The 58579-nt window shown below is 65.4% G+C and overlaps 3 protein-coding genes across 3 annotated transcripts; all 3 read left to right on the forward strand.

Moving 5' to 3' along the window:
* The first annotated feature begins 959 nt into the window (after nt 1-959).
* Nucleotides 960-1895, forward strand: LOC123948138 (repetitive proline-rich cell wall protein 1-like). The gene is made up of 2 exons (XM_046014608.1): nt 960-1159; nt 1256-1895. Exons 1-2 carry the CDS (start codon nt 960-962, stop codon nt 1893-1895), a joined length of 840 nt encoding a protein of 279 aa, XP_045870564.1.
* An 8721-nt stretch (nt 1896-10616) lies between these two features.
* On the forward strand, nt 10617-36806 carry LOC123948274 (mucin-2-like). The gene is made up of 52 exons (XM_046014987.1): nt 10617-10768; nt 11590-11860; nt 12373-12487; nt 12872-12962; nt 13043-13152; nt 13257-13467; nt 13622-13747; nt 14192-14309; nt 14439-14577; nt 14673-14783; nt 14866-14935; nt 15043-15180; nt 15275-15439; nt 15802-15896; nt 16298-16424; nt 16664-16919; nt 17040-17092; nt 17182-17282; nt 17614-17765; nt 17955-18093; nt 18385-18495; nt 18582-18761; nt 18905-19144; nt 19266-19422; nt 19612-19743; nt 20252-20399; nt 20656-20699; nt 21057-21248; nt 21753-21779; nt 22255-23504; nt 23643-23788; nt 27533-27600; nt 27679-27822; nt 28549-28854; nt 29129-29358; nt 29657-29831; nt 30237-30484; nt 31040-31223; nt 31474-31696; nt 32332-32510; nt 32896-32980; nt 33105-33205; nt 33296-33327; nt 33977-34151; nt 34322-34426; nt 34540-34580; nt 34732-34854; nt 34936-35034; nt 35660-35788; nt 35907-35946; nt 36199-36325; nt 36409-36806. Exons 1-52 carry the CDS (start codon nt 10693-10695, stop codon nt 36644-36646), a joined length of 8343 nt encoding a protein of 2780 aa, XP_045870943.1. The 5' UTR covers nt 10617-10692; the 3' UTR covers nt 36647-36806.
* LOC123948275 (histidine-rich glycoprotein-like) lies at nt 24815-26841 on the forward strand. The gene is made up of 3 exons (XM_046014989.1): nt 24815-25049; nt 25188-25693; nt 25871-26841. Exons 1-3 carry the CDS (start codon nt 24947-24949, stop codon nt 26732-26734), a joined length of 1473 nt encoding a protein of 490 aa, XP_045870945.1. The 5' UTR covers nt 24815-24946; the 3' UTR covers nt 26735-26841.
* Nucleotides 36807-58579: the final 21773 nt, after the last annotated feature.

A 58579-nucleotide genomic window follows, 5' to 3' on the forward strand; every position in this document is an offset into this window, starting at 1 on the left:
TTGCCTGGGGAGCGGGGCCCGTGGCCCAGCACGCTGCGGGCCGGCTGCAGAGCCCCGTGGAGCTCCGACGGGCCGCGGAGGAGGACGAGTGCGGCAGCGGCTCCCGGAGGTCCGGGAAGACCACGCGAGGGCAGTAGCCGCGGTGGCGCCCCTGCCTGCATCCCCGGCCGGGGACTCCCCCGCAGCCTTCTGTGGTCCCTTGGCCGAGGCCCGGGGCCTGGTTCTCGGGGGTCATGCGGGTGTGACCCTAGGGAGCGAGCTGCACGAGAGCAGAGTCTGAGGCACAGAATCGAGCCTCGCTGTCTTTCAGGGATCCGCGGGGGTGGGGGCGTGCGGGGCCGACGCGGCCCTGAGCAGGTTGGTGGGGTGCGGGGGTCACTCGCCCCGGGGCCGGGCCCCGCAGTGGCAAATGCTACTTCTTTGTGGTCCATTGGTGGGGGGAGGAGGGTTTGCCCTCCGGTGACCCTCCCCCAGGGGTCAGAACGTCCCCCAGGGTGTGCCCGTGGGTGCCGGCCGGGCACACTGCCGACGCTGGGGCGATGGTCCCTGAGGACAAAGCTGTGGCCTGGGTTTGCTCACTGCTTGCCTGGACTGCGGCGGGGCTGACGTCCGGTTCTGCGCTGGTTCCCAGAGTGGCTGAAGCAGATTTGGCGGAGTGTCCCCGGCCCTGGAACACAGTGTCGTGAGCCCAGGACCGGGAGGTCCGCAGAGGGGGGTCTGGACGGGCCTCTGGAGGTGGGCAGAGCCCTTGGTGTCCCGTGTGGGTGTCTGCCACGGTGGTTGGCGGTGGGATGACCAGGTCCGAGGGGCCCAGCACCTCTTTCTGCATCTCCCCGGGGCTCGCTCGGTGGCCCAGGAACAAAGTGGCCCTCGGGCAGGTTGTAGGCTCTGCACAGCGGAACACACAGCCCCCCTGCTGACCACAGGGCCACTCCCCGGTGGCCAGGTCCCTGTCCAGCATGGACGGTCAGCAGCCGGTCCCCACAGTTTTCCTGGGCGTGGATTTGCTTTTCCTGCCCACAGAGCTGCTGTTGGCCCGTATCCGTCGACCCAGCAGTATCTCCTTCACGGCCGTGTGGCCCCCCGGCTCCCCAGCTTCCCGCCGGTGCTTTCCTCTTGGAGCAGTGAGGGCAGCCGGGCCGCGAGACACACGACGTCCGTAAGTGCTGGCCTGATCGGGCAGGACGGCCTGCGAGGCTCAGCTCTGGGCTCCACTGGGCCCTTTCCCAGTCGCGGCTCCTCTGCTGGGCGGCAGCTCCTTGTTCGTTGCTTGTCCCTCTGACCGTGTCCCCTCCGACCTTGTCCCTCCGACCTTGTCCCCTCTGACCGTGTCCCCTCCGACCTTGTCCCCTCTGACCGTGTCCCCTCCGACCTTGTCCCCTCTGACCTTGTCCCCTCTGACCGTGTCCCCTCCGACCTTGTCCCCTCTGACCGTGTCCCCTCCGACCTTGTCCCCTCTGACCGTGTCCCCTCCGACCTTGTCCCCTCTGACCGTGTCCCCTCCGACCTTGTCCCCTCTGACCTTGTCCCCTCTGACCGTGTCCCCTCCGACCGTGTCCCCTCCAACCTTGTCCCCTCCGACCGTGTCCCCTCCTACCTTGTCCCCTCTGACCGTGTCCCCTCCGACCTTGTCCCCTCTGACCGTGTCCCCTCCGACCTTGTCCCCTCTGACCTTGTCCCCTCTGACCGTGTCCCCTCCGACCGTGTCCCCTCCAACCTTGTCCCCTCCGACCGTGTCCCCTCCTACCTTGTCCCCTCTGACCGTGTCCCCTCCGACCTTGTCCCCTCTGACCGTGTCCCCTCCGACCTTGTCCCCTCCGACCTTGTCCCCTCTGACCGTGTCCCCTCCGACCGTGTCCCCTCCGACCTTGTCCCTCCGACCTTGTCCCCTCTGACCGTGTCCCCTCCGACCTTGTCCCCTCTGACCGTGTCCCCTCCGACCGTGTCCCCTCCGACCGTGTCCCCTCCGACCTTGTTCCCTCCGACCGTGTCCCCTCTGACCGTGTCCCCTCCGACCGTGTCCCCTCCGACCTTGTCCCCTCTGACCGTGTCCCCTCCGACCGTGTCCCCTCCGACTTGATGCTTCTCAGCAGAACTGCAGGCGTCTCGTAGAAGGTCCGTCCGTTGGCGTCCGGCGGATGAGTTCTCAGGGCCGAGTGGCAGCTTGGCAGAAGCAAGGTGCCCTTCTCGGGGCTCCACACCCGTGGGGGTGACCAGGGTGACGATGGGCTCCTGACAGGGCTCACCTCCCCCACGGGGGTGACGGGGTGTCTGCCGGGTCTCTCTACCACTTCAGCTACTTCTTACCGTTTTTCCTGTCAAGAGGTTTTATGCTTTTATTTGAGAGAGAGCACGAGAGGGGGAGAGGCAGGAGGAGAGTGAGAAGCAGACTTGGACCCGGCCACAGACTCCGAGGTCGGGACCTGAGCCCCAGGCAGCCGCTTAACTGACTGAGCCACCCAAGCGCCCCTGCTTCTTGCCATTTTTCTACTTCTTGACTAATTTACCTTTTTTCTACTTTTGAACAGATGAATATCTGTAGGAGGTGACTTTGAATCTATAACTTGTTTCTCTCTGGACGTGGGCCCGCTGATGGCAGGACGGGTCCGTGGACGCCGCAGCGACCGTCCCACGGGGTGTGGTGCCGACTTCTCCCTCCCTCTCTCCTGCGCTGGAGCTGGGATTCCTCCCCAAGAGTGAGCTGTTCCTTCTCACGTGTTTACTCGTCCGGTCATTTGTATCACAGTGGGCTCATTGATATTTGTTTTATTCTCCAGGTGATAATCTCATTTTACAGCTACTAATTTTTTTGCTTAAATTGCTCCAGCTCCGGCCTTTGGGTGCGGCCCCAGGTGGCCTCCTGGGCCCTTCTGACGTGCCTCCATCATTCTTTGAACACTTCCTTGTTTTCTGCCGCCACAGGACACTCCAGGTTTATCTGATAATTTCCTTGTCTAGAAGCTCAACGCCTCCTCCAAGGAGCCCTGGTTCCTTCTACTGAGTATGGTATTTAAAAGCCAAGAGCCAGGGCGTCTGGCCGGCGCAGTTGGAGGCCGTGCGACTCTTGATCTCAGGTCATGAGTTCAAGACCCACGTTGGGTGTGGAGGCTACTTATAGTAAAAAATAAAAATAATAAAAACCAAGACCTGGGTCCTGGGTGTGGTCAGCTGCTCAGGGGGTGTAGGTCTTCTCAGTGGGCCTCACTAGAACAATACATGTATGTATATTAACCACATACACACGGTCGTCCCCTTACCTATTTCTGTTATCTATGTATCTCCATCTGTCCGTCCATCTGTCCACCCGTCCATCTGTCCATCTGTCCATCTATCCATCCGTCCGTCCGTCCATCCATCCGTCTGTCCATCCATCCGTCCGTCCGTCTGTCCATCTACCACCCATCAACTATTTGCCCAGTACGTACTGTCTGAAGCCACTGGGGTTGGGCGTTACGCAGCGACAGCCGACTGATACATGTAGCGGGGACTTTGCGAACTACATTTCCAGCTTCGGGAAGTCCCCATTGAAAGGCGGGAGCAGGAATGCATTTCCTTCCCGTTTCCAGCTTTACCGGAGCCCCTCCTGCCCCAGCTCTCTTGGGCACTCCCCCCACCAGCCATGCCAAACCCCGCGGGGCCCTATCTGCGGCGGCCCACCGCCCAGCCATGGGAGTGGAAGCTGTTTTCTGCTGCTGCTAATGTCAGTGCCTCAGGGCCCCTTTTCGCTTGCTCTTCCAGCCTCCAGCACCTGAGTAACCAATTCTCTCTGTTTGAAACACCCAGTGTGGCTTCCTTTTTCTGTTGGGACAGTAATTGATACAGGGTGGATTTTTGGTTCAGCCCAGGGTGCAAGGGCTGGAGCGAGACTACAGAGCAGGTGAGGGGGCAAGTGGGTCCCCAGACACTGAGCGTCCGGAAGGAGGCGCGTCACAACTTGTGGGGCGCCACAAAAGCAGGGTTTCAGGGATGCGTAGGACTAAAGAGAACAGAGGGGAAGAGAGAAGGGTCTTGCGTCAATGACATCATGACTTCCACCTTGAGAAATTAGAACAGAAAAAGAGAGCTAATGAAACCCAGAGTAAGAAAAGGATACCTCAGATAAGATGAAGCAGAAAACAAAATGAAGAAATCAGTGAGGAAGACCAGTGAGTTGGAAAGCTGGTTCTTTGAGAAGATCAGTGAGATTGATAAACTGAGAGGAAACAGAGAAGACACAAGAACACCACGAGCCAGAGGTGATGTCACTACAGAGCCACGGACGCTGGGATGACGATAAAGGGAACATCATGAACAACTTCCTGCCCGTAAATGTGGCAACTGAAATGAAATGGAGAGGTTTCTTTTTTTTTTTTTAAAGATTTTATTTATTTATTGGACAGAGATCCCAAGTACGCAGAGAAGCAGAGAGAGGAGGAAGCAGGCTCCCTGCTGAGCAGAGAGCCCGATGCGGGGCTCGATCCCAGGACCCTGAGATCATGACCTGAGCTGAAGGCAGAGGCTTAACCCACTGAGCCACCCAGGTGCCCCCCCCTTTTTTTTGAGATTTTATTTGTTTATTTGACACAGAGAGAGAGACAGAGACGGAACACAAGCAGGGCGAGTGGGAGAGGGAGAAGCAGGCTTCCCATGGAGCAGGGAGCCTGATCGCGGGGCTCAGTCCCAGGACCCTGGGATCATGACCTGAGCCAAAGGCAGACACTTAACCCACTGAGTCCCCCAGGCGCCCCTGGAGAGATTTCTTGAAAGACATAATTTACCGAAGCTTACTCAAGCTGACGTAATTTGAAAAGCTCTTTATATTCAAGAAAGAGAAAACAAACCTAAAAACCTCCCACAAATAAAGCTCTAGGCCCAGATTCATCTTTACTAGTGAAACCCATCGAACATTTAGGGAGGGAACAAGACCGGTGCTGGGCAGGCTCTTCCAGACACATCAAGACGGAAGGAACGCTTCCCGCCCTTTTCTCCGGGGCCGTATTAATTATCCTGATGCCAAAACCCACACAAAGAGGCGCAGTAGAACAAAACTATAGACCAACATCCCTCATGAACATAGTTGCAAAAATTCTGAATTAAACTTCGGCAAATCAAACCTAACCACGTGACAATCATGCCTAACTGGGTTTTGATCTAGCGGTGCAAGGCTGTTGAGAAGTCAAAGTCAGCAAGTCACCGTGTTACCAGACTCAACAGGAAAAGCCATATAACCCTCTCATCAGATGCCGGGAAAGCCCATTTAGCGAAATTCAACACCCATTCCTATACAAACTGTCAGCAAACTTAAAGTAGAAAAGACTTGCCTGAGAAAGGGCATTTATGAAACGCCACAGCTGACACCGTACTTAATGACCGAGTGCTTATCCCTGAAAGCAGAAACGTGACCGGGACCCAGGCTCAGACCTTGTCTGGGCGACGCGTGCCGGAAGCCACGGCGGGCTCCGGAAGGAATGAGAAGGAAGAAGTGAGACTTCTTCACAGGTGACGTGACCTTCTACGTGGAAAACCTAGAATCTCCAAAAAGCTGCTATCATTAGTGGATGAGGTTATCAAGCTTGTAGGTAGCGTAAGAGAAATGTACAAAAATCAATTATATTTTTATAATCTGGCAACAATCAAATGCCGAAATAAAAACCCCATTTTCAAAAGCGTGAAAAACATAAAATACTGAAAAAAAATCTGACAGTAGACGCGGAAGGCCCTGCAACGGAGCGGCACATGCTGCTTGGAGAAACGAAAGGCCTGAGCCGGGGAGAGCCAGACCACGTCTGCGGGTTGGAAGACGCGGGGTCGGTAAGACGGATTCTGCCCGAACGCGGTTGTAGATGCGATGCTCAGCCCAAGTCCTAGCCGGCTCATTGGTCTTCCTCAAATGTGTGCTGGATTCCCTCTCCCAGGAGAGGCAAACCAACCTGTAGGGTCAGAAAAGAGGTCGGAGGTACCTCTCGAGCCGGGAAGGGGCACGCGGCGTCTTTCACGGGTGGCGGCCGCACGCAGGGTCGCCTCACCGTGGCGACTGCCTCAGGTGTGTGTTTATGTCCAACCCACGGCCTGGACCCTAGGCATGCTCGGCGTGTGCGTACGAGCTACACCCCAGTAAAGCCATTTTAAAATATTTTGAGTTGCAGCTATTCGATGAAATTTTGTCCTGAATTTTCCAGAGCAGAAATCAGGAGTGTCTCACAAAACCGTAGCCGTAATTTATAGGAGGAACACGACATGCTAACATTATTTTGGCAATTAGAGATTTGAAAGTAATCATAAAGATGTATTCAAGGCAAAACTGTAATGACAGCGAAACAACGCCGGTGACTGCGGGGGTCTTGAGGGAGGAGGGCTGAGCAGGCCGAGGGAGCGGGAGTCGGGGGCGCGGTGCGTTCGCTCCGACTCACAGAACGTCACACGCGTGAAGCTTCCACGCGAAAGGAGAGCTGAGCGAGGACGTCGGGGATCCCAGGGTGGTGTGCGGGAGCACGACAGACCATCCAACCGCCTTGCAAATTCATAAAGTGACTTCCCTAGGGGCTGGGAGGGCGCAGGGCGCTGTCCTTGGGGGCTCCTCACGAGCCTTCCCCCGGGACTCGATGGCACCCGGAAAGGAACATCTGATTTCCTGTTACTCATACAGGGTTTCTCCAAAGAGCCGCCGTCAGCCCTCTGCGAAACATGGCCACGGCTCTGTCGCTCCGTGGACACCGTGGGCTCAAGGCAGAGACGGTCCCGGGAGCCACTGTACGGCTCTGCCCCTCTCTGGCTCGAGAGCTCACGGTGATGGTTCACCTCCCCACCCGTGGCTTCCTCACTCTAGGATGGAGTGATGTGAGGCCGAGCCTCCCCAACCGTGGGGGCTTCCAGGACCTGTGGCAGCTCAGCGCCTGGCCACTGCCTGTAGATGACAGGCATCGCGACGTGTGAGCTCTGGGGACTGCTACAGAGGGCGCACCCCATCAGCCCGGAGATGTCATTTCTTTACCACTCATCTAGCCACAGACCCCTTTGCCCGCCCACCCACGCATCCACCGCCCCATCCATCCATCCATCCATTCCGTCATCCATCTGTCCACCCATCCACCTCCCATCTGTCCACCCATCCATCCAACCATTCAGTCATCCATCTGTCCACCCACCCATCCCCCATCCCCCTATCCGTCCACCCATCCACCCCCCATCTGTCCACCCACCCAACCAACCATTCAGTTATCCATCTGTCCACCTGTCCACCTGTCCGTCCACCCGTCCATGCATCCATCCATCCATCCATCCATCCAACCATTCAGTTATCCATCTGTCCACCTGTCCACCCGTCCGTCCACCCGTCCATCCACCCACCCCCATCCTCCCTCCTTTCCCCCCTTCCTCTCTTTACCACCGCGCAGCTCCCCGGAAGCAAAGTCACTGAGCACATCCCGATGGCCCATTGAGGAGGCCACGTAGGCAGTCGCCCGCAAGGCACTTAGAGCAAAAAGGCCAGCAGTGGGACATATTCCGGCCAGTGTGGGGAGGACAATAGTCAGGGCAAGGGTGTGACACTTGGTCAGATCTCGAGGGGGGGTGATGCCCAAAGGCGGCTGTGGGGCCTGGGCCTGCGCACCCCAGATCTTTCAGAATCTTTGAAGGTGCGTGTCGTGGGCACGCAGTGGGGTCCAAGTTCCCCCTTCTGATGTCCTGGGGAGGACACGGGCGGACATGGGCGCGGCTGGCATGCTGTTTCCTGCTCCTGGGTCCTCAGACGCTCACGTGCCAGGGGCTCTGTCCCCGTGGCTGGCTGGGGCTGGGGTCTCCCTGGGTGCCCATGGGGTGAGAACCCATGATGTCTCTGGGCGCACTCTCCATCTGCCTGACCAGGCTCGGCCAGAGCTGTGGAGCTGGGCTTGGGCGTAGGGTCTGAGAGGGTACATGTAGGTATATATGAGAGAGAGAGGGAGAGACAGAGATCTGAAGGAATTGTGGGGGGCTTCAGGCTGGACATCAGGGAAGAGCTGATGTTGCTGCTCCAGACCAAAGACCATCTGGACACAGAAGTTTATCCTCTTGTGGGACGTCTGTGTTTTTTCTCCGATGGCCTTCAACTGATTGGGCGAGGCCCACCCACACCACGAAGGGTGATGGATTCACACATAAAACCGGCCTTCACGGCAGCATCTAGACTGGCGTTTCAGCGATACCATGGCCTAGCCCTGTTGACACATAAAATTAACCTCGACACCAGGTGACTCAAAACGGGGTGTTGGTGGGCTGGGGACACACCTGCTATCTTTAGGTCTCTCCGGCAGGTGTGAGGCTTCCTCCCCTCCCCCACAGCCCCCCTTCCTGATGAGTCAGGTTTGTGGACAGAAAGCGGTGGGACAGTCACTTCAGGCTGTTTCGTGACGTCTTTGTGGTCTCCCTGTGGTGAGTTCATGCAATCCTCAGGGACGGTGTCTCGTCAGGGTAAACACTGCTGGGCGTGGGGCCTGGCCGGGAGGCTCTGGGTGTCCCGGCCCCGTGCTGGGGGTCCACCTGTTGGGGACGGGCAGTCAGCATCTCCTCGACGACCTCCCACTGCTGCTGGGCCGGGCTGTGTCCCCCCCGGGCCCCGGGGAGACGGGACACTTCCAGGGGCACGTCTGTCCCCGCGGTAGAGGTGATGGGGTTTGTGTCTCGGCGTACCAGGTGCCCGTGGCCCGATATGGGCATCTCCGTCCCGTACGGAGCAGAGCCTGCGTCCCACTGACTCACCTGTAAGCCATGCCACGACCACAGAGAGGAAGCCCAGCTGGCCGCTGAGCAGGGTTCTGACGGTCGCGCTGAGCGTGGGAAGCTGGCCCAGATTCTGCTGGGGGCAGTGGGGTGACGCTGGTCGCCCCGGCCTGATGCATTCACCGCCTGCTTCTGCAGGTTTCTTCCCCCGACGTGCTCTGAGCCTCTGTCCCGTGCCCAGCGGCCTGATGTCACTGCTCCTCAGGGTGCCACCCGACACCCCACGCTGGGCCAGGAGTGTCTGGCTCAGACCTCTGGGCCTCAGGTCAGTGCAGCTGTCCCCACACATAGGACGCGCAGGGCTGCCCTTCTCAGGCCCCGGTAGTGGGCTCCCGCGTTCTCAGTCCCAGGGGAGGACCCCACCTTCTCAGTCCCTGCAGAGGACTCCACATCCCCATCTCAGTAGAGGACCCCAGCTGCTCAGTCTCAGGGGAGGACCCCACGTTCTCAATCCCAGGGAAGACTCCTGCCTCTAATGCTCAGGGCAGGAGGGGCTGGGCCGGGTGGCCATTGCGGGGCCAGGATTTTCTCTGAATCCCACCAGGAGAGAGGAAGCCTGTTATGGAAAACTGCTGCCTCTGGGGGCTGCGAGGGGGCCCCTGTCCTTGGGTTTCCTCAGGGCTCCGTGCCAGCCTGTTTGGCCCCACAGGGAAATGGATAATGGGCCGCCGGGCCCATCTGGCTCTGGTTTCCTAATCCCTGTCGCTCCTGGCTCAGACCACACACTCGTGCCTGGGTCCCTGGGTTCCCGAATGAGGACAGTTTCCAGGCCTCCAACTGGCGTCAGACTGAGATGGGAGAAGGGGCTTCATCGCAGGCCCCCTGGGAGGGGCAGGCTCCCTGCCCTTGGCTCCCGGTTACCCTGTTCGACCCCGGCCCCTCAATGGGACCCCCCAGGAGTCTTCAGGTGGTGTGAGCAGCATCTCGTCCCTAGATGCTGTCATTGTGGCGTGGAGGTCCTGTCTGCAGGGGAAGGGTCACCGGGAGGCGAGAGGGTCGGCCACGGTGCTGCCTGGGGCCGGGTGGCCCTCGGAGGGGAGCCTGGGTCAGGGAGACAGGGTGTCCCATGCGCTCACCTGCGGTGGCCACCTTCCCCGGAGTCTCGCGGATTGTTGATATGAGTCCCTCCCCACTTGCCCTGAAGCTTGGGGACCACTAGGTTATAATTTGTGGCGTCTGAGCCCTTGGTTCTGCCCGTACTTCCCGCAAGACGACGTTCTGGGCCTCCGGGAGGCCGCCAGCCTGGGGCTGCGTCTGGGCCTCGTTCCCCGGGAGCACGTCTGCCAGGCCTCCGGGCCTCGAGGATGTGTTTCAGTTAAGCGGCCCCTGGCCGGGCTCCCCAGTTCCAGTTACAGGTAATTCCAGAGACTGGCTTGGCCTGGGAACACGAGGGGATTAGAGGGTGGACTGGGCGGGGGGGCCGGAGGGGCGGGCAGGGAGCCACCTGCCGACCCGAGCCAAGGAGCCGAGTCCATACCGAGGTGGGGCAGCCCCGAGACCTCCCAGGTACCCACACGTCCCCTGGTTCGGGGGCCTCAGGCCCCTGGTGGGAGAGGCTGGGGGACCGGAGTGGGACAGAGGAGCTCACGTGGGGCAGCGGTCCTGTCCGGAGCCACCGTCGGGATAGAGCCCCGTTCGAGCCTGGCCCTGTGGGGACGCCGGGCGGGGGGGGGGGGGGGGGCCGGGCGGGGAGGGGCCGTGCCTGCCGGGTGCTGAGGCATCCCGAGGAGGGCGGCTTCCCCGAGGGCTCAATAAAAAGATAACCCACAGATAGCCTGAGTCAATACTCCCAGGGGCCCCTCCGGAGCCCCCACACCTGTTTTCTTGATAAACTGGCAAACGCCCCACCCTCCCCTCGCCCCTCCCCTGCTCTCCCCGCCTCTGCCGCTCCCGCTGGGCCATATAAGGCCCGGACCCCTGCCCCAGTCGCTCTCCCTCCCGCCCTTCTGAGCCGCCATGGGGCTGCCGCTCGCCCTCCTGGTGGCCGTCGGCCTGGCCCTGAGCTCCCCCGGGGCCGCAGAGCTCCAGAGAGGTGAGAGGCGACAGGAAGGCCAGGGCGGCCCCGAGGAGAGAGAGGCTCTACCTGGGAGTCGTGGCGCTCCCTGCCCAGCTTCGGGGTGCGCCACTGGGGTCGGGCGTTCTGTGCACCAAGCCCTGCAGGTTTTGGGTGCAGGGAAAGAAGCAGGGAGAGTGGTCTTGGGTTCGTGCCATCTCTTTGGTGGCGATCTTCTGGCCAGAGCGTGTGTCCGGAGTGTGGTGCCTTCTGGAAACACCTGCGTGGGGCAGGCAGGGGCAGCCAAGAGGGGCCGGCTGTCAGGGACCCTCAGAGGGCCAAGGCCAAGACGGCCCTTCTGCAGAGTGGGGTGTTGGATACATGATGAAGGGGTCGTTCCAGAAAAGACTGGATGATGTAGGCGGGTGACGTCTCCCTCTGACGCGGGTTGGGTGAAAAAGCCCCCGGAGGGGAGCTGGCCTCGAATATTCGGATGCCACGTGGACACCGCTTGAGGGTGCGGGGACGCGGTCCCGCTGGGTGAGGGACACGGAGTCCGGCCATGACAGGGCAGGGGACCCCGGGCCGGGCGGATAGGGCACGTGGGCTTCCGGAGAGCCCTTCTGTCCCCACTGCCTGCCCGGCAGGTCCCATGCCAGGCTGGGGCATGAGGGTGTGGCAGCTAGAGATGTCCTTCCGGGCGGCTGAGACCCCCTGGGCCGGGTGAGCAGGGTCCAGCATGGGCCACTCGAGCAGGACAGCCTCACGGAGGGTGCTCGGAGGGCGGCTGCCAGGCAGGCCTCGGGACAGGCCTCCTGGGGGCGCGGGCTGCTCACCCCCGCACGCCCCTGCTCCCCCAGAGGGCAGGGCCCTGAACCACGGCCACAGCGTCTGCAGCACTTGGGGGGACTTCCACTACAAGACCTTCGACGGCGACGTCTTCCGCTTCCCCGGCGGGTGCGACTACAACTTCGTGTCCGACTGCGGGGACTCCTACAAGGAGTTCGCAGTGCACCTGAAGCGGGCCTCCGGCCGCGACGGGGGGCACCCCGGGCTCGAGTACATCCTGCTGACCATCAAGGACGACACCATCTACCTCACCCGCCAGCTGGTTGTAGTGAACGGGGCCATGTGAGTGCGGCTGGGCGGCGGCCCCCTGTGGGGGTGAGGGGCTCCCTGCCCCGCCCCTGGGGGCCCCCCGGGCAGCACCCAGGCTCCAATTGCAGAAGGGGGAGCCGGCGGGAGCCCCTCCCCTCCCAGGCCATTTTCCCCCATTGTCTCTGGAACAATGGGGCTATAAGCTGCATTCCTGCCCGGCTCTGTCCTTTGTCTCCCCCAGTCCCCGTGGGCTGGGCACAGACCTGGTCAGGGGGTGGGCAGAGCCAGGCTCTGAGGACCCTGCGGAGGGGGTGCGGACAGGGAGACAGGCAGGCGGGGGTGGACAGGGGCTGTTCCGCCGGGGTCCAGGTCGGCCCAGAGAGCGGACAAGCTGTGCTCCCCACACACTGGCTGGGAGCTGAGGACCCCCACGCGTGGCCTCAGGCCCCGCCCTGTCCCCCGGGGCAGAGGGGTGGCGGAGGGCCTGCCTCGGTGGGCGGCTCGGTGGGCTCGCGAGTGAGTCCCGCCCCCTGCCCCCACCCCAGGGTCAGCATGCCGCACTACAGCTCCGGGCTGCTCATCGAGAAGAACGACGCCTACACCAAGGTCTACTCCCGCGCGGGACTCACCCTCATGTGGAACCGCGAGGACTCCCTCATGGTGGGTGCAGCCCCTCCTGGGGCCTAGGGCCTGGGGCCAGGGGCCTCCTGCAGGCCTCCGGGGTCCAAGGGGAGGGATGGTGCCCGGGGCCCGGCGCTTGTCACGGTGGGTTCCGTGTGGGCCGGCAGCGCTGTGGGGGAGCCCGGCCAGGGCGGTGCAGCCCTCCCAGGGTGGGGAACCTCGGGGTGAGGGGAACTGGGCTCGCCCTCCCCCCGCCCAAGCCCCTCCTGGTCCTCGGCGACCCCTGCTGCCAGCCCTCCCACCGCGCCCAGTGCCACTCGGAGGCGACGCTGAGGCCAGCCCGGCCGTGGGAGCCTCACCCCCCACCGTGGCCTGTGGTCCTGCCGGCCCCCGGCCCCTCACCCGCCCCTCGTCCCCCAACAGCTGGAGTTGGACAGCAAGTTCCGGAACCGCACGTGCGGCCTCTGCGGGGACTACAACGGCCTGCAGACCTACTCCGAGTTCCTGTCTGACGGTGAGGGCCTCCTCGGGGGCGGCGGGGGCGGCGGGTGGGCAGGCTCCAGGCGCCCCCGGCTGACGGCCCGTGCCCCCCAGGCGTGCTCTTCAGCGCCGTCGACTTCGGGAACCTGCAGAAGGTCCACAAGCCCGAGGTGGTGTGCGACGACCCCGTGGAGGATCCGGACCCCGAGTCCTGCTCCGAGCACGTGAGTCCCGGCCGGGGCCGGGGCGGGGGACTGCTGGGGGAGGGGGGCGTGGGCGTCGCGGGAAGGGGCGGGCGTGGGCCTCACCGAGCCCCGCGTGTCTGCAGCGCGCCGAGTGCGAGGAGCTGCTGGCGGCCGCGGCCTTCGCGGACTGCGAGGGGCTGGTGCCGCGGCCGCCGTTCGTGCAGGCCTGCGTGCAGGACCGCTGCCGCTGCCCGGACGGCCCCTCCTGCGCCTGCAGCACCCTGGCCGAGTTCTCCCGCCAGTGCTCCCATGCCGGCGGCCGGCCCGGCAACTGGAGGACCGCCGAGTTCTGCCGTAAGGGCCACGGGGCGGCCGGCATGGCCGGGGAGGCGGGTGCCCCTGGGGCCCTAAGGGGATGCCGTCGGGGGGACGCCCTGCTCTGCTGCCCGCCGCGCTCCCCTGCCCCGGGCGTGTGTGCCCGCTCAGGGGCCTGCCCTTGTCCTTCCAGCCAAGAGCTGCCCCGGCAACATGGTTTACCTGGAGAGCGGCTCGCCCTGCATGGACACCTGCTCCCACCTGGAGGGCAGCAGCCTGTGCGAGGAGCACCGCATGGACGGCTGTTTCTGCCCGGAAGGTGTGCGGCCCGGAGGCCACGGGACAGGGGCTGCGGGTGGGCGCACGGCCCCGATGCGGCCCCCGAGGCCGGTGCACCCGGAACCGGGGTGTGGGGCAACAGTACCAGAAGCGAGGGGCAGGGCCTCCCTCCCTGGCAAGTGCGGAGGACCCCCTCCCCCTAAACACACGCCGTGGTGGCTTCGGGGAGTCTGGGCGGGGCTCCTTCCTGGTCATCGCTCTGCGGGCTCACGTCCTCCTGCCCCACGCGCGGAGCCCCGAGGTCCCCAGGAAGGCGGTCTGGGGGCCAGGCTCCCGCAGCATGGGGAGGGGCACGGGGGCCGCCCCACCTCTCACACAGCAGCCTGCGGCTCTGGCCCGACCGGCGGGAGCCCTGGTGTGGGGATTCTGGGCCTCCTGAGGCCTCCGGCCGGCCAAGTGTGACGTCGCGTCCCGCACCGTCCAGGCACCGTGTACGATGACATCGCAGGCCGCGGCTGCGTCCCCGTGACGCACTGTCACTGCAGACTGCACGGGCACCTGTACCCGCCCGGCCGGCGGCTCAGCAGCGGCTGCGAGGAGTGGTGGGTCCGGGGCCTGGGGGGCTGGGGTGGGGCCTGGGGCGCAGGGCTGCGGGGCCGCGGGGCCGGGGTCCGGGCTGCAGGTCCGAGGGGCCGGGGGCACCGCTGAGCTGTGAGTCCCGCCGCCCACAGCGTCTGCACCGCCGGCCGCTGGGTGTGTGAAGACTTGCCGTGCCCGGGCACCTGCGCCCTGGAGGGCGGCTCCCACATCACCACCTTCGACGGGAAGAGGTTCACCTTCCACGGGGACTGCTACTACGTGCTGATCAAGGTAGCCGGCCGGGCGGCGGGCGGGCGGGCTGAGGTGGGGCGCGGCCCCGCATCGGGCTCCCTGCCAGTCACTGCCACCGCCCCTGTGCCCGGCAGAGCGACCACAACGACTCCTACGCCCTCCTGGGTGAGCTGGCCCCCTGCGGCTCCACGGACAAGCAGACTTGCCTGAAGACGGTGGTTCTGTTGGCCGACGACCGGAAGAACGTGGGTGCCCCCCTGCCCCCGCCCAGCACCCCGGGGCCCCCAGCCCCTCTGAGCCCGGCCGTCCCCTCTGTCCCTCCGGCAGGTCGTGGCCTTCCAGTCGGACGGCAGCGTGCTGCTGAACGAGCAGCGGGTGAACCTGCCCCACGTGACCGGTGAGTCCCTCCCCGGAGCGGCCGGCGGGGTCAGGGGCTGCGGGCGGGAGGGCGGCCCCGCAGCTCCAGAGCCCTCGCTGACCGGCCGCGACGCCCCTGTCCTGCAGCCAGCCTCTCTGTCTTCCGGCCGTCCTCCCGCCACCTCCTGGTCAGCACCGCTGTGGGGCTCAGGCTGCAGGTACAGCTCGAGCCCGTCATGCAGCTCTTCGTGACGCTGGACCAGGCCGCGCAGGGGCGCGTGCAGGGTGAGTGCCGCCCGGGGCGGGCCCCGCTCAGAGGCCCCGCGTGGGGCCCATCTCCCCGCCCCCTGCCCCTTCCCAACCGTGTGCTGCCCCTCAGGCCTCTGCGGGAACTTCAACGGCCTGGAAGGGGACGACTTCAGGACGGCCGGCGGGCTGGTGGAGGCCACGGGGGCCGGCTTCGCCAACACCTGGAAGGCCCAGTCGAGCTGCCATGACAAGCTGGACTGGCTCGACGACCCCTGCGCCCTCAGCATCGAGAGCGGTGAGGCTCGGCCTCGTGGGGCGTGTGGTGAGGGGGGTGGAGGCCGGGTGGTCAGCCCGCGCACCTGCTGCCTTCTGCCACGTGGCTGCTTTATGGTGGCCCACGGGGGCTGCCCGCCAGGAGACACAGCAAAGGGGCCGGCCCTGCTCGTTTGTCACTGGCTGGTGGCCCTCGTCCCGCTGGTGCCATGCCGTGTCACCCACCAGGCCAGGGGAGGTCGCGGGGGGGGGAGGTGGTGGGGACCCCACCTTCCGAGGGGGGTGGTCTTGCACTGGATGGAGAGGCCTGGGTGGCCAGGCAGTGCGCTCAGGGGATGAGCCGGAGGGGGCCGCCCCTGCTGAGGTCCTGACCCCCCACCCCAGCCAACTACGCCGAGCACTGGTGCTCCCTGCTGAAGAAGACGGAGACTCCCTTCGGCAGGTGCCACTCGGCCGTGGACCCCTCAGACTATTACAAGGTGTGTGGGCCCCGCACGGTACCCCTCACCCCCTGATCCCGGCCCACACGGTGTGCTGTGTGCCCCGGGCTGGGCCTGACCCCTGCCTGCAAGGCTGCTGCTGGGGAACGCTGAGCACGTTCGTGTAAGCACACGTGTGTGTGCGTGCGTGTGTCTGCGCGTCACACAGGAGTGTCAGTCTGTGCGGATATGTACGGGAGTCACTGTGCATGTGTGGCCGTGCACGCGGCGTCTGTGCGTGTCTGTGTGCGCGCGTGTGTGCCTGTGTGCGCGTGTGTCTGTGTGCGCACGCGTGTGTCTGTGTGTGCGTGTGCCTGTGCGTGCACGTGTGCGTCTGTGCCTGTGCGCGCGCGGTGTGCCGCCTGCCTCCCCCCACCACGGCCTGCCTCCTCCGCCCCCAGAGGTGCAAATACGACGCGTGTACCTGCCAGAACAGCGAGGGCTGCATGTGCGCCGCTCTGTCCTCCTACGCCCGCGCCTGCGCTGCCAAGGGTGTCCTGCTGTGGGGCTGGCGGGAGCAAGTCTGCAGTGAGCGCCGTCCCCGGGAGGCGTCGGGTGCCCTGGGGCGGGAGGGGTCGGCCCACTGCTCTCTACTTGAGGGGCTCCCTGGGGGCGGGGTGGGGACTCCCGGGGACCCTGGCGGGCCCCTTGGCTGGACAGGCCTCTGCCTCTCCCGGACGGCAGTGGGGTGCTCGGGAGCGGCCGGTGGGGAAGGGAGCTGGGGTCGCCCCTTGGCGCCTCACGCCGCCGCCCCCCCATCTCTGCAGACGAGGACGTGGGCTCTTGCCCCAACTCCCAGGTGTTCTTGTACAACCTGACCACCTGCCAGCCCACCTGCCGCTCGCTCTCCGAGGCCGACGCGCACTGCCCGCAGGGCTTCGCGCCCGTGGATGGCTGCGGCTGCCCCGACGGCACCCTCCTGGACGAGAAGGGCCGCTGCGTGCCCCTGGCCCAGTGCTCCTGCTACCACCATGGCCTCTACCTGGAGGCCGGGGAGGTGGTGCTGAGGCAGGAGGAGCGCTGGTGGGTGGCCTGGGCTGGGAGGGGGAGGGCCCACGTCCCCGCGCCACTGGCGTGTCTCCCCCACCCCGTCCCCTGCCCGCCAGGAGCCAGGCCCGCTCACCTCCGCCCTCTTCCCCTCAGCGTCTGCCGGAACGGGAGACTGCACTGCAGACAGGTCAGGCTGCTCGGCCAGAGTAAGTAGGCGCCGCCCCCCCCACCCCCGTCCTCGCTGGCCCCCCCACCCCGACGTCCAATGAGCTGAGGTGGTCCCTCTGTCCCCCAGGCTGCTCGGCCCCAAAGATCTACGTGGACTGCAGCAACCTGACTGCCCTGACCGTCCAGAGCTCGCGGCCCACCAGCTGCCAGACGCGGGCTGCCGGCCACGTGCGTGTGGGGGCCCGCCACGGGGGAGGGCGGACGCAGGCTTCCTCACTGGCCCTGGGGTCTGGCTGCCGGGTCCCGCACACGCATGGGCCTCCTCGGCCCTCCCCGTCCCTGGGGTCCCCGCCCAGCCCATGGAGGGCTCGGGGCCACGTGGAGACCCCTGGCCGGCAGCCTGCGCCTGTCTCCTGGGCCAGTGGTGAGCCCGAGAGAGAGAGAGGACAGAGGTTGGGTGGGCAAGGGACAAAGGGGTGTCTGCAGTGCGAGAGGAGGGGCAGCTCCGGGAGAGGCGGCTTGGCCATCGGGGCCTGAAGCCTGCCGTCCGGCCCCGCAGTATCAGACGGTGTGTGTCAGTGGCTGTGTGTGCCCAGACGGGCTGCTGGATGATGGCCGTGGCGGCTGCGTCAAGGAGGACGAGTGCCCGTGTATGCACAACAAGGACGTGTACTCCCCCGGGGACAAGGTCAAGGTGGACTGCAACACCTGGTACGTGGTTTGGCTTCGCGGGAGTGGGGGGGGCGCAGGGGGGGCCACACAGACGAGGCCGTGGAGGCCGGGCTCGTGCGCTGCTGGTGGGGCCGTCCCCGTGGCGCCCGCACGGCCGGGCCGCCTCTAAGCAGCGGGGAAGACCTGGGCCCCTGCGGCCCCTCCAGGCCCCCTTCCCGCTCTCCTCAGCACCTGCCAGCGAGGGCGCTGGGCGTGCACCGAGTCCCTGTGCCACGGTTCCTGCTCCATCTACGGGAGCGGCCACTACGTCACCTTCGACGGGAAGCACTACGATTTCGACGGGCACTGCTCCTACGTGGCGGCTCAGGTGAGGCCAGTGCACCCCAGCCCTCGTCCCGCGGCCCCGCACCGCCCTCCGAGCCGCCGTCAGCCTGGGGAGGGGGCCCCGTCGACGGGGGCGCGGTTGGGGCCCAGCCCTGCCTCCGCCCTCCCGTTCTCTGACCCTCCTGCGCCACACGGGGAGCGAGGGGCTTGTGCGTGGGGTTAAGGGCCCTCGCCTCGTGGTGACCGCTTTTACGGAGGAGGGAGCCCAGCTGGGGTGGGGCCGGGGGGCACGGTGGCCTGGCCGGTCTGGCTCACGTCCTCTGTGGGCCCCCAGGACTACTGCGGCCGGAACGCCTCCTCGGGCTCCTTCAGCATCATCACTGAGAACGTCCCCTGTGGCACCACGGGGGTCACCTGCTCCAAGGCCATCAAAATCTTCTTGGGGGTGAGTGCCGCCGGGCCCTGGGGAACGCGTGAGCCCTCGCGGCTCCTTGGACGCGGCCAGTGACAGGGCCTCTCCCCTGGGCACAGAGGACGGAGCTGAAGCTGGAGGACAAGCACCGGCTGGTGATTCAGCGGGACACGGGCCACCACGTGGCCTACACCACGCGGGAGGTGGGCCAGTACCTGGTGGTGGAGGCCAGCATCGGCGTCATCGTCATCTGGGACAAGAAGACCACCATCTTCATCAAGCTGGCCCCGTCCTACAAGGTGCGCGGCAGCCCTCACCGGCCCGCCCCCGCCCCCCCAGGTCCCCCCCAGCCCTCCACCCCCTCCCACTCAGTCCCCCCGTCCCCCAGCCCGTTCCCGGAGCCCCCTCAGCCCCCCCAGCCCCCCGCTCTCTGTCTCTGCAGGGCACCGTGTGCGGGCTGTGCGGGAACTTCGACCAGCGCTCCAGCAACGACTTCACCACGAGGGACCACATGGTGGTGGACAGCGAGCTGGACTTCGGGAACAGCTGGAAGGAGGCCCCCACCTGTCCGGACGTGAGCGTCACCCCGGATCCCTGCGCCCGGAACCCGCACCGCCTCTCCTGGGCTGAGAAGCAATGCAGCATCATCAAGAGCTCCGTCTTCAGTGTCTGTCACAGCAAGGTGGGGGGCGGGCCTGGGGGCGGGGCGGGCCTGGGGGCGGGGCGGGCCTGGGGGCGGGGCGGGCCTGGGGGCGGGGCGGGCCTGGGGGCGGGCCCAGGGCACACAGCGCCTTCTCCCGCAGGTGGACCCCAAGCCCTTCTACGAGGCCTGTGTCCACGACTCCTGCTCCTGTGACACGGGCGGGGACTGTGAGTGCTTCTGCTCGGCCGTGGCCTCCTACGCTCAGGAGTGTACTAAGGAGGGGGCCTGCGTGTTCTGGAGGACGCCGGACCTGTGCCGTGAGTGTCCGCCTGTCCTGGAGCAGAGGGCTGCGCAGTGTGGGGACAGCAGTCCTCACCCATGGAGTGATGGGTTATTGGGGTCTCGTGCCGCCTCCCTGGCCCCAGGGGCTGAGTGTTGCTCCTCAGGGGCCGCGCTGGCCTGGCCTCAGCCCTCCCTGAGTCTGACCCCCACCCCTGCCCCTGCAGCCATATTCTGTGACTACTACAACCCCCCAGACGAGTGTGAGTGGCACTATGAGCCCTGTGGGAACCGCAGCTTCGAGACCTGCAGGACCGTCAACGGCATCCACTCCAACATCTCCGTGTCCTACCTGGAGGGTAAGCGGGCCTCGGCGTGGAGGGACGCTGTCCCCATGCGGCTGGGGATCTGAGGTCCAGGTGGGCCAGGCCCACCGCGCTGCAGAGTGCGTTCCGCAAGCTTAGAGAGGCAGAAAGAATCCGCGAGTGGACGGTGCCCCCAGGAAGCTGCAGATCAGCCCAAGACAGGGTGTCTCGGACTCTGGGTCCGGCAGACTCTGCAGGGCCTTGGAGCTGGGAACTAGGGGCATGGGGCAGTGAGCCTGCTCTGGGGGCAGCATCCCAGCCCATGCGAGGAACGCAGGGTCAGGAGGCTGGGAGGGGGTGCTGGCTGTCCCTTTGGCCATCTGGCAGTGCGTGGGGCCCAGTGTGGGGGGGTCCAGTCCCCTGTCCTTTCTTTCCCTGGCCTTCCCGGAGGAGCATCCTGGAGAGAAGGACCTGCCGTGGTGGGGACGATGGGTGGGGTCTGGTGGCCGTGGGACCCTCTGCCATGGTCCAAGCCCCATGCCCCCTGTCCTGTGCCCGCCAGGCTGCTACCCCCGGTGCCCGGAGAATAGGCCCATCTACGACGAGGACCTGAAGCAGTGCGTCACGGCGGACGACTGTGGCTGCTATGTCGGGGACACCCACTACCCGCCTGAAACACCCGTTCCCAGCGAGGACGACTGCCAGTCCTGGTACCCGAGCTCAGCCCGCTGGGGTCCGGGGCTGTGCCAGATGCGTGCGCACACACACGTGCACCCACAGCCACACGCACGCACGCATGCACGGGCCGACACAGAGCCCCACGGGCACACCGTGGGAGCCAGGCGAGCTCCCATGCGTGGGCAGAGGACCTGGGGCTGGGCCTGGGGCGCTGAGGGTGGGAGGTGGAGGCCGGGAGGCCGGGAAGGGCACGTCTTCGTGCTCTGCAGCTCGACGCTTGCTTTCCAGCGTGTGTACCAACGCCTCGAAAGTCGTCTGCCAGCCAGAAGAAGGTGAGCTGCCCCCCCGTGTCTACCCCAGCGCAGCGGCCCCCAGGAGAGCCCCCAGGCTGCCTGCTCTGGACTCTGGGGGCAGGGCTCCGTCTCGCCCTCCCTGGGCCCGGGGCCCCGCAGGGGCCTTTCCCGGCTCAGAGCTGGCTCTGACTCGCAGCAGCCTCCCCACGCTTGTGACGGCAGCCGAGGCCACCTCTGTGCCGTCCAGTTTCTGTGCCCTGATGGGGGGCCCAGTCGGTGGAGTCCCGAGGGGGCACTGGTCTGGCATTGGTGGGGGCTAAGGGATGCCTGGGGGGTTCTTGACAGTCTCTGTCCTTTTCCTGCCGTGTTGACCTTGGTCTCTGTCCTGCTCTCCAGGGAAGATTCTCAACTACACCCAGGACGGCTTCTTCTGCTACTGGGAGATCTGTGGCCCCAACGGGACGGTGGAGAGACACTTCAACATCTGCGCATCCACCACCTCCCGGCCGCCTTCCAGCACCATCCCCGTCACCACCGCCACCGCCACCACCACCCCGACTCCCAGCGCCCCCCCCGCCCCCAGCACAGGTGAGGCCCCAGGGCCACGCATCCCTCACCCCTAGGGCACCTGCCTTGCCCTGAGCCCAGCGGAAGCGGCCCTTCCAGGGGCCGGAGGCGGGCGGGGGGACGGGTCGCAGTGGGCTCTCACCTCGGCTTATGGGCTGGTGGTGACGATGATGGGCGTCTCAGCTTGGGGGTGTTCCTGGGCCCCTGGCCTTTCACCTTGTGATGGCAGCCGGCATCACAGCCACACCCCTGAGCCCAGACTGCAGTGGAGGACCTGGGGACACTTCCTGGGGACACTTCCTGGACCAGCAGGGGAATAGCCCCGAGGCTGTCTCTGAGGAAGCAGACAAATGTCCCAGACTCCCACGCGCTCAGTCTTGCCGAGGTGGCAGCCACCGCCGGACAAGCCACTGGGGCGTGGAAAGAGGAAAGAGGAGGAAAGAGGAAGTTGTACAAATGAAAAAGATTTTTCAGCGTGTCCAACCAGCTCCTGACAGGCTTCTTTCCCTCCCCGTTCATCTGTAGGTCCGACCTCCACCCCAGAAACTCCAGGTAGGTCCCACGCGGCCCCCATGCCGGGTGGGCCAGGAGGAAAAGGGAACCTTCCAGGAGACCCAGCTGTGGGGCCGGGTGGCCGGTGCCACTCCCTTGTGCAGAGAGGGTGCGCTCAGCGGTCCCCGGGCTTAGCGCCGGCCGCGGACTGGTCCTGGGTGAGAGCACGGTCGGGCAGGAGTCCAGGCCAGGCCCCTTCCCATGGGCCTCCTCACAGCAATGGGTGACTCTTCCTGGATTTACTTGTTTTGGGCGTTGAGGCCGGGGTCTGTCACCCAGGTGTGGCACAGGGGGCTCTTCTGTGTCCGGGGCTCAGCGCTCAGCTGCAGGACCGTGCCCGGCACTCTACTCTCTGAGCGGGCTCCTTGGCCATGATAGGACGGGCGGTCCTGGGGGCTCTGACTTCTCTGAGTCCCAGGGAGCTCCCCGAAGCAGCGTCCAGGGTGGGGACCAACCTTGGGTCTTCCTTCCTCAGGGCCGTGCTGTTTCTGGTCCGACTGGATCAACGAGAACCACCCCAGCCCGCACAGCGACGGCGGAGACCGGGAGACCTTCGAGGGCGTCTGCAGGGCCCCTGAGGACATCGAGTGCAGGCTGGCTGTGGAGCCCCACCTCAGCTGGGAGCAGGCGGGCCAGAAGGCGCAGTGCAACGTCACCTTCGGCTTCGTTTGCTACAATGAAGACCAGTTTGGAAACGGGCCATTTGAGCTCTGTTACGACTACGAGATTCGTGTCAATTGCTGTGTGCCGATGGAGGAGTGTCCTCCGTCCACAACCACGGCCGCCACGCCCGCCCCCACCACCACCTCCACCTCCACGCGCACGCCAGAACCCCCCACCACCACGCCCACCGCCACCACCACGCCCACCGCCACGCCCACCCCCTCGCCGACCGCCACGCCCACCGCCACGCCGACTACCACGCTGACCACCACGCCCACCGCCACGCCGACCACCACGCCCACCCCCTCGCCGACCACCACGCCCACCGCCACGCCGACCACCACGCCCACCACCACGCCCACCCCCTCACCGACCACCACGCCCACCGCCACGCCGACCACCACGCCCACCACCACGCTGACAACCACGCCCACCGCCACGCCCACCCCCTCACCGACCACCACACCAACCACCACGCCCACCGCCACGCCAACCCCCTCGCCGACCACCACGCCGACAACCACGCCCATCGCCACACCGACCACCACTCCCACACCAACGCCCACTGCCACGCCCACCACCACGCCCACCGCCACGCCGACCACCACGCCCACCCACACGCCCACCACCACCACCACAGGCACAGAGCCCCCGACCACCAGCACCACCACACCTATCCCTCCGTGTGTGCCTCAGTGCAACTGGACGGGCTGGGTGGATTCTGGTAAACCGAACCCTTCCAGACCGGGTGGAGATACTGAATCGATTCAGGGCCTCTGTGAAGAAGGCTGGGCAGCCAACATCTCCTGCAGAGCTGTGATGTTTCCCCACATTCCCATCGAAGAGCTTGGGCAAAACGTGGTGTGCGACCTCTCTGTTGGGCTGGTGTGCAGAAATGAAGACCAGAAGCCAGGGGGCATCATGCCGCCCATCTGCCTCAACTATGAGATCAATGTCGAATGCTGTGTATTGCCGGACCACTGTATTTCCACGCCGCCTCCTGGCAGCACGCCGACCTTGAACCCCACGATGACTATGACTACAACCACGGAAACCACGACCACCACCACGGGCACCCCGACCACCACCCACCCCACCACCACCACCTCAGGCACCCCAACGCCGACCCCTACCACGACCACGACGACGGGCACCCCAACCACCACCCACCCGACCACCACAACCCCAGGAACCTCAACGCCGACCCCAACCACAACCACGACCACGGGCACCCCAACCACCACTCCCATTATCACCACCACCATGGGCACCCCGACTTGGACCCCCACCATCAGCACCACCACGGGCACCGAGACCACAACGCCCACCCCGACCACCACGACCACCAGGACCACCACCGTGATCCCAGCTTCGACCAGTACCATCAGCACCACCACGGGCACCGAGACCACAACGCCCACCCCGACCACCACGACCACCACGACCACCACCGTGATCCCAGCTTCGACCAGCACCATCAGCACCACCACGGGCACCGAGACCACAACGCCCACCCCGACCACCCCGACCACCACGACCACCACGACCACCACCGTGATCCCAGCTTCGACCAGTACCATCAGCACCACCATGGGCACCGAGACCACAACGCCCACCCCGACCACCACGACCACCACGACCACCACCGTGATCCCAGCTTCGACCAGCACCATCAGCACCACCACGGGCACCGAGACCACAACGCCCACACCGACCACCACGCCCACCGCCACGCTGACCACCACGCCCACCACCACGCTGACAACCACGCCCACCGCCACGCCTACCCCCTCACCGACCACCACGCCGACCACCACGCCCACCGCCACGCCTACCACCACGCCCACCACGACGCTGACAACCACGCCCACCGCCACGCCCACCCCCTCACCGACCACCACGCCGACCACCACGCCCACCGCCACGCCTACCACCACGCCCACCACCACGCCCATCGCCACACCCACCACCACGCCCACCGCCACGCCGACCACCACACCCACCACCACGCTGACAACCACGCCCACCGCCACGCCCACCCCCTCACCGACCACCACACCGACAACCACGCCCATCGCCACACCGACCACCACTCCCACACCAACGCCCACTGCCACGCCCACCACCACGCCCACCGCCACGCCGACCACCACGCCCACCCACACGCCCACCACCACCACCACAGGCACAGAGCCCCCGACCACCAGCACCACCACACCTATCCCTCCGTGTGTGCCTCAGTGCAACTGGACGGGCTGGGTGGATTCTGGTAAACCGAACCCTTCCAGACCGGGTGGAGATACTGAATCGATTCAGGGCCTCTGTGAAGAAGGCTGGGCAGCCAACATCTCCTGCAGAGCTGTGATGTTTCCCCACATTCCCATCGAAGAGCTTGGGCAAAACGTGGTGTGCGACCTCTCTGTTGGGCTGGTGTGCAGAAATGAAGACCAGAAGCCAGGGGGCATCATGCCGCCCATCTGCCTCAACTATGAGATCAATGTCGAATGCTGTGTATTGCCGGACCACTGTATTTCCACGCCGCCTCCTGGCAGCACGCCGACCTTGAACCCCACGATGACTATGACTACAACCACGGAAACCACGACCACCACCACGGGCACCCCGACCACCACCCACCCCACCACCACCACCTCAGGCACCCCAACGCCGACCCCTACCACGACCACGACGACGGGCACCCCAACCACCACCCACCCGACCACCAGAACCCCAGGAACCTCAACGCCGACCCCAACCACAACCACGACCACGGGCACCCCAACCACCACTCCCATTATCACCACCACCATGGGCACCCCGACTTGGACCCCCACCATCAGCACCACCACGGGCACCGAGACCACAACGCCCACCCCGACCACCACGACCACCACGACCACCACCGTGATCCCAGCTTCGACCAGCACCATCAGCACCACCACGGGCACCGAGACCACAACGCCCACCCCGACCACCACGACCACCACGACCACCACCGTGATCCCAGCTTCGACCAGCACCATCAGCACCACCACGGGCACCGAGACCACAACGCCCACACCAACCACCACGACAACCACCGTGATCGCGGCTTCGACCACCACCATCAGCACCACCACGGGCACCGAGACCACAACGCCCACCCCGACCACCCCGACCACCACGACCACCACCGTGATCCCAGCTTCGACCAGCACCATCAGCACCACCACGGGCACCGAGACCACAACGCCCACCCCGACCACCACGACCACTACCGTGATCCCAGCTTCGACCAGCACCATCAGCACCACCACGGGCACCGAGACCACAACGCCCACCCCGACCACCACGACCACCACGACCACCACCGTGATCCCAGCTTCGACCAGTACCATCAGCACCACCATGGGCACCGAGACCACAACGCCCACCCCGACCACCACGACCACCACGACCACCACCGTGATCCCAGCTTCGACCAGTACCATCAGCACCACCACGGGCACCGAGACCACAACGCCCACCCCGACCACCACGACCACCACGACCACCACCGTGATCCCAGCTTCGACCAGTACCATCAGCACCACCACGGGCACCGAGACCACAACGCCCACCCCGACAACCATGACCACCACCGTGATCCCAGCTTCGACCAGCACCATCAGCACCACCACGGGCACCGAGACCACAACGCCCACACCAACCACCACGACAACCACCGTGATCGCGGCTTCGACCACCACCATCAGCACCACCACGGGCACCGAGACCACAACGCCCACCCCGACCACCCCGACCACCACGACCACCACCGTGATCCCAGCTTCGACCAGCACCATCAGCACCACCACGGGCACCGAGACCACAACGCCCACCCCGACCACCACGACCACCACCGTGATCCCAGCTTCGACCAGCACCATCAGCACCACCACGGGCACCGAGACCACAACGCCCACCCCGACCACCACGACCACCACGACCACCACCGTGATCCCAGCTTCGACCAGTACCATCAGCACCACCACGGGCACCGAGACCACAACGCCCATCCCGAGCACCACGACCACCACCGTGATCCCAGCTTCGACCAGTACCATCAGCACCACCACGGGCACCGAGACCACAACGCCCACCCCGACCACTCTGATCACCACGACCACCACCGTGATCCCAGCTTCGACCAGCACCATCAGCACCACCACGGGCACCGAGACCACAACGCCCACCCCGACCACCACGCCCACCACGCCGACCACCGTGATCCCGTCTTCGACCCCCACCATCAGCACCACCACGGGCACTGAGACCACAACGCCCACCCCGACCACCATGACCATCACCGTGATCCCAGCTTCGACCAGCACCATCAGCACCACCACGGGCACCGAAACCACAACGCCCACACCAACCACCACGACCACCACGACCACCACCGTGATCCCAGCTTCGACCAGTACCATCAGCACCACCACGGGCACCGAGACCACAATGCCCACCCCAACCACCCCGATCACTACAACCACCACCGTGATCCCAGCTTCGACCAGCACCATCAGCACCACCACGGGCACCGAGACCACAACGCCCACCCCGACCACTCTGATCACCACGACCACCACCGTGATCCCAGCTTCGACCAGCACCATCAGCACCACCACGGGCACCGAGACCACAACGCCTACCCCGACCACCACGCCCACCACGCCCACCACTGTGATCCCGGCTTCGACCCCCACCATCAGCACCACCACGGGCACCGAGACCACAACGCCCACACCAACCACCCCGACCACCACGACCACCACCGTGATCCAAGCCTCGACCCCCACCATCAGCACCACCACGGGCACCGAGACCACAACGCCCACCCCGACCACCACGACCACCACTGTGATCCCGGCTTCGACCACCACCATCAGCACCACCACGGGCACCGAGACCACCACTGTGATCCCGGCTTCGACCCCCACCATCAGCACCACCACGGGCACCGAGACCACAACGCCCACCCCGACCACCACGACCACCACTGTGATCCCGGCTTCGACCCCCACCATCAGCACCACCACGGGCACCAAGACCACAACGCCCACCCTGACAATCACGACCACCACCGTGATCCCGGCTTCGACCCCCACCATCAGCAGCAGCTCGGGCTCTACACCCACAGGTAAGACCACCATCCCCAAACCCCGACCTGAGCCGTCCTTTCGTTCAAACTCTCGGTTCACCTTTCCCCCTTCCACAGAATCAACTACGCTTCTGACCAGCACGACAGCCACCGTGGAGATTTCCAGCACACTCTCGCCCTCTCCTCCAACTGAACCGAAGGGTACTACCACCGGGGGCACCTCGGCCTCTCCTCCGCCCTCGGCTGGGAGCAGCACTCCAGGCACGTCATTGGCATGGAGACTGTGGGCTTGTGGTGTGCTCAGGCCCCTTAGTCTAGGCGAGCGAGCTTTCCTGCCAGGGAGCCGTACGGCTTCTCCCACGTGAGGTGCTGACCCCCGTGCTGCCTGGGGCGAGGGGTTCCCCAGTGAGTCTCCGGCAGGCCTCGCTTGCATGGCGGGGTCGGCCCCTGAGCATTGAGGGAGCTGCTGACCGTCGGGCCACGTGTGAGCGGCTGAGGGAGCCCCACTGCCCCCTACAGTGTCTTTCCACAGGCACAGCTGCCCGAGGCTCTTGTGCTCCATCCTTGGCAGTGTGATGGGCACCAGGGCAAAGCAGCCTAGGGAGGGGACCCCACTGTGGCATGTGGGGCCTGTGGGGAAAGGTGGCTGCCGGCCAGGTGCCCTAGGGACCCTTCTTATGTCCCCCACTTGTGCCTGTACGGCCCGGTAGGGCTTCAGAGGGCAGCTGGTCAGCACGATCTCAGCGGGACCGATGTTGGGATGCCGGCTGCCGCCTCCCCGCCGTGGCCCTAACACTGTGGCACGGTGGGCCCTGCTCTCCTTGCCCTCCCTTGAGGCCAAAAGCCAGGAAAGTGGACGACGGCCTTTCCACGCCACGTGCCACGCCTCGAGCGGGTTTTTTGCGAGGAGGTGGCAGTTACCGTCAGGCTCCTGTGGCCTCTGGGAGAGTGGTGCCGTCAGTTCTGCCCGAATCTCCCTTCCTACAGGCCCGCAGAGCTCTGGTCCCACCTCCTCGAAGACCACGCCTGCCAGCGAGACCACCACTGGGCCCCCCTCACCCACCCCGGGAAGCCCCTCCACACCCGCTCCTACGACTGCGTCCACGACCACCACAGGAACCCCCACGCCGCCCGTGCCTTCCAGGCCCCCGGCCGCCGGCACCACGACCTCCCCCGTGCCCACCCCCACTGTGACCCCCATCTCCACCCCCAGCGTCAGTGTGAGCACCGGCCCGGTCCCGTCCTCCAGTCAGGTCCGCTGCTGCGTTTTGAACGAAACGTACTTCGCACCAGGTACCCCAGCTTCTCACTCGGGCTCTCTGCTGACCGGCTGGTGGGGCTTTGGCCTCTGCTTTACCAGGGGGCAGGGGTCAGGCGTGAGTCGAAACCTGGATCTCGTGGGGGAAGCTGGGTGCTGGGTGTGGGCGGCTGTCCCTCCCCGTGGTCAGCCCCCTTTGCTGCAGCCGTGTGTCAGGGGCGTGGAGGTGCGTGGCCTCGTGGGGACGCGCCTGCACGCCCCGGTGGCCAGCCCTGTCTGGACAGTGGGGGACTGGCCTCTGCCCCGCAGGCGAGATGGTGTACAACGGCACGCACGGGGATACCTGCTACTATGCAAACTGCTCGGTGTCCTGCACCATCGAGATCTTCAACTGGTCGTGCCCGTCCACGCCCTCCCCGGGACCCACCCCCTCCAAGCCGACTCCCGCCTCAACACCCAAACCACCCACGCCCACAGCATCCAGCACAGTGGCCACCACCACGCCCCCTGCGTGCCCAGACTTTGATCCTCCCAGACAGGTCAGTGTGCTATGGGCCAGTTTTTGTCCCCTCGGCACCAAGCACGCGCACTAGGCCACCAGGCGTCTGGAGCCCAGGCGCGGCCTTTCCGCGGGTCCCCCCACGGCGCCCCCGTCTCTGCGGCTGCGCCATTGGCCTTCCGGGCGCAGGGCCCGCTCTAGCCCCCGCGTCTCCCCCAGCCTCCCTCGCTGCGGGGAGCCGGCGGGCAGCGAGCTGCGTCACCCATGGGGTGCCGGGTGGCTTGGGCTCCGGCGGGGTGGGAGGGCCCCGGCGCCCCTGAGCCGCGCCTCCGCCGCAGGAGAACGAGAAGTGGCTGCTGTGCAACTGCACCATGGCGATCTGCAAGTTCAACAACACCGTGGAGCTCGTGGAGGTGGAGTGCAAGGTCCCGCCCGAGCCCACCTGCGCCAACGGGCTGCGGCCCACGCTCGTCCACAGCCCCGACGAGTGCTGCCCGCACTGGGAGTGCGACTGTAGGTCCCTCGAGGCGCGGGACCCTTGGTGGGGGTGGGGTGGGGTGGCTGCCGGGTCCGAGGCCCTCGGGTGCGTGCGGGGCCGGGCTGGACGCTGTGGCTGCCTGCGGTGGGCTTCCTGCTCGCTGCCCCTCCCCGGGAGAGGTTGGGGGGGGAGGGGCTTGCCCCGGGGAGCACGGCCGCCCCTGCCGAACGGCGCTGCTCCCGGGGCTGGGGGAGCAGAGCTGGGCTCAGAGCCCGGGTCTTCCGGCTCCAAAGCGAGGCTCCGTCTCACAGAACGGGCTTGGACGCCCCGCGCGCCCCGGGAACCGGGGTTCCCGCTCGCGGTGCCCCTCCCGCCGGCTCCTGCCCCCAGCGCCGCCCGGGTCCGGGGCTCGGCGTGGCTCAGCGGCGCCCCCTCCGCAGGCTACTGCACAGGCTGGGGGGACCCGCACTACGTCACGTTCGACGGGCTGTACTACAGCTACCAAGGGAACTGCACGTACGTGCTCGTGGAGGAGATCACCCCTACGCTCGGCAACTTCGGCGTCTACATCGACAACTACCACTGTGATGTCCGCGACCGGGTGTCCTGCCCCCGCACCCTCATCGTGCGCTACCAGTCCCAGGAGGTTCTCGTCAAGACCCTGCAAATGATGCCCATCAAGGTCCAGGTGCGCGGCCAGCTCGGGGACACCCACGCGGGCCGCGCCGTGCGCCCGCGCCCTCGCTCCCTGGTGGACCACGCTGTCCCCTGACCTCCCCGCGCATGCGCCACCACCAGCCCGAGCCCCAGGTCTCTGGGAGGAGTCCCCTTCCCGAGCACGGCGCTGGCCACATGCTGGCATGGGGCTGCTTGTGTCCGGGAGCCGGGGGCCACACCCTCAGCCCCGGTGTCTCCGGGGCCTCTGAGTGCAGCATCCCCGTGACCTCCCCCGGGGACCAGCCAGGACAAGTCTGGCGAGAGCGATGGGAACGAAGTGGGAAAGGGACCAGGGCAGGTGCCAGGGGGCCGGGGGACAGGCTGAGGTCCGCCCACTGGACACACCGGCCTGAAAACAGGCGGGGGTGGGGGGGCGGTGATCCCAGGTGCCCTGGGAGGTCTCAGCTTGCCCCAACTCGCCCCTGTCAGACCCACGAGGCTCTGTTTCCCGAGTGGCCAGGTTGAGGCCAGCTGAGGGTCCCCCACGCCTGCCCGCTGGCCGTCCTGACCCCATGTCCGGCCACAGGTGCAGGTCAACAGGCAGGTCGTGGCGCTGCCCTACATGAAGAATGAGCTGCTCGTGTACCAGTCGGGCATCAACTACGTGGTGGAGATCTCCAAGCTGGGCGCCCTCGTCACCTACAACGGCCTTTCCTTCTCCATCACGCTGCCCCACCGCCTGTTTGGCAACAATACCAAGGGCCAGTGCGGTGAGCCCCTGGGCCCCCGCGGGCTCCTCCCCCCCGGAGGGCAGCTCGGAGGAGGGGGCTGAGTGAGAGCAGCTGCCGGCCCAGCCGTGGTCGTCCCGCTCCCAGCTCGGGGCCCCGCGGGAAGAGGCCGACGGGAGTCTCGATCCATCTGTGCTCTTGGCCCCCGCCTGACGGTCTCCGGGGGCCCCGGGCTGGAGAGGGAGAGGGCCTGGGGGCCGGTGTGTGCGACGTGGGCTCCCTCCCCGTGCAGGCACGTGCACCAACAACACCGCGGACGACTGTGTGCTGCCCAGCGGGGAGGTCGTGTCCGACTGCGAGTTGGCGGCTGACCAGTGGGTGGTGAACGACCCCTCCAAGCCACACTGTCCGCACAGCAGCGTCACCACCAAGCGTCCGGCCATCACGCCGCCGGGGGGCAGCACCACCTCCCGCAAGGACTGCGTCTCTCCTCTCTGCGAGCTCATCAGAGACAGGTGCCCTTGCCGGTCCCTTGCAGCTGTGGGGTCGGGGTCTCGGGGAGCCGCGGCCTCTCGTGCCATGCCCCCGTCTGCAAAGAGGAGCTGAGGCCCAGGGCTGAGCATGGGGCCGGGACGTCCAGGGTAGTCAGGGCGCCGTGGGCAGCTGCTAGGTCTCGGAGGGCCCAGGACCGGTGGTTCTCACGTCTGCGGGGCTGAGCTGTCTTGTCACATGGCCCCGTGCCTTTTCTGACCTCCCGATCTCTCCTGTCTCGGTGGGACTGGCTGAGCTGCAGGCCGCAGGGAGGGCAGCTGCCGGGGGCCAGGCCGGGCGCTCAGGGCCGGGACCCGGGAGAAAGCCCAGAGCGAGCGGCCATGCGAGCGAGGGCCTTGTCCCCAGAGCTGTGCGAGTTGAGTCTGGGGGACCCTCTGCTGGGGTCGCAGGCGGGGGTCCCGGCACCCGGAGCTGCCCTCCACCCCCCAGGCCGGCCCCCCTTCCCCGAGGTCGCGCTGTCGCTCCCTGGACACTGTCCTCCCGCGTGCGCCTGTTTTGGGGGGATGTAAGCCGAGCCCGGCTCCGGGAGGGCCTCCGGGTGGAGGCGGTGGGCGGGCGGGGAGGGCCGGCCCGGGCATGACCCGCCCCTCCCCCACAGCTTGTTTGCCCCGTGCCATGCCGTGGTGCCCCCCAAGCACTACTACGAGGCCTGCGTGTTCGACAGCTGCTTTGTGCCCGGGTCGGGCCTGGAGTGCGCCAGCCTGCAGGCCTACGCCGCCCTCTGCGCCCAGACCAACATCTGTGTGGACTGGAGGAACCACACCCACGGGGCCTGCTGTGCGTGTTCCGCCGCCCAGACCTGTGGCCCGCAGCCCGACGGGTCTCCGGGCTTCCCTGGGAGCCACGTCCGGCCTGAAGCCGTGCGGCGTGGGGAGGGCCGGGTGGGCAGGGAGAGCCTGCAGGCCTGGGCCTTGGGGCGGGAGGATGGGCTGGGCTGTGGGCGCTGGCTGCTGGGGCCCGAGGCTCCAGCCGACCTGGCTGGGTACCTGGGCACCTGCGTCCCAGCTCAGGGACGGCGTGGGGGGCTGAGGTGGGCAGCGCTGGGCGGCTGGTTGCCCTCGGCAGGTGCAGGAAAGGCTGGGCAGGCCTGTCCCTTGCCAGGGGGCCCGTGGACCCCTCCCTCTGGCCTCTGGCTCCTCTGACTGCCCTCTCCCTCCCGCAGCGATGACGTGCCCGCCTCACCGGGAGTACCGGGCCTGTGGCCCCGCAGACGAGCCCTCCTGCGAGTCTAGTGCAGCAGCTGTAAGGTGCGCAGGGACAGCGGCTCGTCCCGCGGGCGTGCGCCAGGGTGGCAGACACTTCAGGGCGTCGCGGCCCCGCGAGCCTGGTCCCTGCTGTGCACACACCCATCTCGTGACACCCCCTCCCCAGGTCCACAGCGCAGAAGAATGCCCGCCTGGTGGAAGGCTGCTTCTGTCCTGAGGGCACCATGAACTACGCCCCAGGCTTCGACGTCTGCGTGGAGATGTGTGGTAGGGCACCCGCCCTCGTGGCTCAGGGAAGCCCCCCGGGTCCTGCGGCTCCGGGATCCGCTAACGGACTTGTATTCTCTCCCTTCCCAGGCTGCGTGGGACCTGATGACGTGCCCAGAAAGGTCGGCCCTTCCTCCCGGTGCTGGGATGGGACTCACCCACACACCCGGAGGCTGGGGGCCGGGGCGGGTCGCACACGGGAACCGGGAGTCTCAAGCCCTGAGTCCTGTCGTTCAAGTCCTGGGAGGCTGAAACAGCAGGGGTGTCCCCTGGGTGCCCCCACCCCCCACCCACCTCCCAGCCTGCCTCTCCGCCCCCCTTTCCTCCTTCCCTCTTTCTTTCCCTCCTTCTACCCATCCACGCCCTCACCAGCCATCCTCTGTCCCTTTGTCTGTCCAACTGTCCACCCACCCCTCGGTCGTCAGACGCTCTGTCCAAACCCAACATGACATCTTGGCCACGGCGGTGCCGTTCGTGTCTCCCACGTGTGGCGGATTCCTTAGGTCTGGCCCACGAACCCCACACACACCTGTGGCAATTTGCCGCGTGCCAGGCCCGGGGGGTAAATGCTAGGAGCGGGTCCTGGCTGTGGCGTCAGCGATGCGGCCCCGTGTGCGGGGAGGTGGGGAGGGCACAGGTGTCCCAGGACCCTCGGCACCACGCCCGCCATGGTGCCCCTCCCGGCTGAGTCCTGGCGCCTGGCGGGCGACCCCAGCGCGGGGGCGAGGGGGTAGGCGCTGTGACCCCTGCCCGCCTACTTTCCGCCCCCAGTTCGGAGAGCACTTTGAGTTCGACTGCAAGGACTGCGTGTGCCTGGAGGGTGGCCGTGGCATCATCTGCGAGCCCAGGGAGTGCCGCCAGGAGCCAGTCACGTGCACGGAGGACGGCACCTACCTGGTCACTGAGGTCAACCCCGCGGACACCTGCTGCAACATCACGTCCTGCAGTAAGCCCCGGCGCCGGCCTCGCCTCCCCACCGCGCGCCTCTCACCCGGGCGGCAGGAGCTGGGCCAGCAGGACGCGTCCCCCACCCCCCGCCCCGCCCCGAGCTGCGGGTGGGAGGGGCCGCTGCCCGCAGGCCCTGCCCCTCCTACCTCGGCCTCCCGTCCCCCGCAGAGTGCAACACCAGCTTGTGCAAGGGGAAGCCGCCCAAGTGCCCGCTGGGCTTCGACGTGAGCAGCGAGACCAGACCCGGGAAGTGCTGCCCGTCCTACTCTTGTGGTCAGTGGGGCCTGGCGGTCGGGGAACCGCGGGGGGTCGCCCCCCACAGAACGCACGCCCGGCCCAGGCCTGAGGCCCGCCCTCCTGACCCGCGGCCCCTTCTCGTCCTTCAGTGCCCAAGGGGGTGTGCGTTCACGGCAATGCTGAGTACCAGGTGAGCCCCGGGCAGAGCGGTCGGCAGAGCGCCTGGCGGGAGGGGGGTGCCCGCCCTGGGACTCCCACGCCGTGCGTCGGGCCTGCGGACGACCCTCCTGCAGCAGGCGGCAGGCGTGGGCGGGGCCTCACCGGCCCCCCTGCGCCCCCAGCCCGGGTCCCCAGTGTACTCCTCCAAGTGCGAGGACTGCGTCTGCACCAACCGCACGGACAGCAGCTCGCAGCTCAACGTCATCTCCTGCACCCACGTGCACTGCGAGGACACCTGCAGCCCCGTAAGCGCCCCCGCCGACGGCCCCCGCCCGGCTCCCGGCTCCTCTCCTGCCCGCGCCGACCTGAGCGTGCGTGTCCCGCAGGGCTTCGAGCGGGTGGACGTGCCCGGGCAGTGCTGCGGCCAGTGCCAGCAGACCCACTGCATCGTCAAGAGACCCGGCGCCGAGACCGTCATCCTGAAGGTGCGCGGGGAGCCCCGCCGGCTCGCAGCACCGCGTCCTGCCTCTCCACACGGGCGGGGGGCAGGGCCGGCCCGGAGCCAGCGGCGGGGCCTGGGACCACTCCTGTGTCCTCTGCTGGGTTGGGCGCGGCTTCGCAAGGGTCCTGGGGCGGCCATGACCGGGACTACAGACTAGGGCTGGAAACACCGGGAGTGGCTGGCTCTTGCCCCCCGGGGAGTCCGACGCCAAGATCAAGGGGTGGCAGGACCCTACTCCCCGCAAAGGCTCTCAGGGACCTTCCTGCCTCTGCAGCCTCTGGGGCTCCAGGCAGCCCTGGGTTTGTGGCCACATCCGTGCACTCTCTGTCCCCCTTCCTGTGGGCCCTGCACTCTGCGAGGTCACTGGTGGCCGCCTGTGTCGTCCAGGACGGTCTGCTCTCCTGACCTCTAACTTCGTCACATCCAGAAACACCTTTCTCTGCACGAGGGCCCATCGGCAGGTGCCGGCGGTTAGGGTGTCGATGTGTCTGTGGACTGCAGGCTGGCGGTTGTCCCGGGGCCCCTCCTAGGTGTCCCCTGCCCGGTGGCTCGGGACGCGCTGGCTGGGTGTCCTGCTGTCCCTCACCACACCGCCCTCTGCCCCGCAGCCCGGGGACATACGTCACGACCCCACCAACAACTGCACCTTCTTCAGCTGCGTGGGCATCCACAACCAGCTCATCTCCTCCGTGTCCAACATCACCTGCCCCGACTTCGACCCCAGCACCTGCCTCCCAGTGAGTGGGGGTCCCCAGGGCAGTCCGGTCCTTGTCCCTCTCCACCCCGTGGCGGGGGGGGGGCTGCTCACTGTTGGGGGGCAGTGCCGGGTCCCGGGCTCACTCTCCTTCCCTCCAGGGCTCCATCACGCTCATGCCCAATGGATGCTGCAGGAAGTGTGAGTGCGGGCGGCCGGGCGGGGGCGGTCCAGCTGGGACCCTGGAGGGGGAGAGTATGGGGGCCGGCGTCTGTGCCTCTGCCCACTGGACGCTGAATTTGAGGGCGTCGTCCGGGGTGCCCTGCGTGCTGGGGGGCAGCCGAGGCCGGATCCGATTGGGGAGGGAGAAGCAGCCACAGGGAGGAAGCCATGGAGAAGCCCTGCCCCGAGCTCCCCAGACCCTCTGCTGGAGCTTCCGCCCCCTCCCGCCAGGCATCCCTCGGAATGAGACCAGGATCTTCTGCTCCACCATCCCCATGACCAAGGAAATTTCTCACGCCGGCTGCACCAAGACAGTCGTCATGAATTCCTGCTCGGGGTCCTGCGGGACCTCCGTCAAGTGAGGCCTGGGCCCTGGGGGATGGGGGGTGGGGTTCCCACGCCTGGGAGCGACTCCTCACCGCGGCCCTCCCCCCGCCCCAGGTACTCGGCCGAGGCCCAGGCCCTGGACCACCAGTGCTCCTGCTGCAAGGAGGGGCGCACCAGCCAGCGGGAGGTCGAGCTGAGCTGCCCGGACGGCAGCTCGCGGAAGCACAGCTACACCCACATCGAGAGCTGCTCCTGCCAGGACACCGTGTGCGGGCTCCCGCGGGCTCAGCGCAGGGCCCCCGGCCGAGAGCGGCGCGCCAGCCCCCGGGGCCTGCACCCGGGGAGGGACTGAGTGCCGTCCCGCTGTCCGGGCCCCCCACGCCGCCCTCCGCACGCCGCCCTCCCGCTGGCCCTCTGCGCTCCCTCGCCAAGCGGCCTCCTCTCGGCCGGTATTTATTTTCTGAGTCTTTATTCGATTCTTCGCTTTCCCAAATAAACTCGGGCAGACGCTGTGCCGGTGTGTTTTAGTGGGGCTGGGCTCTGGGTGGCTGCGGCGGGGCGAGTGGGTGAGAAGGCCCGGGGGGACAGCCCCAGTGACCGCCAGTGACCGCCATCCCCAGGTCACCTGCGGAAGCCCTGTCCTGTCCTGCTTTTGGCGCGTCGCAGAGCCGGGGCAGAGCAGGCGGCCCCTCCGGCAGGACTTCTAGCTTTGACTCTGCACGGAAGGGCTGTCCGGTGTCTTCCAGGCTCGGGGCCTGTGTGCACGTGTGACTCGAGACGAACGTGCACGTTTGCATCTGTGTGAGGGGACCGTGCCTTGGCCCTGGGTCTCTCTGCTGCAAAGAGCTATGCTCTCGGTCCACGATCGGGGCAGCAAGCCAGCTCCACCGCGGAGGCAGGCCTGGCGGGTCTCTCCTCCACAGGGCCACAGCCCCTAGACCCCACTCGCAGAAGTTCAGGTTGGCTCTGTGGATGCCGGCGGGAGGCTGGCCTTGTGTGTGCGCGCCACCGCCTGGGCACCTGCCCGTGGGTATTTGGGAAGCGGTCATGGGAGCTGAGCCACCAACATGGGAATTTTTTTTTTTAAGATTTTATTTATCTATTTGACAGACAGAGATCACAGCAGGCAGAGAGGCAGGCAGAGACAGAGAGAGGGGGAAGCAGGCTCCCCGCTGGGCAAAGAGCTCGATCCCAGGAGCCTGAGATCATGACCTGAGCCAAAGGCAGAGGCTTTAACCCACTGAGCCACCCAGGCGCCCCTAACATGGGAATTTTAAGGAAGGGGCTCCTCTGGTCCTTTTCCGACAGAGTGCCAGGCTGCTGGGCTATCTGGGTGGCTGTGGAGAGAGCTGGACCCGAGCCAGGGCTCACAAGGTTGGGTGGGGGCCCGCTGTGTGTTCTGAGGGGGCAGACCCCCAGCCTGACCGGCAGGCGAGGGTATGGGGTGAAGTCACCTGCGAGCACCCTCGGAGCCTAAGGGGAGGGCCCCCAGGGCGTTCCCCCTACGAGTCGCTGCAGCTTACCTTGACCGAATGGAGGCTCTCCGGGCGGCTGGTGCCCACGGTGGGCTCCGCGATGCTGGGGGCCAGTGAGGCTTGCACTGGGGAGACCGGAGCCCCCTCCCCTCTGCACTCACCGCGTCCCTAGGAGCCGGCTGAGCCCTCCCCAACCTGCCCCCGCCCGACCCAGGGAGGGTCAGGATTTGTCTGCATGTGACCCTGGGACCCACGACCCTGGGACCCGGGGGACAGTCCAAGGCCCTCCTGGCCTGGGGGTGGGGCCCCGAAGCCCCAGCACAGCTCCCTCTGGTGATGGCAGGAGTCCGCATCGTCCCCGGCCAAGACCTGCGGACTTTCCAGGGGGTTGGTGGCCCAGGCTGGCCTTGCAGCCACCAAGGGACCTCCTGGAGCAGGAGGTTCACTGAGAGCACGGGGTGGGGGCTCCCAGGCTCCGCTGCGTGGCTGCGTGGGGCTCCGGGAGCGCTGGAACCAGCCCGTCTGTAAAGCAGTCATCGGTCATCCTGTCTCCCCCACGGCCTGCACCCATTCCGAGGTCCCCGCCCCCAGCCCCGGGGCCTCCAGGGCCTTGAGCTCCCGCAGCTCCCGGAGTGTGGTGTGTTCCGTGGACACGGAGCCGGGCTCCTGGCCTGTCCTGGCAGTGGGTCACTTCTGCCCTTCCTGGCTGAGCCCCTCCGGCCGGACCACGTGCAGGACAAGAGGGGGGTGGCTCATGGCCTGCATCCAGCTGGGAGGATGGTCAGCTGGGGCCAGTGTCCTCATCCACCTCCTGGCTCTCCAGCTGTGAGGCGGGGGCTCTGGGCGACCAGCGGCGGCGAGGGGCAGCTGGGCTGGCGCTCCCCGGAGGGACGCGTGGACGCTGTGTGCCCTGCGTGGTGGTCTGGCCCTGCCCGAGCCTGTGGGTTGGGGTGCTCTTCGCGTCTTACAGGACGCCCCTCCGCTCCCTCTGTGTCCGTGAGGGCCCTGCTGGGGACGCCCTCTGCCCAGGAGCAAGCGCCTTGGCCGTGCCCGCCCCAGCCCTCTGCTCCGCCGCTTCCGGGCCTCGGCTCTCCAGCAGAGGGTCCCGAGCCTGCTCGGTGGGGGTCCCGCCTTGCTCCAGGCCTGGTTTCCAGCCAGGGAGGGGTCTGTGTGGAGACCCCGGTGTGGAGGCCACCCTGCCCCGCCGTGGGCCCCCTTCCTGAGCCCTGACAGCCAGGGTCCCACTGGAGATGGGGCTGTGTGGCCTGCCTCTCGCAGCCTTTGGGTGCAGCAGACCACAGGGGCCGGGCTCGGATGTGCTCGATCTTGCATGCGGGGGACCCAGCCCGGTGCCCTTCTGTCCAGCTGGGGCTTCTCAGTGAGGGCTCAGCGGAGCAGGGGCCCCGCATCCCCCAGACCCTCACCCTGCCGGCCCAGCCAGGACGCTCTTTTTGGGGTCCCTCTTCCCAGAACCAGACGGGCAGGTTCTGGAGTATCCTCTTCCGAGGAGGAGGGTGGGTGCAGGGGCGGGGGTGAGGGGCAGTGAGGGAGGGTCAGGGCGGGGGTGAGGGGCAGTGAGGGAGGGCTCAGGGCGGGGGTGAGGGGCAGTGAGGGAGGGCTCAGGGCGGGGTGAGGGGCAGTGAGGGAGGGCTCAGGGCGGGGGTGAGGGGCAGTGAGGGAGGGTCAGGGCGGGGGTGAGGGGCAGTGAGGGAGGGCTCAGGGCGGGGGTGAGGGACAGTGAGGGAGGGTCAGGGCGGGGGTGAGGGGCAGTGAGGGAGGGCTCAGGGCGGGGGTGAGGGGCAGTGAGGGAGGGCTCAGGGCGGGGGTGAGGGGCAGTGAGGGAGGGTCAGGGCGGGGGTGAGGGGCAGTGAGGGAGGGCTCAGGGCGGGGGTGAGGGGCAGTGAGGGAGGGTCAGGGCGGGGGTGAGGGGCAGTGAGGGAGGGTCAGGGTGGGGGTGAGGGGCAGTGAGGGAGGGTCAGGGCGGGGGTGAGGGGCAGTGAGGGAGGGTCAGGGCGGGGGTGAGGGGCAGTGAGGGAGGGTCAGGGCGGGGGTGAGGGGCAGTGAGGGAGGGTCAGGGCGGGGGTGAGGGGCAGTGAGGGAGGGTCAGGGCGGGGGTGAGGGGCAGTGAGGGAGGGTCAGGGCGGGGGTGAGGGGCAGTGAGGGAGGGCTCCGGTCCCGTCCGGCTCTTCTGTCTTCCTCATCTGGCCCACGTCCCTGCGCCGCGCTGTCCTGGGGCTCGGTGGGGATGCGGGGCCCGGACCAAGGGCCAGGTGGCAGCTGCTCCTGCTGTAAGCTCAGATGCTGGGCCACGCGGTCCCTGCTGCCGCCTGGGGGTGCTCTGGGGACAGGGGGCCAGGCCACCCAGGGCTTGACGTGGTGTCCAGAGGTTAGGGCCTGTCTTGGCCACACCAGCCTACGTTGTCTGTCCACACGCGTCCCCTAGATTAGATGCCTCACGGTGCTGCTGTGCCCGGTTCTGGGGGAGGCCACCACGTCCCGAGAGGCAGGTGCAGGGGCGGGGCAGGGGCGGGGCAGGGGCAGGGGCAGGGGCAGGGGCAGGGGGCATTCACACTCTCAGCAGGCGGGCTTCACAGGCCTGGTATGGCCTCCAGACGTCTGTCTGGCTCAGACTCCGACTACGCCCCAGCCTCGGTCTGCTGAGGGCCTGGGATGCCCTCCCAGCCCCTCCCCTCCCAGTGGGATCGTGACCATAGCCACAAACGGACAGGGGCCAGCCTGCTGCCCACCAGGCCTCCTGGGGGCTACGCTCATTCTTCATCACGGAGGGAGGCAGCAGAGTCCGGGCCCCTGCCCGGCCCCAGAGAGCGAAGGGGCTCTGGGTTCACCCTGTCGGGGCGCAATGTCCAACCCAGACGCTGGTGCTCCTCCTGGGCTCTGCTGGGCACCATGGGTGAGGGGAGCCCCGGCCCCACCGTCCCGCCCTCAGTCATGGGGCCTCTGCGGAAAGAACCTTCCCTGAGCAGGGAGGGCTTCCTTGAGCAGGAGGCAGGGCGGGGGGCGGAGGTGCTGCCCCTCCTGGCCGTCACCCCACCTCCCTCTCCAGGGCAAGCGTCCGTCTGGAGTCAGGGCCAGGTCGGCTGTCCACGTGGTGAACACGGGTTCCTGCCGGCAGGCAGCACGGGTCTCTCTCTCAGGCGCCAGGCGACCCACGACTGCCCGGGTCCTGCTGAGGGGTCCGGAGTGGACACAGCGCGGGGGCAGAGGGCGGGGCCACGGTTTCCTGGGACGGGGGCCTGGGGCAGGGACCGGCCGCAGGGGGGCGCGGACACGCTCCGTGGTGGGCACGGGACGGCGCGGCTGACATTTGCCAGACAGCTGTCACCGAGGTGGCTTACGGCCGGTGAATCTACTTCCAGACGAGAGGAGTCTGACCGTTGCCCAAATCGGCCAAGGCTGTTCGCTACCTTCTGACGGTTCACGCACTCAGCCTGGGGAGGGTTTGCTGTGTACCAAGCTCCCCCCGCACCGTATGTCCCAACGATCCCAAGCAAGTAGGGTTTTCCCTGGATCCGAGGACACTCCTGGCCGCATGTGCCCGCCGGGGTGGCTCTGTGCGTGGCCGACACTGAAGCCTGTTTGTTCCGGCCGGCGGTGCCCGGCTGCGCAGTCTCGCGCTCCGGGACCGGGACCCAGGGCCTCCCAGATCGCCCCCCCCACCCCGGGGTGCCGTCCTCCGGCCGGGGTCACCCTCCCGGGCCGCTGCGGGCCGGGAGGTGCAGTGCCGCGAGGGAGCGGCAGGGGGAGCGCCGCGCCCAGGCTCAGCAGAAACCCGCGGGCCTGCGGGCGGACACTGAGCGGCGTCCGACAAGAGGAAGCGGCCGGTCTCGCGTGTGGGGACCCGGAGCGCTTTCTCTCCCGGCGGACACGTGGGTGGAGCGGGAACCCCTCGTGGCCCGGGATCTGTCGGTGCTCTCGGGCACCGTGCGGTCCCGGGCCGGTCCTCGCGGCGTGCTCCGGTCACTCCTGGGACAGAGCGCAGGAGGCGGCCGCGCTGCCGGACCCTCGCGGGCTGCCCCACGCCGCCCGACCCGGGAGGGAGGAGCGGGTGCCCGGCCGGGACCGAGAATGGCCACGCGGTTTCCCCACGTCCCATGCGCTTCACGGGGACAGGCGGGGACAGGGCAGGGGGAGCGCATGCCTTGTGTCAAGGGCAGAACCACTGGGTCTGCGTGGCGAGCAGGGGTCGACCGTCCCCTTCCCTTCACGACGGCGAGCCCGCCTTGATCACGCCCTGCGGCCAGCGTGGTCCCCCCGCCCTGCTCCTCCTGGGCGCCCTCCCTGCGTGGTCGGTGGGAGCTTGGACGTGTCCACCTCTGATCTCCCGTGTCAGCCGCCTTATTTGCGGCGGCCCCAGAGAGGCGGCGGGCTCCTCCCGGCTGTCCCCGGGCCAGTGCGGCTTCACTGCACTTTGCCTGTCTGGGCTCAGCGAGCTCCCCAGCCGCTGTCCACTGTCCTGCGCGGCTGGGAGGTGCTCCTGGCCCGCCCACGGCAGGGACGGGCTTCGCCACGGCTCTGCAAGGTGGACAGTGGTCTATGGGGCCACCATGCCCCCTCCCTGTCCCTTGTCCCTGAGCTCCGGCCAGCCCCCTCCCCGGGAAGCCTGGATGCCGCCCCTTCTGCAGCCTGGGCTCCAGGGACCTGCGCCCCTCCACTGCCCGAGCTGCCCCCTACTGCCGGCAGAGTCAACTCCCACCATTGCTTGAGGACCCCAGAGGGACCTGGACCCATGCTGAGAGCCTGGGGGCTGACCCCTGCAGTGAGTGTGGGCCCCGCTGTGACCCCGCTTAGTGCTGCTGGCCAAGACCCTCCTGGGGAAGGGTGCCAGTCAGGGCTTCTGGCACAGGCAACCCATACCAGGACACCGGTGTTCACCGTGGCCTCCTGTGTGAAAGCAGCATCCAAACGAGACCACTCCCCACAGAGCAGGTCCCTCCCTTCTGAGGCCTTCTGTCTTTCACTGTTGGGGTAGCATTCCCATAACAACTCTATCGTTGTGCCTCTTCATGAAATTAAAAAATTTTGATTGTGGTAAAATATACAAAAAATGAACCATCTTCACGGTCTCCAAGCCCACGGCTCAGGGGCACGAAGCACATTCACACTGTGGTGCCGCCGTCCCACCGTCCGTGTCCAGAAGTTTCTATCCTCCCAAACGGAGACTCTGTCCCCAGGAGACACCCATCTGTCCCCGGCCCTGGCGCCCACCGTCCACTCTGTCCCCCTGAGACACCGACCCCCGTCCCTCCCCCGGCCCCAGATCCCACTGTCCACTCTCTGTCCCTGTGAATCTGGAGACTCCAGGGACCCCATCTGGGTGGGATCCTGCAGTATTTGTCCCTCTGTGTCTGGCCTGTTTGACTCCGCATCACGTCCCCCAGCTCCATCCAGCTGTGGCCGGTGTCAGCGTGTCCCTCCGTGTTCAGGCCGAGGGACAGTCTGGCGTGTGGACGGACCGCGTGGGCTTGTCGGAAGCCCCTTTTCAGTCGCTTGGGGGATCCCAGAGTCTCAGGGAGGAAGGAGTGACAAGCCCAGGCTCTCGGGTCCGCCTTGGTGTGCCCCCTTGAGCAGCACCCCCGGCTGGGCCCTTGCTGGAGCCGGGCTGCGCAGCTGTGGGAGCCTCTGACCCGGCTGCCCAGGCGCGTGCAGGAGGTTGGGAGGAGCAAATGCGGGGGGTCTGGCCCATGGCCCTGGCTGGTCATTGCCATTATGACCCTGAGGCACGTCTTTCCCCTCGGCCCATGGGCACTGCTGCCGACCGCCGACCTCCACAGCTGGGAGCCGGGACGAGGCCGGGAGATGTGGCGGCCCTCGCTGGCCTGCGTCCCCACGGCCTCCTGCTGCCCCTCCCCGCTCCGCTGCCCCCCAGCGAAGCAGCCTCGGGCTCTGTCTCTCCGCCCTTCCGCCTCTCTGTGCGTCTGTCTCCTAGGCCAGTCCCCATGTTGGTGCCGACCAGCGAGTGCGTCATCAGGTGGGGTTTCATTAAAACCCCATCAATCTCAGAACCGAACGAGGCGGCCTGGCCAGGCCCCGTATGCAAACAGGAAGCACCGTGTGGACAGCCCCACGGTTCGGGGGATGGAGATGGACGGCCCCCAGCAAGTCCCAGCTCTGGGACCGTCCCTCCCAGCTGCTCCAACACGCCCTCACCCAGGATCCCTTCCGAGTCAAGGGGACAGTGGCCCAGCCTGGCTGGGGTCGGGCTGTCCCGGAGACAGGGCAGGAGGATCCGGGGACCACTGCAGCCTCATCCCTGCTGCTCGGCACAGGCCCGGCCCACGGGGTGACTCGCCAAGAGGAGGGCGAGCGGCCATGGGAGGGGACAGGCCCCAGGACCCAGAGGCAGCAGCTAGGGGGTGCCGCTCAGTGTGACCTGCTGGGGGCCGGAGGCTGTGCTGGCTCTGTCCTAGGTCTGGCTCGGTTGGAGCTGGGGTCCTGCAGGTCCGGCTCCTGCCTGGGCTGCCGGGGATGCCGGCGGCTCGTTCCGCCCGTGGCAGCCCCGTGGGTCATATGACAGGGGCACGCTGAGGGTCGGACTCGTGGCAACCACGCTCCCCAGCATCTCCACTGGATCTCGGGGCGTGGCGGGGGTGGCGGCCGGGGGCTCCGTGGGAAGGGCTGTGTGGCCCGTTCTCCACCATCCTGGGCCCGCACCTTGGGGCGTCTGTCCTCTGCCCTGACACCGAGGGCAGCAGAGAACCTGTGTGCCACGGCCTGACCTTGGCCTGTCCCCGCCAATGCTACCCCTCGCGGGCGGTGGGGGCCGAGGCAGAGCGAACCCTGTGCATTCTGGGGACGGTGGCCCTGCTGGGGAGGGACAGTGGCCGGCAGGCTCTGCCCTCCGCATTGCCTCAGCTGAGCAGGCGAGGTAGGGCTGCTCGGGCCCCAAACGCCGTGACCTGACATCCGGGGCCCTTTTGCCTCTGCTTGACCTGCCAGCCCCCCGCCCCCGCCATTCCTTCCAGGCCACAGGCACAGGCACAGCCAGGGCTGGACGAAGGCCGGGCTGGCAGACCACACGCTCGTCACTGCTTACGTAAGCTCTGGTGACCCCAGACTTCCCTGTCCTGCAACACGACGGGGAGGGCCAGTGAGGCCCTGCCCCCCGGGCCGCTCCTGGGGGCCTGGTCATGGAGGCCCTGGAAAGGGCGGGTGTGAGGTCGGCAGGTGGACTGGTGGCCTCCTTCCTGCCCCGCCGGCGCCCCGAAGGGAGTTCTGCTTCGAGCGCCCCACACAGCGGCTGTTCAACAGCGAGGGGATGGTCTCCGGCCCAGTGGGCCGGCGTGGGTGGCCACGGGGAGCCCTTGGTGGGGCAGGACAAGGTCCCTGAGCCCAGCATCCCACGGTCCAGTGGCCGCACAGGGGCTGCCTGGGGCGGCGGCGGTCCGAGACTCGGTGCTGACTCTTCTGGTCACCACCCGTGTGACTATTTGCCATCCTGTCCCCTGAGCTGTGAAGTCAGGGGCAGGGCCACTCCCTGCCTGTCCCTTGTCCTCCTGGGGCTCGGATGGGATGTGCTCTGCTAGTCTGGCCACTGTGGAAACCTGGCTCTGGGCCGCGGGCTTCTGCCCACAGGGCCCGACCTGCCAGGAGAGGCGAGAGCCCAGGCCTTGTGGTCGGCCCCAGGGCGTCGTGGGGGGGTCCTTCAGAGTGCGGCATCTGGAGACCCTCGGCCCAGCTGTCGCCCCCCAGCGCCTTAGCCCCTTCGTGACTGAGGCCTGAGCAGTGGCTGCTGGGACACTGGTCAACCTCCCATGGCCCAGGCTTTGGTTGCGGCTGAGTCATGTTTCCTCTCCTTCCCGCGAGGACCTGGCCCCTCCGACCCGGGGCATGTCCCCGAAGGCACAGGCGAACCAGGCCTTTGTTTTCCCAGGGAGGAGGGGAGCAGAGACCGTATTTTCTGATGTGACTTTTGTTGTCCTGGTGCCAGGTACATGGCTCACAGGCCTGTGAACCCTGCGGGGCCGCGGCCGTGACTCAGGCTTCCCCAGGGAACCCGGAACCACTGTGCCCCGCGCCCGCGGAGATCCTGGGTCGGCTTTGTCACCCTGCGCCGTCATCAAACGCCCGCAAATCCACCACGACCGCAGCAAAGGCCGCGGTTGGGCCCGGCCGCCCGGAGGCAGGTCCCCTCTGCCAAAAGGGCCTGCTCAGACGGCTCCCCAGGAGGCCCCCCGGTGGGTCAAGGGCTCCAGGCAGAACGAGCGCTCCCCTGGGCACCGCGGTGCCTGCAGCATGGTCGAGCTCAACCCGTGTTTGCTGAATGGGAGAAAGAGTGGTCCCACCCACGGCCGCCTGGACGCGTGTCCGTGGAGCCCTCAAGTCCCCAGGCCTCTCGGTCTGCAGCCCCCCACGGTCCTGTCTTCTCGTGTGGACGGCGGCCGGTGTGAGCCGCGAGCCGCGTGCCGCGCAGAGCCGGTGCCTTCCGTGCCTGCGTCCTCTGCCACAGCCAGAGTTGCTGGGGCGGCCGCTTTCCCGTCCTCTCCCTCTCTCTTCATTGTGGAAAACCACTTAACACAATGTACCAGCTTGACGGTTTGTAGGTGCGACTCAGCAGCACCGAGTCCCCGCATGGCGCCCAGGAGGGAGGCGGGGGGATGCAAAGGGCCGACTTTCTGGGCCGAGCAGGTGCGCGTGGTCCGTGAGGTGGCCCCAGGGACAGGCCTCGGCCCCGCGGGGTGGAGCCCTTCAGAACACACCGGGTCCACCCAGCTCGGGCCCAGCGACTGGGGCCTGGAATTTGGCCTCAAGCCTCCCGAGGACTCACCGGGGTCAGGGTCCCTACTGCCCCCAGAGCTGACCCGAATCTGCCCCTTCACGCTGCCAGTGCCCGTGAATCGTCTGTCCCCCAAGTCCCCTGAGCTCCAGAGGGCGGGGCCCCTCAAGGCGGTGGGACGGATGCAGAGGAAGGAATGAAGGGGTCCAGGGAGGCCAGGAGAGGGGAACGGTCCAATGAGGGGCCTGCAGCCTCCTCAGGCCACAGCCAGCCAGGGCACGTGGGGTCTGCTGGCCCGGGTGACACCAGCCCCGCCTGGCGCTGCCCGCGGGGGACAGAGGCCGGACGCACGGGTGGGCAGTGGGGGTGGTTGCAGCGCAGGCGTGACCTTCCTGTCCCTGTCCGTGACCTTCCTGTCCCTGTGCGCTTGGGGGACGTGGCGCCCGCCACACCCCCTCCAGTCAGCTCGGTCAGTGCTGTCCCCTGGGGCAGGCAGGATGGGCGGGGCCAGGCGCCCAGCACCCCCAGGCCAGAAAGGCCAGGAGGCTTGGCCCCAACTGTGCCATGTACCAGCAGTGGCCTTTGTGTGCGGGCACCACTCCGTGGGCACACCGGCTCTCCCAGGTGGGGGGACCCTGGGCCGGGTCGACTCGCCGGAGGAGGCCTTCCCCGGGAGGACCCAGCCGCGCTTGAGGGCAACAACCAGCAGTGTGGCGTAGACAGTGTCCCACGGGGGCCGACCCGCCGGGTCCCCAGCGCACCTGCCGCCAGCCCCACAGCACGTGGGACAACGCCCAGGTGCGACGTCGCTGGCCAGCGGGCCCCTGTGGAGTGTTTGCTCTTTGACACGCTCTGGGTCGGCAAACAGAATGTGCCTTGTTCGGCCCCGATTACTTCTGCGTTCGTGGAGTAAATCCCTGAGGGGCAGTGGTCACCTGCTGCCGGGAGCCGGGCAGGCCTTTCTCTGGACACAGAGGGAGCGACGGACACCGTCCCATCCGAGGGGGGCGAGCAGGGGTGGGCGGGGCTGTGGGCAGATGCACCGGCCTGGGAGTCCTGGTGCTTGGGGACATCGGAGCGGGGACGAGGTGCCGGGCCCGTGTGCCCCTCAGGAAGTGGGCTGTGGGGGTCACGGGCTGTGGGGGCAGTGGGGGCTCCCGGGGAGGTTGGCCCAGCCTCACAGCCAATGCTTCCAGGGCCCGAGGGAGGGGACGGGGCTGTGGTCCCAGAGCGGCCCAAATGTCACCCTACAGTGCCCACTGCGCTGGTCACTTCTCGGTGCTCCCTTGTCTGCCCTCGAGCAGCTTGCAGGGTGCGGGCGTGCCGGCCCCACTCCCCGATGTTTCCCCGGGACCCGTGCCCCTTCAGCTGCCGGCTTGGAAGCACGTCCTGCACCCGCCAAGCTGCTGCACTCCACGGGACTGCTCTCACTCTCCCCACGCCCTTTACCCTGGCAGACAGCTCTGTGGGCAGGGATCTCATCTCCTCCCTCTGCGTGCCCAGTGCCCAGTCCCGGGGAGGGGCCGGGGGCCACGCTGCACCTGCCCCAGTGCTCTCCGTGTCCAGCCGGAGAATGGAGGCCCAGAGTCACCCACAAACGCCCCCTGCCCCCCTGCCCACAGCTGCGTGATGGAAAGGGGTCAAGGGACTTGGTCCTGGTTGCAAGACCGGTCTGTAGACAGTGTCCAGCCGTCCCGGAAGGGGTTAGAGGTCCTGACATTTTCCTGCCACATACGGGCATCCCCGCCAGCCGAGGGCCTGGCCACTTCCATGGATGGAGGTCCTTCCTGGCCCAGCTGTCCTTTAGGTGGACATGGCTCCAAGGTGACCCCCACCGGGAAGGGGGAGGGGACCGTGCTGGACAGCTGCGCTGGGGCAGTCGAGTGAGCCCCTCCCTGTTGCCCTGTCAGAGCCTGGTGTGGGCTTCTCTTGGGCATGGCCTGGATGACCTGGCAGATAAGCAGATTAAGGCTGTGTGCACCCCAGTGCGAGAAATCGGCTTTATCGGGCCCAGGATGTTGTCTTAGGTGGAGCTGGCAGGCCCGGGTGGTGTGGGCGTTCCCAGGCCACCAACGGGCAGCACGGCTCACCCGCACCCCACGGCCGTGGGACGCCAACCCTCCGATGCTGGGGCTTCAGGCTGAGACCTCCCCAGGGCACCCAGGAGCCCCTTCCTCCTCCCACTTCTTCACTCCCTGACCATGCCCGTTCTGAATCTTTGCCCCCAGGATGCCTGCCCACTTCCAGCCCCGTGTCTACCTGTAAGTCATACTCTGTGTCTGAGCCTAGCTGGGACACCCCCCATGAGACCCGCCTCATCCCCCTGCAGGCCGTGAAGTCTCGGAGTCTATCCTCGACCTCCTGTTCCCCTTTCCTGTGTCTGCAGATAGGGGATGGGGTTCTGAGGTCAAGCTCCCAGATTGGGCCCTCAGGCTGAGCCCCAGGAATGCCCATGCCTCCTGGGAACTTGCTCCAGCCTCTGTCACGCTGGGAGACTGGACCTGGGTCCCTAAGGCTGGCCCAGAGCCAGGGTGAAGTCACCAGCTGGGGAGAGGAAAGCAGACACCCCTTCGTCTGCAGCCTTGGCTTCTGCTTGAGGGTCTCAGGGGGTCAAAAGCCAGGTGGGCTGAGGAGCCTGTAGTCGAGACAGGTCCCAGCCCCAGGCAGTGGGGAAGAGGACCTGGACAAAGGTGCAGAAGCTCTCTGAGAAAGCTCCCCATGTCTCCAAGACCTCCGGGAGCCTACTGATGGGCCAAAGGAGGGATAGCCAGGGCCGTGGTCCTGGGCTCAGACTGGGGATCTACCCCACCATCCTCCTCCCACAGTGATTCTCCAGAAGACCCACCTGGATGGGGCCAATTCTCAGGGACTGTCCTGTGGCTTCCCTTCTACGGGCCATGTGGGACCCACCCTTCCCTACCCTTGTCACATGCACCTAGAGCCACAGCCCCGCGTCAGCCTGTTCCCCCGCCCCCAACTAGCATCAGACCTCCTCCAGTGTGGGTCCCACCCGCAGGGCTTGAGTCCGGGCCTGTGGGGAAGATGTGGTCACGTCACATGTTGTCACTGACTCATAACCTGCCTGACTCGTGAGTCTGGGAATGAGTTGAACCCATGGCCCTTATGAGTAGGGCCAGAGGTCCTATGACCCAGAGGTCAGGAGAAGCCATCTCAAAGCAAGCAAGCAACGAACAAGTCAAACCACCTGCAGTGGAAAGATTCATCACTATTACAACAAACATTTCCCTTGAGAAGTGGGGGGCAGAGTTTTGTAGAAAAAAAATAAAAAGGAAAATGAAATATATTTTAGATAATATTAATTCAAGAAACATTGACTCAGCGAAGCAAAAAGTGAAAGATGGATGAGAAAGGTAACAGACCGAGATGAGAGAGGGTGACCATCAGGCAGGTGTACGAAGGAAATAGAAAGACACAGGGAGAGTGGGTATCTCTGGTAAAACCAGTATGGAGCAGGATGACGGTGCACAGCATTGAACAAGCAATGTGGACTATGTCAAAATTTCTTTAGAATAAAGAAGAAAAGGATGACAGGATGAACTGGTGTGAGTGGTCAGTGTTTTTGGAACAGGTCATATCAGACTAGCACGCCTGCCAGTAAGGATGATACACTTGGGACAAAAGATAAAATACAACGGTTTTAAGTATGGGGAGCAACCGAGAGCAGATGGCAACCACATGGGTACTGCCCTCGAGAAAGGAGGCCATTTTGCTGGCTTCCCTCAGAAGAACAGCCTGGGGTTGCAAGGACTCTGGGCAGAGCTCAAGGAAAATGCAGCTTCCTCATGGGGCTCAGGAGTCTGAGGTCCAAGCTCAAGGTTGCCGAGAGACTGAAAGTTAGGGAGGAAGGTACGGAAACTAGGTGGCCACAGGTTATTGGTTGAATTCTTAAACATGGCACATAGTCAGGGGCAACTCTAGCAGCACAGTGGAAAGAAACAGTGGAAGGCTGACAGAGGCAAGAGACGAGTTGAAGTTGGCCACCTTTGAGACACCCGATGAATGGCTTGTACTTCCCCTTAAAACTCCATCAGCACTGCGTCTGGTGTAAGGACAGGAGCTGTGGCTTGGAGTCACTGAAACCCGACACAAAACTGAAAGATGTCCAGATAACGGAGCCTAAAGCATCTTCCCGAAGATCACCAATCCACCAATAATTTGCCTCCTGCTAGCACCAAACAGAACACTCTTGCAACGAAGATGACAGAATCTAAGTCTCTGCCATGTGTTACACACGAGGTGAGAAGAACACGGCATGAGAGTGTGACCCGCAGCCAAGATGAAGAGAATCCCACAGCGATCATGTCTTGAAATTAGAACACAAATTTTTTAAAGTAGCCATTACGAGGATGCGAAGTAACTTCCGAGGAACATGGATACAACGGAAGGAGAAGAGATGAGGAAGTTCAGGAGAGATGCAGAAACTCTGGAAAATGACCAAGTGGAAACCCTAAAACTGAAAAAAAAACTGAAATAACACTCATGCAATGGCTATGAATGAGTCGTCATCGACAGAAGATAGGGTAGTGCGCAGGCAAGAATCAACGAGCTTGGAGGAGGTGAGTAGAAATGATCTCCACTGAGGAATGAAGACGACATGCTTGTTCTAAAAAGTCTCAGTGACCCGAGATAATGCCAGAAGTTAAGCTGATTGTAGAGAAGAGAGGAAAAAGGGGATAGAAAACATATTTGAAGGGAAAAAATGGCCAAATGTTTTCTAATTTGACTAAATGTTAAGGATCTTAGTTCCAAGGAGCAAACCCCAAGAAGAATAAATATTAAAAAAATCACATCTATGCACATGATGGTCAATGTGCTTAAAAAAAAAAAAAAGTAAAAGAAAATCTTTAAAGTGGCCAGGAGAAAAGATACATATAGCATACTGAGAAAACAAATAATAAAGTGGTAGATATAAATCCAATAATGTACAAATTTACAAGAAATGTAAGTGGACAAAACTCTCCCTTTAAAAAGGCAATTACTTTCAGATTGGATACAAAAAAGCATGGGCCAACCATAATCTGCCTGTAAGAGACACATTGTAAACATATGTATGCAGAGAGGTTAAAAGTGAGAGGATGGGAGCATGTGTGCCCTGTGATTGAGAATCACAAGGAAGCCCAAGTGGCTACATTACTATCAGACGCAGTAGACTTCGAGACAAGGACTATTACCAGAGATAAAAAGGGTCATTTTACAATGTTAAAGTGCCAATTCACAGGAAAGCATGACAATGTTAACTATGTATATGCCTAATGACAAAGGATTAAAACACACCTAGTAAAAATTGACAAAATTTAAGGGAAAAATGGATACATCCATCAGATTTAGAGAATTTAACCCCTTTTCCCTCTCAGTAATTGGTAAGCAAATAAACAAAAATCAGTAAGGCTGGCAAAGACCTGAAAGACACTATGGGCGGACTTGACCTATTGTGTTTTAAATCTACCTGGGAGTCCCCAATACATGTCCTTTACATGTCCATGTGGACCGTTCATCAAGATCTTGAGAACATCACCAGGCTATAAAACAGGTCAATGAGCTTCCAAGGACTGAAATCACTACAGTACGCCTTCTCACCGAACTAGAAATTAACAAAAACCAGTAACAATAAGACAGCGAGGAACTATTTGAAAATGAAGCAACATAGTGAGTTCTAAATCACTTATAGATCAAAGACGTCACTATAGACCTAACAGAAACTGTAATATGTGGGCAAATATAAATGAAAAAAATGTTTCTTACTTTCTTTAAAGGACTAGTAGATCTTTTTTAAAAAATTTTTAAATTTTTAAAAAAATTTTTATTTATTTATTTGACAGACAGAGATCGCAAGTAGGCAGAGAGGCAGGCAGAGAGAGAGGAGGAAGCAGCTCCCTGCCGAGCAGAGAGTCCAATGCGGGACTCGACCCGGGACCCTGAGACCATGACCTGAGCTGAAGGCAGAGACTTAACCCACTGAGCCCCCCAGGCACCCCAAAGGACTAGTAGATCTTTAAATTAAAAATTAATTATAGGAGTTTATGGCACATGTAGTGGTTAAAATAACACTAGTAACAGTGAGGAAGGAGGGTAAATGAAATCAGCCTGTTCTTTTCTTTTTTCTTAAGATTTTTATTTATTTGGCAGAAAGAGTGAGAGAGAGAGAGAGCGAGAGCACAAGCGGGGCAGAGGGAACGGGAGCAGCAGGGTCCCCACGGAGCACGGAGCCCGATGTGGGGCTCCACGCCAGGATCCTGGGATCATGATCTGAGCCAGAGGCTGATGTGTCCTTGACCGAGTACCCCAGGGAGCTCCGATGCCAGCCCAGCAGCTGCCCGACTGCAGGACCAAATGTGAAGGTTGAGGGGGGCCAGCCTCCCACTCCCACCAGGCTGTCGGGGGGCGTCCCACACTCCGGCAGAGTCAGGGCGGGAAGATGAGCCCGTCCCCCGGGGCCAGGGCAGGGGAGCAGTGCCCATGCAGCCATGCCCCTCCCAGCCAGGGCCGCATCAGTGGGCAGAAGACAGGACATCGTCCGAGGAAGGAGCAGAGAGCCGCTCCCCAGAAGAGGTCCCCTAAAAGCTGTGAACTATGTGAACGGAGCACGGGTGAAACCGAAGGGAGACTTACACAAATCGACAATTCCTTGTGGAGACGCCACACACCCTTTCCCACAGCGGATAGAAGCGCTGGTCAGGAAGTGAACAAGGATGTGGAGGAACTTGATCCCGTGGGCCAGCAGGACCTGACCGGCGCGTAGCCAACAGCAGCAGAGCGCACACGCCCCCCGGGCGCCCACAGGGCGTGGACCGAGGTGGGCCACATCCTGGTCACGGAACAAAGCTCTGCACGCTGGACATGATGGAAACCGAACTGGGCAGGCTTTGTCTCTGACGACAGAGTTCGGAGCCAGCAACGGAGACTTAGCCAGGAACCCCCAAGCGCTCAGAAACCCAGCCTGAGGAATCCACGGGCCGGGAGGGAGAGTCGGGGGAGCACAAGGACACACTGAGCCGCGTGAAAATGAAAACACCACGTGTCAGAACCTGACACAGGGGCGAGGGGCGGGGGGCGGGCAGAGAGGCCTGGACACAGAGCCGTGCACCGGGCCACTCTGTTGTGCCTGATGTACCGGCAGAGACAGTGGCGCAGGGTCACCCGCCATCGGGTTGGACTCCTGTCCCCTGACTGGGGCACTTGGGTCCCCCAGGAAAGCCAGGGCAGGGCCCCACTCATGGACAGAGCAGAGAGGGGAGAGCGAGGTGCTGGCTGGCCGCTCACGGAGAGGAACGGGGTGACACCCGTCCGCCCGGGGCTGCGGCTTGCGGGGACAGGGTAGATGCTCTAAGTGGCCCCTTGTCTCTTCCTGTCAAGCTGCCTCGGCTCCAGGGCCACAGGGACAGGGCTTCCCTGCCCGGCGCGAGCCTCTGAGCCGGGTGCGGTGGGGGGTCTGCAGCCCATCGGGGCCCCCAGTGCCTGCCCTCCCTGCCTCTGTGCGGCCTCGGCCTCGGGCCCAGGGTCAGAGGGCGTGGCTGGCCTTGGGAGTGGAGGCCGGATGGGCCGGTGCGGGGGGCCTCTGTTGCCCCCAGGGCTCCTGAGAGCTCCTGGGGTCTGTCAGGGAGAGGGTCAGGGCCCCCCCACCCAGCCCTGCTGCGGGGACGCCACGGCCGTCAGAGATTCCGGGTGCGCCTGAGTGTCCGCATGCCCCTGCTTTGCTGGGCGCGAGCCCTGGGCATGAGAGCGTGTGGAGCTGGTGCCCGCCGGCCCTACGAGCCTCGGGGACGCCGGCCCAGCCCCCTGCCTCGGCCCCCTCCATGCCTTTGCGGACTTCCCTGGAGACCTGGCCGCTTTATTGGTGTTTTATGGGAACCTGGGAATTGGTAGGCGCAGAAGCCCCTCTGGCTGGGGGGGGCTGGACGGGGCTGAGGGCGGGATGACCCCCGGGGGCCAACAGCAGGCGCCCAAGAGTTTGCGGCCAAATGCCTCCGTTTAGGTCTGCAAGGGTCTGCCTAACCATTCACGGTCACTGTCTCCGGGCAGGGTTTTGCTTAAAATTTTTTCCAATTGAAAAAAAATTGTGGTAAAATACATGTAACAAAATGCCGTCTGTCTCCAGAAGCTTCTATCCTCCCGAGAATCCACCCCCTGAGACACCGACCCTCAGCCCTCCCCTGGCCCCCGGCACCACCGTCCACTCTCTGTCCCTGCGAATCTGGAGACTCCAGGGACCCCATCTGGGTGGGATCCTGCAGTATTTGTCCCTGTGTCTGGCCTGTTTGACTCCGCATCACGTCCCCCAGCTCCATCCAGCTGTGGCCGGTGTCAGCGCGTCCCTCCGTGTTCAGGCCGAGGGACAGCCCGGCGTGTGGACGGACCGCGTGGACGGATGGACCGCGTGGACGGACGCAGGGCTGCTTCTGGCTTCCACTGTCGCCAGTGACGCCGCTCCGAATGTGGGACGCACGTGTCCCCTGACCCTGCTTCTAGTTCTGAGGCTGTATCCGGAGGTGACGCTGTACTTGTTGCAAATAGGACTTCATGCTGTGATGACGACCTTTCAGGTTTGCTGGGAGTATTAGACGGACCCCGCACCCCTGCGCCCCTGCCGTGAGGCTGCCCCGGGGTCCACACTCCATGGGAGCCGCGGGGAGGGTGGAGGAGGGGAGCACAGTCTGTCCGCCTTGGGCAGGCCCCAGCGCCCGGTGGGGAAATGGTGCTGCGGACCAGGGTGCTTGGTGGGGCTGGTGGCCCCTTGGGGACAGGGGAGGAGTAGTGTGAGCCTCCCCTGACCCCGGAACACTAATGCGTTCACCTTCAGGGAAGCCCTACCAGTGCGCAGTGGCCTCCCCCACTCTCACAGACCCTTGGGGCTCCAGGGGCAGGGGTGGGGCCCTGTGGGTGGGCTGGTGCTGGGGACGTGGGGGCGGGGGGGCCCGTCCTTCGGCCAGACCGTGGACCGCGGCAGCCAGGACCCAGCAGCCAGCCCAGCTCTCCGGAGGAATTGTATTTGTTCAGTGATTCAGATAAATAAACACACGCACGAAGGTTTCAAATCAGGGCCGCCCCACCAGAAAACCAAATTTACTCTCCGCTCCCCTTCTCTCTCCCGGGAGAGCACACCCCTGACCCCCAGCCCATCGGGCAGCGAGGGTCTCAGCCTCCTGCCCCGGTGGCCCACCGGGAGGCTGAGCCCAGCTGCGGGCGTCGAGGGACAGCTCTCCCCGGGGCCCCAGGGCCAAGCGGGGAGGGATCAGTGGTCCTTCTCCCCGTGAGGAAGCGCTTGGCCTGGAGACACCCGGGCCCACACCTGCCCTTTGTGTCAACAGCCGCAGATAATCAGTGGCTCCCAGAGCCCCAGCCCACGGCCCACTTCCTCCTCGGGGTTGTGAGGGACGCGGCCTGTCCCGGTTGAGAAATCACTCCCTATCACCGGGACAAGCGGTTATCCTTCCGCAAATGCCCGTTTCCCCATCTGTGACGCCAGCAAGCGCGGTGCCTGCGCGGGGCGTGGGGGCTGGCCGGGGCCCTCCCACGACCCTCGGGGGTATCCTGGGCGGCAGGAATTTGGGCACTGCCAGGAGAGGAAGGCACCGCCCCATTAACCGCCGCGGGGCGAGACTCAACGTACTTCGGGGGAGCCACGACCCCCCACTCATTAAATATACAGAAAGTCCAAGAAAGGACAGAGCCTGGGCCTCATCTTCAACCCCTAGAGGGGAGGCGGGCTCACGCCCCACCTGTAGGGCCCTTGCTCCCTGCGGGGCTCTGCTCAGGCCAGATCCCGCCTGGAGGGCTTCGTCCTCACCGGGGTCAGCCTCGGACCAGCCACCGGTGACGAAGAGGCCGTCTGATGGCCACTTCCTGCCCCAAATCTGAGTGGCCCAGTGATAGCAGTGGCAGCAAGAGCCCCACTCGGGGACACGGCCGAGGCCTGCACGCCACTCCTCTCGTCGGCAGGGCAAGGCCGGCTAGATCCTGTGAGGGCCGGACCCCGTCCCATCGCCCTGGAGTCCAGCAAGCCCATCACCATCAGACCTGCGGCTGGGACCCTGGCAGTGGCCGTTTGGCCCTCAGGGATCCCAGGGGAGCAAAGGCTTCTGGGGCCACTGCCCCGGGCCAGGCCTTCCCCTACATGTGCCCCTGTGCATGGCCTCTGTGCCGTGGGGTTCCTCGGTGTGTGACCCACTGCCTGCCAAGCTTCCCACGGACCCTGTCGGCAGACGAGGGGATGGAGGCTGAGAGAGGCCACAGCCAGCCATAGGCTCCCCCTGTCCCCATTCCAGCCCTCCTTGAGCAGGAGGCCCTCTGAGAAGGGGCAGGGTGTAGAGTCACTGCCGTGCGGCTCGGGGAACCCCAACCCCTCATCTTCCACGGCCCCCTCCATAGACTTGGCTTTGGCTCTGTGCGTGGCTGTTCAGTGGACGATGGTGGGGGCCAAGCACCAGGTGCTCCGAGGACAGATGCTCGCCCGTGACCCGCCCGGGGCACAAGGTCACAGCGAAGAAGGGCCTCGAGGTTTGAGGGTAGGCGGCCAGTCCCACCCTTGCCCTGACTCCAGCGGCCTCCCCAGGGGTCCCTCAAGAACCCCAAAAGCGGAGACGTGAGCAGATGCCAGGCCTGGAGCCTCCCAGGCTGTCCTGCCTGGACTTCAAAGTGCCCGGTAGCCCGGGTCCTGTGGTTCAGGTCGCGCCCCAGGAGGAAGCCTGGGTCAGCTGGGCTGTCCCGGACCCTGGCTGTGGTCACAGACACTTTCACGGCCCTGGGCAGTGCCTTGCGGGAAATGGTGGTGGGATGAGCCTGGGAGGGGAAGTTAACGCCAGGCAGGGACCTCCTGTGGCCTAGAGGTGCCTGGGCAGCCGCTCAGGGCAGAGCTGTGCCCGCAGCTTCCTGGGTGGCCCAGCCTTGTGCAGGCAGGACACGTCCCCCGGCAGCCCAGCTGCGGACTCGGAGGAGCAAGGGGTCACGTGTGAACTCCGGCTTGAGCCCAGCGCCAGGAGCATGGACCCTGCTGGGCCTGTGCCTTCCTGCCTCTGGGGAGGCGTCTGTCCCTCACACTCCCCTCAGCCAGGGTCCTGGCCCCGCCCACAGACCCTCGAGGCCTTGCCTCCCACCATGCACTGTCCTGCCCACCGAAGACTCATAGCACTTTGGAGCCAGTCCTGTCCACCCTGCCTGTCCCCGGGGACTCCGCTGCCCTGCTCAGCTGCAGGTGACCCGGTGTCCAGCTCCAAGGCCCAGCAGGGGAGCCTGGGAGGGGATCGCAGCAGGCTCTGCTGGGGGCCGCACCCACTCACTCCCGTCAGGCTCCCGTTCCTGCTCCCACAGATCCCCCGCGATCCCACAGATCCCCCACGATCCCCCGGACGCACGCAGAGCTCTCTCTCACAGGACCAGGGCCAAGTCAGGGCACGGGGAGGGGACGACTCAGAGACCGAAAACCAGGTTGGGACGGGCCCCTCCGTGCAGGAAAGATGCTCAGAACGGCCCAGCCCAGGCCTCCCCACTGCCTTTGCGCCTGTGTCCCCAGTGGGGACCTCCGGGTGGGGCGCACCTGCAGTGCATGGAGCTGCTGGGCCGTGGGGAGTGCGGCCGCCTCGTGCGGAGAGTCCAGCGCCGTTTGCCCCAAAGGACCTGACGCCCACACACCCGCGGTCTGGGGCCAGGTGTCCGCTGTGCTCTAGGGCCGGCTCAGCCCACCTGCTGGGGGACTTTGGGGGCAAGCCAGTGGGCAGGTCCCCGGCCCTCCCAGTGGGCACGGCCACTTCCACCCCTCGTGGCCACGAGGCCACGTGTGACCCAAGTTGCCCCGGGGCCTACTGCTGCCTGGAGCCAGAAACGGGAACGAGAAGCCCGGCCAGGGTCCGAGGCGGTACCAGGCTGGGCTTGTACTGTGGGCCTGGGTCCTGTCGCTGGGGGTGCTGCCCGCAGGCCTCTCCAGAGAGAGTGAGGCCCCGGCAGCCCAGGGAGTCGTGGGGTCAGGGTCCACAGACGCAGCAAAGCTTCAGGGGTGAGCGCCATGGCAGGAGGGTTCCTCCAGGCCAGGACCGGGGAGCCCGCGGGAAGCTGAGCCCCACCT

This window comes from Meles meles, chromosome 8 (assembly GCF_922984935.1).
Source record: "Meles meles chromosome 8, mMelMel3.1 paternal haplotype, whole genome shotgun sequence".
Lineage (NCBI taxonomy): Eukaryota > Metazoa > Chordata > Mammalia > Carnivora > Mustelidae > Meles > Meles meles.

Excerpts from the sequence above, each read along its gene's own strand:
- LOC123948274 (XM_046014987.1), top strand. The coding sequence starts at position 10,693 with ATGGGGCTGCCGCTCGCCCTCCTGGTGGCCGTCGGCCTGGCCCTGAGC. Across the intron at positions 12,963-13,042 it reads CTCCGAGTTCCTGTCTGACG|GCGTGCTCTTCAGCGCCGTC; the intron begins GTGAGGGCCTCC and ends CGTGCCCCCCAG. Across the intron at positions 23,789-27,532 it reads ACCCCGACCACCACGACCAC|CACGACCACCACCGTGATCC; the intron begins CAGGACCACCAC and ends CACCCTGACAAT.
- LOC123948138 (XM_046014608.1), top strand. The coding sequence starts at position 960 with ATGGACGGTCAGCAGCCGGTCCCCACAGTTTTCCTGGGCGTGGATTTG. Across the intron at positions 1,160-1,255 it reads CCGCGAGACACACGACGTCC|CTCCTTGTTCGTTGCTTGTC; the intron begins GTAAGTGCTGGC and ends GCTGGGCGGCAG.
- LOC123948275 (XM_046014989.1), top strand. The coding sequence starts at position 24,947 with ATGCTGTGTATTGCCGGACCACTGTATTTCCACGCCGCCTCCTGGCAG. Across the intron at positions 25,050-25,187 it reads CAACCACGGAAACCACGACC|CCGACCCCAACCACAACCAC; the intron begins ACCACCACGGGC and ends GGAACCTCAACG. Across the intron at positions 25,694-25,870 it reads CCCACCCCGACCACCACGAC|CACCACGACCACCACCGTGA; the intron begins CACTACCGTGAT and ends GACCACCACGAC.